Source organism: Aquarana catesbeiana, linkage group LG03 (genome assembly GCF_042186555.1).
Source record: "Aquarana catesbeiana isolate 2022-GZ linkage group LG03, ASM4218655v1, whole genome shotgun sequence".
Taxonomy (NCBI): Eukaryota; Metazoa; Chordata; class Amphibia; order Anura; family Ranidae; genus Aquarana; species Aquarana catesbeiana.
Window position 1 is genome coordinate 103,599,116 of NC_133326.1, and position 72,089 is coordinate 103,671,204.

Sequence of the window (72,089 nt, forward strand, 5' to 3'; positions counted from 1 at the left end):
GAGGTGGGGGGCGGTGACATCACAGGTGGGGGATTCTAAAACAGCTTCTATCTCCTGCCAAAACGGGATCTCCCCAGGCAGTGAGCAGTAGCAGATCCAGCTCCTCCAGCCTTTGTCTGTCCTGATGAATGCCTCTGAGTGCCTAGTCCTTTTTACCTTAAGGGGAAATGTTTATAAAAAAAAAGTGTTTGTTATTTTGGTGTTTCGTTAAAAAAAAAAAAAAGGGGGGGGGGGAGTAATGTATAAATAAGTATATATTTCTTTCTTATTGTAAAAAAAAGGGGTAGACAAGATTATATAATCTTTTGTTTTTGGCTGGCTCCGGTACATTTGGCATTTTCAGGTCTTTTGCAGACCATCCATTTCTTGATGTTTCGTCCAAAGGTCATGGACAAGTCACCGCCTTCGTGTGGCCAGCCCTCACGCACATGGTACGTGCAGGTGAGGGGAGAGGTCGAGCTTACAGTCGCAAAGTATTGGCGTCTTGATGTCATATCTCACCTTCCCCCTCCCCACATTTTATTTTTCAGCCTTCTCAGATCGTGATTTAGAACGACAGAGACCTTGCTAGGCCACAACATTACAACAGCAGAGCAGATGTTTCCATTCCTCCTCCAACTAGAGGAGATGTTCCCATTCCTCCTCCAACTAGAGGAGATGTTCCCATTCCTCCTCCAACTAACTAGAGGAGATGTTACCATTCCTCCTCCATCTAGAGGAGATGTTACCATTCCTCCTCCAACTAGAGGAGATGTTTCCATTCCTCCTTCATCTAGAGGAGACGTTCCCATTCCTCCTCCAGTCACCTCACCCACCGCAATGACAGCTGCTCAGATCGCAAAGTCTGCTGGAGATGTGGGACACGAGTCCCGGAGGGCAAGTCTTTGGGAAAAAGAGACGGATAACAAGGATGTGGAGTCTCTTGTGAAATGTGTGATGCAGCAATCCCTAAGGAAATGGGATACATCCCACACATTGAGCCAGTTTTATATCCTACCTGGCTCCTTGGCTGACGTGGCCCAAAGGATTCGGGTCCTTCCCAGACCTACGCTGCTTCTCCGGATTCCTTGGTCAGCAAGTTAGGGGGGTGACGAATATGTCGGAAGCCTTAACTTCTCTCAGGTTCCTCCACGAGTCAAAGCGATTATGGAAGCCCTTAAGCAGGTAGACCCTTCCACCCCCCGGCTAAGTAAAGTAGTTCTTTAAGCACCTGGGGAAAGAACACTCTCTCTCTCTTTTTTCCTTATGGATTTAAAGGATGAGGAGTGGAGCAAGATGGACAAGAAAACTTCTATTTCAATCAAAACCTCCAGATTGTATCCCTTCAAGGCAAAAGAAGTGAAGTGTCTGGGAAACACTCCCCTCATTGATGCAGCATTGTTGCGTCTGGCAAAACAGGTTACTCTATCTTTAAAAGATGCTGTGTCCTTTTGGACAGGCTTGAGAGAAAATGAATCAAGACCTCAAGAAAAACCTGCCCTGGCTCTATCAGCTATGTCTAGGGCTATGGAAGCCCGGACAGAGAACGTGGTTTCGTACTCAAGGGAGTTTCGGAAGAGTTCTCCAAAAGTTCAGCAATTAAGGAGCTGGAGCTGGCGTCAATCCGATCTTCCTGTTGGCTTGGACTAAATGGTCCTCAGTCACGGTTCAACGGGCCTTATAGTTACGCCTTCCCCACGATCTGCTCGGTCGGAAGAGTCCCCAGTACAGAAGGTGCTGAATGCTCCAGAGAAGCTTGCTGTTAAAGGCCTGCTGGGACTTCTGAAAGAATTGGAGCAGAAGGCATGTGTCCTTCCGAAAACCTGCTAAGAACCAGGCATCCGGTGGTTGTGAACCGGCTAAATCTTTTGGGTTACGCCCGCCCAGACAGTTTGGGCGGGGAGGCTTGTCTGCTCCTCTTCCGGCACGTCTGGGTGGCCTCAATCACGACTGGGCCATCAAGACGGTTGATCGAGCAACGCATGGCCCTTCACTGATACTCTTCCATCCAGATTTATTCCACTCTGCTAACTGGGTCTGAAGAGAAGAAGCAGACATTACTGTCCTATGTGGACTCGCTGTAGTCTCAGGGAGCAGTGGTGCACGTCCCAAGGGACGAAAAACTCCAGGGGGTATACTTTTCCTTCTTCATAATACAATACTAAACAGTTTATGGCAACCAGTGCTAGATCTAACTCACCTAAACAAGTATATAAAATTCTAAAGATCCAAATGAAGGCTCTGTCGACCATCTGTACGGACAGGCGACTGGCTAATCTCAATTCACTTAAAAATGCTTTCCTCCGTGTTCAGGTGGCAAAGGAGATTCTCAAATACCTCCGGTTCCAAGTTGTCAAGACCATCTACAGTTCTCCTACCTCCCTTTCGGGCTGACAACCTCACCCGGGTCTTCGCAAAAATTCCTCTGGCCATAATGGCCCTCATCAGAAGGAGAGGGGTACGTCTTTATCACTATTTCGATGACTTCCTGTTGCTGTCCTAAGACAAAGTCCAGCTACTGGTTCACAGGGAACAGGTAATCCCCACCTTGACCAGCTTCGGGTGGCTCCTAAATCTGGGAAAAAGCCACCTAGAACCAGTCCAGCACCTGATGTTCTTTGGGGCCCAGTTTGTTACAGGCACCATCTCTCTCCCAGTGGGGAAAATCACGGTCACCCAGGAGAGAATTTTGTGGTCTCTAATCTCTTCAAGGCTGAGGGCCTTATAGTGCCTAAATCTAACGGCTTGTTGGTCTCCCTATGGTCAAGTGGTCCCTGCAAAGGTTATACCCTTTCCAGTCAGGTTTTCTGCAGTAATGGAAATCAAGAGGCAACAGTCAACCTATTCACATGTCATCAAGGATGAGGAGCAGCCTCTTCTGGTGGCTTCAGTGCAAAACCTGCCCAATTGCCACGCCGTTTCCCCATCTCATGGGTCAAGGTCATGACCGATGCCAGCGGTACCGGTTGGGGAGCCCTCTGCAGATCGGATCTTGGTCAAGGGTACGCGTTCTCTCAACCCGGGCTAGAACATCCTGGAATTTCAGTCCTTCTCCCATCTCCAGAAGGGAGAGTCAGTATTATTAAGAATGGGCGACACCCCAATGCTGTGGTAGATGTACTGGTGTTTGTCTGTTTGTATGTCTTATGCCTCGTACATACGAGCGGACTTTCCAGCAGACTTGGTCCAACGGTCTTTCCGCCGGACTTTCCGGCAGACTACAGACTTTCGCCGGAGTTACGGCGGACTTTCAGAATGAACGGACTTGCCCACACATTTTGGTACGATGGAACTAGAAAAAGAAGTCAATCTCGCCACTTTTATCGGTGAGATTGACACCTTGCGAGCCCCGTCGCGGGGCATACCAGGCCCTTAAAAAACAGGGTGGGGTCCCCCCTAAAATCCATACCAGACCCCGATCCGAGCATGCAGCCCGGCCGGTCAGGAAAGGGGGTGGGGACGAGCGAGCACCCCCCCTCCTGAACCGTACTAGGCCACATGCCCTCAACATGGGGGGTGGGTGCTTTGGCCCGCCCACCCCAAAGCACCTTGTCCCCATGTTGATGAAGACAAGGGCCTCTTCCTGGCAACCCTGGCCGTTGGCTGTCGGGGTCTGTGGGTGGGGGGCTTATCGGAATCCGGGAGCCCCCTATAATAAGAGGGCCCCCAGATCTCGGCCCCCCACCCTATGTGAATGAGTAAGGGGTACATGGTACCCCTACCCAATCACCTAGGGAAAAAGTGTCAATAATAAAACACACTACACAGGTTTTTAAAATAATTTATTAGACAGCTCCGGGGGGTCTTCCTCCGGCTTCAGGGGTCTTCTTCCGGCTTCGGGGGTCCCTCCGGTTCTTCTTCTCCTGGCGTGCGGTTGGTTCTTCTCCGCTCTCTCTGGCCTCTTCTCCCGGTGTTCCAGTTCTTCTGCCAGCTTCTCCGCTGTCTTCATGCCACTCTTTTGCCAGCGGAGGCCCAGACTTCTGGCTTCTTGTCTTCTTGGCTTCTTCCCTCTTCTCTTCTTCAGATGTTGACACGACGGTCTCTCTGGCTGGACTGCTCTCTGAGCGCTCCGCTGTGACTTATATAGGCGGAGACCCCGCCCCCTTATGCCGTCACAGTCCCTGGGCATGCTGGGACTGTGATGTTTTAGGGGGTGTGGTCAACATCACCTGGTGACCACGCCCCCTAAAATGTCACAGTCCCAGCATGCCCAGGGACTGTAACGGCATAAGGGGGCAGGGTCTCCACCTATATAAGTCACAGCGGAGCGCTCAGAGAGCAGTCCAGCCGGAGAGACCATTGTGTCAACATCTGGAGAAGAGAAGAGGGAAGAAGACAAGAAGCCAGAAGTCCGGGCCTCCGCTGGCAAAAGAGCGGCATGAAGACAGCGGAGGAGCTGGCAAAAGAACTTGAACACCGGGAGAAGAGGCCAGAGAGAGCGGAGAAGAACCAACCGGACGCCGGGAGAAGAGGAACCGGAGGGACCCCCAAAGCCGGAAGAAGACCCCCGAAGCCGGAGGAAGACCCCCGAAGCTGGATGAAGACCCCCCAGACCTGTCTTATAAATTATTTTAAAAAGCTGTGTAGTGTGTTTTATTATTGACACTTTTTCCCTAGGTGAATGGGTAGGGGTACCATGTACCCCATACTCATTCACATAGGGTGGGGGGGGCCGGGATCTGGGGGCCCTCTTATTATGGGGGCTCCTGGATTCCGATAAGCCCCCCGCCCGCAGACCCCGACAACCAACAGCCAGGGTTGTCGGGAAGAGGCCCTTGTCCTCATCAACAAAGCACAAGGTGCTTTGGGGTGGGGGGCCGCAGGGCACCCCCCTCCCCCAAAGCACCCACCCCCCATGTTGAGGGGATGCGGCCTGGTACGGTTCAGGAGGGGGGGGCGCTCGCTCGTCCCCGCCCCCTTTCCTGACCGGATGGGCTGTGTGCTCGGATCGGGGTCTGGTATGGATTTTAGGGGGGGACCTCACGCCGTTTTTATGGCGTAGGGGGTTCCCTTTAAAATCCATACCAGACCTAAGGGCCTGGTATGCCCCGCGCTCGCCACAATAGGAAAATTTGTTTTTCCTATTGCAGCGAGCGCGAGATGGAATACCCTGCCTTGCATCGTATCTGGTCCGTCGGACCAGCATACAGACGAGCGGGCTTTCCGTTGGACCAGCATACAGACGAACAGACTTTCCGTCAGGAACTGAGTCAGACGGAAAGATTTAAAACATGTTTCAAATCTAGGTCCGGTGGACTTTTGGGGAAAAAAAGTCCGCCGAAGCCTACACACGATCGGATTGTCCAGCGGACTCTGGTACGCCGGACCAAGTATGCCGGAAAGTCCGCTTGTGTGTACGCGGCATTATACTCTACAAAGAGATTTAAAAAAGAAAAAAAGAGAGAATGGACGACACAATGGCGATCTCCTATGTGAGGAGTCATAGAGGCACTCAAAGAGCCACACTATTCTGGGAGGTCGAGCCCATCATGTTTTGGGCCTAAGCAACATTTCATCGGCCTACTTCCCCAGGGTCCAGAACGTCCGAGCGAATTTCTTATCGCGCATCCGGTTAAGACATTAACGAGTGGTCTCTTCATGTGCAGGCATTAAAGTGGATGCTGTCCCTGGGAGTCAATCCCAAAGTGGATCTATTCTCTTCCCAGGCAACTTCAAGCTGGTGAGGTATTATACTCGGGGTTGTTGCAGCTAGGCCTCCAGAATGGATGCCCTGACAGATCGATTGAGTTTCAAGAGGGCATACGCCTTTCCACCGCTCCTAATAATCCTCAGGTCCTTTCAAAGACCTCATGCGTAAGCAGTCAGAATGGTGGCAGTAGCCCCTTACTGGTCGAAGCAAACCTTGATTTCCCCTCCTGTGCCAGCTCAGCTTTCGGGATCCGTTGCCTCTCCCTCTCGGGTCGGACTTTCCTTCTCAAGTGGCAGTCCTGCACCCTTGTTCGACTCGGGTGCGGATCAAGGGTGATTTCCACTCTCATGAGCTCTATGGGGATGAGCACGAATTAGGTCGATAGAAGAAGATGGGCCAAGTCTGTCAAGTTCTCATATTCTTCGGGCAGATCAGGAAGAAATCCAAAAGCTCAGGATATCTCCAGCTTTCTTTATTTCAGCCTATATTTATCTCTATCCATCAGCTCTCTGAGAGTCCGCATCTCAGCTTTGTCGGCCTTCTGTGAAACTTTGTGGGCTGTTCACCCTTTAACCCAGAAGTGTTTCCGTAGGGAGTTAAAACTCAGGCCTCAAAGAAAACCAAGATTCCCCAATTGGGATCTTCCTCTTGTAGACAACTCACTGTCTGAACTCAGTAATACGGGGTCTTCCCCGCTTTCTATTTGGAGACCTTTCGGTTAAAATCACTTTCCTTGTAGCTGTTACCTTGGCCAAGAGGGTCTCAGAGGTCACGTCCCTAAATTACGAAGAACCTCTTCTGTCCTTCTTTCTGATCCGGATGGTCCTTATTCCCATGCTCAGCTCATATCCGAAAATTACCTCAAGGTTCCATAAGAACCAAGAGATCATCATAACTACATTCAGGACCAGGAGTCCACTAAAGTTCATCCTCTGGACATAGGCAAAATTCTGAAGGTATACCTGCAAGCTGCTTCTTCCCTTTTAGACACTCAGCTGACCTGCACTTTGGCAGTAACAAATAGAATTGAGCTTCGGCTAGAACAACTGCGGCCTGGATCATCCAGTTCATCCATCAGCCTTTTAGAACTAGGGGCCTGGCTCCTCTGGAAGCAGGGATGGCACGTTCCACCAGGGGTATAGCGGCTTCATGGGCAGCAGCCCAGCACGTAGCTCCAGACATGATCTACAAAGCGGCCTCATGGGCCTCTATTAAAACTTTATCGTCACATTACGATATTGAGCCTGCTTCGCTATCTTCTGTGAACTTTGGTTATAATTCCTGTCGGTTGACGGGTCAAATTGAAATTTATTGCTGTTTAGCATACCCACCTGTGTGGATTGGCTAGTTATTTCCCACACGTAGGCTGCCATGGAGTCTGTCAGGAAAAAGGAAAATTTATTATCAAATACTTACCGTAATTATCCTTTCCTGATGGACTCCATGGCAGACGGAGTTCCCACCCATCGGTCAAAGAGTAGGCTAGTTACGGAATGCAGGACCTAGCGGTGAGCTCTCATTTAAGGGAATGGGGTCCTATAGCATTGGAGAGGAGGTGGGGTTAACCCACACATAGGCTGCCATGGAGTCCATCAGGAAAGGAAAATTACGGTATTTGATAATAAATTTTCCCTTATATATACTGCTGTTCAGAGTATATAGTGCCTGGGTGCCTGGCGGACCCCCACGCCATTTTTTTTTATTTTGCTGCGAGGTTCCCCTTAATATTCATACCAGCCCTGGTGTGGATTTGGGGGGGACATCCACGCCATATTTTTTTTGGTATTTCTGGTATTTTAATCTATATTACCGGGATCCGACAATACATTACAGTCCCGAGTAGTTTTGAATTAAATTTTTTCCTTTAGAAATGTCATTTTGCTGTTGCACTTTAATAAACATGGGTAAGATGCGCTACTTACAGGCATACTAAGGGCACACCCCCCCGGGCACGATATTTAAAGGAATATTTATTTTTTATTGTTTCACTTTAAGCATTATTAAAATCACTACTCCCGAAAAAAAAACGTCTGTTTTTAAAACTTTTTTTGCATTGATAAATGTACCCCGGGGCAGGACCTGGGTCCCCAAACACTTTTTATGGCAATAACTTGCATAAGCGCCTTTAAAATGAGCACTTTTGATTTTTCACGTTCGCGTCCCATAGACTTTAATGGTGTTTGCGTGTTCGCACAAATTTTTTGCCTGTTTGCATGTTCTGCTATGACCCAAACCGGGGGGGGGGGTTCGGCTCATCCCTAGTTATAATGATGATATCAATTTTAAATGATTTTTGAAATAAACATTGTGTTTTTACATACCCAGTGGTCATGGGATTGCAGGCAGCCAACACCCCAAACCAGAAAAAACCTTCCCCCAATACAACCATAAAGAAAGACATAACACAAAATTATTTGGCAAATAATGGCTGCGGCACTTTATTGGTTTGCAATTAACATTCAAAAACCATAAATGTTTAGTATTTATTATTCAACCATGTATAAAGTAAATATTTAATATCTATATAAGCTCAGTTATTAGAACTCAAGCAATATTGAACTAAAATAATAATAAATGCCGCCCCCTAGTAATCCAGGGTGCCCAACCATATAAAGCACCAGCGACAAGGGTGGGAGGGAGCATAACTCTTTTGCCAGGCTTGACCAACTGTGAAATAGCTGGGAGCTCTTCCCTATTTATAGGGTCCCCAGGAATTCTAGAAAATTCCACTAATTCTTATTGGTTAATTAATTCTCAAGATTTAAAGAGACAGTATTCTTTTTTAAATAACTGCTAATAAAATTCATATCACACAAGCGGAGAGGGGTGGGCCTGCCACAAGCCCCATGTAGGGCCCAAACACCTGTGCCCTTGCTTTACATTCTTTAGCTCCCTATTTTCTGTTATTTAGTTTGCTTGCAAATGTATTGTGGGGTGATATTTGAGGGTAATAATCTGCAACACATTTACTTCCCCACATAGTTACTCTTTCTATATTTATTGTAAAAAAAAGTTCCTACACATTTTCTGCCCCCATCCCTAAACACTTACCTGTTTCTTCTCATGCTCCAGCACTGTCCTGGCTGCAGTGCCACTGCTCTCTCTTCATCTTCACACAGGATCCAAAGGCAGCAGTGGGAGCCATTGGCTCTTGATCCTGTCAGTCAAATCCTGTGAGGAGGTAGCAGGGAGCATGGGCAAGCGATGCTGTGTGTGTCCATGGATGCACACAGCCTGGCTCAGAAGCATGCCCGCACGGGTGCCCCCATAGCACAGGGCTTACTATGAGTAAGCACCTTTGGATGTGAAATGCGTTAGTGATTTGATCCCCTTTGTGTCTACTTCTGCTACCTGTCTGCATTTTTGGATTTTATATATCCAATAAAGATGCTTTTTTGATGGAGTGTGGCTATCCAGGACTTTTCTATTTCCACAGGGCTTACTATGGCAGCACCCAGAGGAAGAAGGGGCAGACAGTGTCAGTGGAGGGCCACCAAAGAAGAGTTAAGGGATCACCCTATGCAATATCTTTGCACAGAGCAGGTTAATATACAGTAACCTTTTTTTATTGTAATGAAAAAGTTGCCTCTAATATCACTTTAATATTAGCCATATTTTCTAGTATAGCCTCTCTGCTCTCCAGATATATGACTGTTCTCTTTTACATTATTGTATCAGTTTTATATGGCTCCGTAATATTAGGCTCAATCTGTGCTATAACCCAGCAGTTCTAGATGGACAGTTAAGCTGGCCATACATTATACAATTTTCTTATTTAATTTTCTTTAGATTTAACTTATACTATGTAGTGTAGGGCCTGTCTTGAAAGTGTTTAGGTTTGACCTCATATTATAAGGTTGTGGTAAATCTAAGGGAACATTGTACAAGAAAATTGTATAATATATGGCCAGCCTAACTATTCATCTAGAACTGTTGGGTTAGCCAAACTGATCCCTTATCTTAAAATCAGGTATAAACCTAATATTTATAGGATTTGTAATGGGTGAGAGACATCTCTGTTTTAAAAAGGCTCTACTGTGATTCACACAGGTTCAATGGTGGGATTTTAAGCTCAACTCACCATAACCTATTTGGTTACCTGTCATATGTAATATATTATAAAACATTACTTTAATACAGTTTGTTGTCTTCAATAAAACAATGCTTGGGCACGCTTAAAGTGATTGTAAACCCTCACCTTGTAAAACAACCCACTCAGTTTAAAATAGAAATTAAAGGTAAAGCAATTGTTTCTAGATACAAAAAAAAAAAAATGATAGACACCTTTCTTCCCTTTTTTATAAGTGATCACATAATCTCTGTTCTCAGCTGCATAAGTGAAAGGCTGTGCGGGTCGAGGGGTGTCAGGCACTTACCCACGATCCAGCAGTGGACTTTACCTTGCCATCCTCATGCACAGAGCAGGGCTATGGACCCTGCTGTGGTCTTGGTGATGTCATTACTCTAGATCAGTGTTTCTCAACATTTTTCAGTCAAGGCACCCTTTAAAATTATGGACAATCTCCAGGCACCATTTAAAATAATGGACAGTCCTGAGGCACTCCATCCTAAAATGTAAAGACTATTCTAATAGTTTTACATAATTCAGCATTATCCACACACGTAGAACACCCAACATTAGGAGTGCAAGCTGCTACTGACTGGTATTCCAATGTTTCTCTTTCTCCTCGTGTTTTCTCCATCACTTAGTTAATGTGACCCCAAAACTGATGGAGAGAGGCAGGGAAGGATCAAAAAAGGATGCTATGCAAGCGACTGACATCCTCAGTATCCACTGATGATGTCATTAGTTGTTAGAAGGTTGGCAGCTAGAAGGCCATAATGGTGCACAATGAAAACCTGTGGCATTGTGTAACTAAAAGGCATGCTTCATCCACCCACCACCTTGTATAGCGTTTTTGGACAATTTTTAGGTATTTTGCCAAGGCATCCTTGAAGAGACCACAAGGCACCCTGGTTGAAAAAGGCTGCTCTAGATCACTAGTGCACAGGGGTGCAGAAGCTGCAGGGACCAGTCTAGCTGCAGGGAGGAGTGGTGGATTGGATAACTATACTGTATCTCCTTTTATTGCTCCCCTAGACAAAAATTAGCCATTAACTCTTGCAGCATGAGCACCCTTGTCAATTAGCCCAGAAAATCTGCATTTTCAATTTGACATTGATTTCAGTGGGGTTTGGGTTCAGAAACTGAACTTGTTTGAAGTTCGTCAAACCTTGCTCGATCTGAACACAGGACAGTTTGGCTTATCACTTTTCAGTAATAGCAGCTTACAAAAAGTATAGGAAACAGCAAAATAGTGTGCTCTACAACACTGTCATTCACTTCAAATGCAAGAGATTGGCTTTAAGATAAAACAAGTGTCTACTTGTGTTAAAATCTTTGGTGAGCTCTTAACATGTTATATAGATATTTGCTGAGCCTCCAAATAACAAAGGAGTTAAATGTAACATAATAAAGCATTTCAGGTAGGTTTATCTGTGAATCTTTTGTACACTTGGCCAGTCAAAATGATAATATAGACAAACTGTGAACTGCAAACTGCATTATCCTGCAATTTCTCATTATTATGCAAAAATATTATATTCACAGCAACTGTCTCATCTATTTATTGTTTGGTTACTCATCTGGAAATTTTAATACTTTCTTCAGGGGTAGGGCTGGCAATAAAAAATAGATCTATATATCAAACCTTTAACACCCAGCTATCATCGTGTCCCATAATACAGATGGAGTGGCTATCAACTGTGTTTACTGTGAGGTTTTGATGCTGCTTCTTGAAAGCACTGGCAGAATCAAAGCAGGCTTTATCTAGTTAATAATAATAAATACATAATGTATTACAAAATGTAAATATCACAAATTAATTTTAAAGTTTGTTGATTAAGTTCTATTTAAGTTAATTAAAGGTAAATTAGATTTCTAATTCTTGAGATTGGGTTGGAAATTTTTGTCTTAAATTGTTAGTCCACCTTTTCAAAAAAAAAAACAAAAAAAACCCTAACCCCCCCCACCACCACCACCACCACCACCACCATATCCCAACTGCACTTAAAGTGATTGTAAAGTCTCATTTTGAGGATAAAGTAAGTAAATTAAATGATGGTATTTATATAGGGTTGTATTTTCTGTTCAGCGGTCAGCTAGAGATGGATAGGTAGGAGGGGTAGGTGGGGGAAAAATGCTCCCAGAGTATGGCTTTAACTGTTCTGAAGTTGTAATTTTTTGTCTCCTTGGGATAAGGGCTGGACTGAAGTTTTAGTGGTTCAAAAAATCATGCATTCTCAATAAAGGCAGATGCATAAAACTTTTTGACTTATATAGAAGCTATTGCTGGAATGCTTACATGGACCAAATAGGTTATTTTATAGCTTATCATAAGCAGAGGAAATTTAAAAAAATGGCAGAATTGTCCTTGCACATAATTGGATGATTGAATCACTGAGCTAAGTGAACAACTGAGATTGGATTTTGAAGGGGTGTTGTTGAAGTGTGACTAAACCCACAACAGTAAAATCAGTCTGTATATGCAGTAAAGCATGCTTGTTATACTCACTGTGGAATCTAAGGGGTTAATCCTCCGCATTGTGTAAAAAGGCTGTTTGATCCTGTCTTCTCTGATCCTCCCCTTCTTGCACAGTCCCCAATTCATCTCCTGATAGTACAGAGCCTTGGGGGCACTCTGCACATGCTCAGTTTGGTGTGTACTTTTTTTTGGGAGGGTGCATGTGATCAGAACAGGGGCAATTAGCACTGTCCAGACAGAGGGTCAGGGGTCATGCAGCCTCATAGGACAGTCAGAGTAGAATGAAAACTCCTCCTACAAGCTTTAACCAGTGCTCGGTGGGACACTGATAGAAGTCATGACTGCTATATACTGCTGATGAGAAAAGGTATTTAGCAGTTTATATTTACTAAAATAATTGCATGTCCATGTTCTGTGTACTGTAGGAGACCAGGTATAGTGAATGCAGGGTGCTGGGTTTAGTAACACTTTAAATACTAAATCATTTCTCTATTTTACAATACTAGTAGAGACGTTCCTAGCTGCTTCAGCCCCGGAAGATTTTACCCCCTTCCTGACCAGAGCGTTTTTTTGCGATTCAGCACTGCGTCGCTTTAACTAACAATTGCGCAGGCGTGCGACGTGGCTCCCAAACAAAATTGACATCCTTTTTTCCCACAAATAGAGCTTTCTTTTGGTGGTATTTGATCGTCTCTGCGATTTTTAGTTTTTGCACTATAAACAATATAAGAGCGACAATTTTGAAAAAAACGCATTATTTTTTACATTTTGCTATAATAAATATCCCCCAAAAATATATAAAAAACATTTTTTTTCCCTCAGTTTAGGCCGATCCTATTCTTCTACATATTGTTGGTAAAAAAAAAATGCAATAAGCGTTGATTGATTGGTTTGCCCAAAAGTTATAGCGTTTACTAAATAGGGGATAGTTTTATAGCATTTTTATTAAATTTTTTTTTTTTTACTAGAAATGGCGGCGATCAGTGATTTTTATTGTGACTGCGACGTTATGGCGGACATGTCGGACATTTTTGACACATTTTTGGACCATTGTCATTTATACAGCGATCAGTGCGATTAAAAATGCATTGATTACTGTGTAAATGACACTGGCAGTGAAGGGGTTAACCACTAGGGGGCGGGGAGGGGTTAAGTGTGTCCTAGGGGCGTGATTACTAACTGTCAGGGGGATGGGCTGGTGTGTGACGTCACTGATCTCTGCTCCCAATAACAGGGAACAGAGATTGAGTGACACTTGTCACTAGGCAGAACGGGGAGATGCTGTTTACATCAGCATCTCCCTGTTCGTCCTCTCCGTGAGGCAATCACGGGTATCCCCGCGGCGATCGAGTCTGCGGGACCTGCGACCCGACTCACAAAGCTCCCGGCCGGCATGCGTACGCAATGGCACGGCGGGGAATTCAAATGGACGTACAGGTACGTCCATTTGCCCAGCCATGCCATTCTGCCAACGTACACTGGCGTGCGCCAGTGGGGGACCGGTTAGGGAGATCATATGCGATGATTTTAATTATTTTAGGGTTAGCACAGCACATATGTCATCATCCCAGTCAGACCAATGTGGAAAGGGAAACTACTAACTATACCACCGCTTACCAAAAAAAACATGTTACAAGTCTTTAACAGCGTTCTGTACTGACATAAAACAAAACCCTTTACAGTTTCAGAATGAAGTGTTCTTACGGTAGTGCACATATGACAGTTGCTGCATCTAATATGTGTCACCTGGGAATACAGAGCAGATTGTATGTCAAAAAACATATGTCACATTAAATAAGCCTTGTGGGCACATTCAGTTTTTCCCAATGGCAAAGAGTCATGCTACGGGCTGGTCTTTCTATGAGGGAAGAGCCAAAAATAAGCTAAGCAATTCCCCTAGTTACCTTTGCTTAATGAAGGTGCATTTCAGCAGTTAGTGCATGATTACATTTTTATACACATCAATACCATAATATACATGTTATATGCAATCCCCTATAGAATGTTGCTATGTTGTTAACATTAATATCAAACTTTAACTTTAATATCAAAAGTGACACTAAACGACATCCTTATTCTATAAAAATAATCCATACACATCCACTCTTGATGATCTCATGTATGTAGGTGTCCTTTAATCTGGACAAGCTTGCAGGATGGAAAGGATGTCTTCTGCTCTTGTTGCAGTCACATTTGCTTGCACGCCCAACTGCACTCTTAATTCTATAAGATGCTTAAGCGTCTGTACATCTACAAAAATTATATTCTGAATTTCTCCGTTCAAACTTCCTGCTACAGATTTTTTAAGCCATGCTTTTGAACCCCAAACAAATGAAGCAAACTAGTGCTTTTCTTTAAAGCTCAACTTTTATTTAAAAATTAAGGGAGGGAGGCCCAGCAGGTAAAAATAAAAATAAAGCAGTAACTGCAATATTTTCTTCCAATCTGGAGCTGTCCTCTCTACTACTTTTTCTCTTCCACTAAGAGGCCTATGTCACGTGAGGCCAGACTATCATAAATATGCCCCCTGGAGTCATCATTCTGACTTACATTCTCCTGGACAGTGTGGTGCTCACATGTCATTACAAGAGTGCAGCACTGTCCAGGAGCCATCCACTGCTGCCAGGGCTGCTGTTAGGCCCCATAACCCCCCACAAAAAACACAGTTTATTATGCTTCAGTTATGAATGAACACAATGAGTGATTGGTACTGATCACTCAATGTGCTCATTCAGGAAAAGAAGGGGCTGGTAAATGTGACACATTTACCAGACCCTTCGCCCACTCTCCTTCCTGAAGGATGCTATTGTGTGCTTGCATCTACCGGTGGGAAAGAGAGGAGGGAAGCCGTTAGCACTGCGGGGGGTGAGGTCACACAGGGGGGTGTGGTGCATGGCTCTCTCTGCAGCAGCTGAAAGCCAGCTGGAGGGAGAAGGTAAGAAACCAGCTTTCAGCTGTTGCAAAAAGAGCCATACAGGGAATTGGTTCCAGTAATTGCCCTCCACCATGCCGATTACCCTCCCTGCCCACAATTGATTCACTAAGCTGCCTGGGCTCCCCTACTGGCCTGGAACTCGCACAGGAGGACTGGTGGCACCCCCTTATTCCACGGCCCTGACTGTAACTAAGGAGGAAGAGGAAGGACCCGTGATGGCAGTGGATGGGCCGGAACACTGCAGGAAATGTAATAGGATAGTAGAGAGATAACGTTGGATTTTTTTAAGTAGTGGGGGGGGAGGGGGGATTTAGGGAAGGAGTAAGTAGGCAGTAATCACTCATCTAAATTCCATTGAATCCGGATGCAATTTCATTTTATTATGTTGATACAGTATGTATACAGAGTAGGACAGTTTTTTAAGCTGGTATGCTCATGAAAAAAAGACAACAAACTATCTGCAGTGATAATCAGTGGTAGAATTAATCCATAACAACTTTTTCTACATGCTTGATTTGCCAGACAAAGATGAAGGTTAACACAGTTTAAAGATGAAATATAGGTCTTATTGTGCAACCACAGTATTGTGGTTTAATTAAAAGAATTCTTTAAATAGCTGCCCCATCCAAGTAATTAGTATGCATAATTTATGCTTTGCTTAATACACAAGGGCAGTAGCTTGAATAATAAACTCAAATTAACCTTAAGTGGAAAAGATTGAATGGTCACATATTTATTTAGCTTAGGTTTGCTACAGTGATGAGGGTAAAGAGGCGAAATTCTGTTTTTGTTCATTAATTTTCTTGGAAGAGTTGTGTCCGTAGAGGGCAAATTCACTGAGCACATATTTGCAGACAATAAAGGTCATTTACAGATATAGGAAATTAGGGATACACAATTCAGATTTAGTTTTCCCCCGTGCATCTCATTTTTATCTCTGCACGTGTTTTTATGGACAGAAAAGCTTGAGGGTATCAAGATGCTAAGGCCTCGTTCACACCAATGTAATATAACACATGCAATATATTGTAACTCATTGAAGAAAAAAAAAACAGAAATCCAGTGCATTCCAGTGCAGTGGAAATGTTTTTTATGTGATTCTATACAATGGCTAAAACACACACAATGAAGCATATAAAATGCACATAAACACACATCAATGATGCCCATCAATGCCTTAGAAAGCCAAAAAAAGTGAAAACACTTAATAATGCATGCACAAAGGTACGAATGAGAACTATATATAAAAATTAAATGTTTTGCATTGTGCAAAATAACTGATTTGGATTTGCAGGGACACTTATTCTGCTTCTATATCTAAAATAAAACCTATAACCATGATTAAAATAATTATTTTAAAGAAAACCCAAGGTGTTAAATTACCTTACCGCCAATGCTTTGCAAGTATTTGTTTCTTGTGTGTTTTGTACTGTAATTACCCTCGTCCCTTCAGAAGTAGTAGAATACACACAAGTAAGTGCCACCTCTGCCACTGCTAACAACTCATCAACCTGTCAGTTACCATTACTGAGAGAGTACTTACTTTAGTCATTGTCCTTTACTATGCTTCGGTGTACAATAATCCTAGATTCAGTAACTGAAATATGTCATTTATAAAATACTGAATATATTGAAAAAAAAATTGAAAATGGTATAAAACAAGTATAAAAAAGGTGTACAATGTGCAAAAAAGTACTATAGTGAAACAGGGGTGAAATTAGCTGAAAAATCAATAGAGAGAAAATATACTTTTCCAGTGTCCCTTCAATGAAAATAACATATTACTCCTACCAAAAAGCTCTGTAAATTAGTGCATAAAATAGACAAAATGTTGTTTTCATCTGATTATCAATAGGACAAAATGGATACTGAACGGATTCACACTGAAGATGGCACATAAAAAAAATCTGTGAAAAATGGGGAAAATACAGATATTGATATTTTGACACTTAACTGGAAAAAGAGAAAAAAAGATTTGTTGGGTTGGATTTTTTTGTCATATTCTCCAGTGTTCTCAGCTGATCTAGCATGATAAGCCAGTGCTATTATCTGCTGTTTGTGGGGATTCACGTATTTACAAGTGAATATGTATCAAATAAAAATTAGAGTCTTATGAAGTTACATTTTGTAGTGTAATTTTTTAGGGCCAGTTCACACTATATGCAGTCCAGTGCATTTTTTTTCTGCATCAAAAATGCATGGAAGTAGGTTATATGGTTTCCAATGGCATAATTCAGACCAATTCGGGCCAACTCCAGGGCATTCCAGTTCCCGGAAAAAAAAGTAGAACATGTTGCATTTTTCCTGCACTGGACTTTACTGGGACGTGGTAAAATGCATAAAAAATGCAAAGGAATACAGTGAAAAAAATGGAAAAAAGAGGAAAAAAAGGATCTGTAATGCATCCGGAAATGCATCAAAGATGCACCAGAACGCATCAAAAACACATTAAACCGCACATGCAGAAACGCATCTGTAACAGATCTGGAGTGTGTTTTTGTGGTGAAAATAAAACAGCCCTTGCTGACTGATAGCTAAGACAGCCAATAACAAACAGTGAGTAGAACACAGACAAAAATATGACTGACAAAGCAAACGTCAGGCTAGGATCAGTCCAGCAGTTTTTAGTAGTTCACGCAACTAAAGTCATTAAGGATTATTCTCTAAAAGTAGCTATAGTTCTATACACAAATAGAACAATTGGTTGCACACAGTTGGGGCATTGTGCAATCATGTGCATTTAATCGTTACTACATGCTACTTGTGTAGATTACACCATAGGGAGTCAGTTGTTCCATCAATGTAGTGATCGATCACTGCTCTGATTAATCACTAGTGATTTTAGTAGCATGATTCATCCACTAAAAAATGCTTACTTATTTCTAGAAGCAACTTGCTGGTTAAAGGTGGAGCTCATTAAAACAGAACTCATTAAAGGTGTTTGTATTTGTGATCTCCGAGTATTCTATGTCTGTTCAATTCTACTGAGCTGCAATCATTATAACTCACTGACATGGTTATTTCCAGGAAAAGTCCTGACTTTGAAGATTTGTTCCTGAGAATCGTTTTTCTATAGAAACTTCTCTGCTTTTTAGTTCTGATCAAAGATGGCATCCATTTTTTCTTTTTTTTTGTTTCATAACTTTTTATTGAGTATTGGCATTTTTTTCTTAAGCACACTGATAATTAGGATGAGCATGGGCTGAACTAACCAGTTTGTAATGTTGCAGCTGTACATTGCAAACTCATTTTTAATCAAAGCCATGCACCTGGGATTCTGGAACAACTATCTATGCACCCAATAAATTCCTCAATAATAATCCCCATAGTGTACCTGCTGAATTATCTGTTAAACAATGAGCCTTGAACTGTTTATTGTAGTGTATCATTAAAGAGTGATATACTAATCAGCAATTGAATTAGAAACAAGATCAGGTGCTTTCATTAAAGCACTATGCTTTGAAAAGCCTTCATAGCCATAGGGCATTTAGGGCCTTAGTGAATTGGGAAATTCTGGTTGTTGCAGCTTGTGCAGAAGTCTTGCTTTCCATGAATGTAGAGCAACCAAGGTGGAAAAGATTCCATAATGTACAATTGTGCCACTTTCACAATTAGATAATAACTTGTTATTATACATAGACTTATTACTGAATTTCAAATTGTTCCCATTTAGAATACATAGATACATTATGGGATGTTTTAAAATGATTAAATATTCAGTTCACCTCACTTTAGCAAACAACCCCCCCCCCCCCATGTCAGGTGGCATACTTGCTAGATATGTATATATATATATGTTTGGAAGAAGGAAAATCTTTGCAAAATTCCCCAGTATAGAGTTAAATTACCTAATCAGAACAGTAAAAATGAATATTGTGTTTAGCTACTAACATTCACAAAGCATCAGAAACCACGTGAGAAAATTATGAAAAAAGAATGCACACAGTGGGGTTAATTTACCAAACCTTTAAAGTGCAAAATCTGGTGCAGCTGTGCATGGTAGCCAATCAGCTTAACTTCAGCTTGTTTAATTATTCTTTGACAAAAAAAAATCTAGGGGCTGATTGTTTTCTATGCAGAGCTGCACCAGGTTTTGCACTCTCCAGTTTAAGTAAATCAACAAGTGTTGCCAACTGTCAGTATTTTTACTGGCAGCCAGTAAAAAAAGAGCACTTTTCTCCTGCCAGTAAATGCATTATGCCAGTGACAGGAAAAGGTTGGCAGTTAAAAATATGGCATGCACACTTCCGGTCCAGAGCCAGCAGAAGACCATCCAAGTGCCTTCTTCAGTGTGTTTGAGCAGGTTTTTTGGAGGCGGTGTCTGAGTGTGTCTAGTGATGTCATGGTGCAAGGATGCTGAGCAAAGTGGCTGGAGCCTCCTGTGTGGATCTGCGGGACAGAAGCAAGGCAAGCCTGGAGCGGGAATGTCAGTGCTGTTTGGACTGGAGTGCACTGCAGGGACCACCTGGCATGGAGAAAGACTGTCACTGTGACTCAGGAGGTGACACGCTGTGTCAGTGAGGTGTCATCATCATCTGTCAGTGTCACTGTGGGGGTTAATGTTTATGTGTGTGCCTGCGCATTCACATTTTTTGCCCTCCTGAGTCCTGTTCCTGAGCTATATACTAAATTGCCAAAAAAATAAAGAAATATGTTTTTTGCCTTAATATCTACCTTAACCTCCCTGGCGGTATGATTATTTCAGATTTTAGGTGCTGAAAGCGGTACCATTATTTGCACAGAAATTTGGCGTTTTATATTGTAGGCCTGTAATTCTTAGGAATAACTCACTTAAATCTGTCCAAACAAGAGTCTAGTAGACATCCCGGGTATGATAAAGTTTGAAAAACGAAATAAAAAATTATAATATAATAAATAACTATAAATAATTATAACAAATAATAATATAATAATAATAAAAATTATATAATAAAGTAATCAAATCAAAAACACTGAAATTTGCTCAGTTGCAGAATTGTAGCTTTTGTTACTTTTAGTGTTTGATGATGGATCTCCACACAAATCACTATCGCTCAATTCTGCAAGTGATTATAATTTATTATCGCTTTTTTGTAGCTGGTCTAAAGCCACTTTTGATGTAAAGAGACAGTTTTGGTTGCTATGGACAATCTCCAGTTTCCTGGCAGAAAGAACAGTTTTATATATATATAAAACTGCATGCAGGACACTGGGCAGACCACTAGGGACAAAGGGGATGTGTAGTTATTTGATACAGTACTGTAATCTGTAAGATTACAGTATGCTGTATCTGTACTGTGTGTTTCACTTTTGAATTTACCGCCGAACTCCATCCCCGTGCGTCGCAACGCTCGCAGGGAACGGAGCTCGGCACTGTGAATCGAGCGAGACACAGCGGCTCGCCGATCACAGCGGAGAGACATCGCAGGATCCAGGGGACAAGGTAAGTAAACTCTTCCTGGATCCTGCGATGCAAGCCCGAGTCTGGCTCGGGGATACCGCTTTTGGTATGAAAAATTCACCCAGAGCCAGACTCGGGAATACCGCCAGGGAGGTTAAATCACATTGCTAATTGCATATTATACGTTTTTATAGCCTAAATACTGAAATTTGCACTTAAAACTGTAATTTTGTAACTTTTGTAAATGCAAGTAAAAACGTGGCTGTGCCAGTAATATTGGGGCATCGGGTTACTTTCACACTGGGGCGTCCTCGAAAAGCTATCAATCTGGTGGGTTGGCAACACTAAAATCAACTTCACAGTGCGGTTAATTTACTAAAACTGGAGAGTACAAAATCTGGTGCAGCTCTACATAGAACCCAATCAGCTTCTGTTTTTTTTTTTTTTTTTTGCCAAAGCTTAATTGAACAAGTTAACGGTAGAAGCTGATGGTCTACCATGCACAGCTGCACCAGAGTTTGCACTCTCTGGTTTTAGTAAATGAACACCACAATATACAAATGTATGAAACAAAATTGTAAACAGCTAATTGGCTATTGTCCTTATGACACTATGAACATGGTTAGCTGAAATAAACAAATAATAAACATGACATTACAAAAAATTCTCAGATCTGTAGATGACCACCTTCATTCCTATCCTCATTTTCCAATTCATTCAATGGGTAGGTACAATCTAAAGGTGTCCATAGATATATGTGAACCAATAAAATATAAGTGTCCATAAAGTGTGAACAACTGGTGCTGTTCTAAATAGTGCAGATAAATTCCTTGATGAACATCCAGTAACAGTGAGTATAATTGATGTGACTTTTAATCACCTAAGTGCACTTCCACCGATATTGATATAAAATGCCTCCTTACCAGAGGTCTAGACTCCAAATTATAAGAGTCTAGACAGGCGTGATATGCAAGTATAAAAGATCCAATCAGCTTCCTCTATTATATTGCAGGGGGTAGTACTTTCATGGCTGATGGTAAAGTTTACTCCATAGTAGGGCCCATGAAGGAAGGATAAAACAACCACATAGTGTAAAACTGCTTGACAGTCAGGGTGGAGTCCATGTCCGTGAGGTACCACACACGCCAATCCTGTATACTGGTCGTTCAATTGCTAGAATGTCTTGGATCTATTAATGCTCGTTTTATACCAGATTTCTGTAAGTGCTTAGCAATGATTTCTTTTAATAAACTTCAAGCAGTTTTACACTATGTGGTTGTTTTATCTTTCCTTGGACCCTACTATGGAGTAAACTTTACCATCAGCCATTAATCCACCACCATCTGCAATATAATCGAGGGAGCCGATTGGATCTTCTATACTTGCATATCATGCCTGTCTAGAGTCTTATAATTTGGAGTCTAGACCTCTGTTAAGGAGGCATTTTATATCAATATCGGTGGAGGTGCACTTGGGTGATCAAAACGCACATCAATTATATTCATTGTTACTGGATGTTCATCAAGGAATTTATCTGCACTATTTAGAACAGCACCACTTTATGGACACTTGTTTATTCAATATCTATGTTTAGCGCGGCAACATTTTTTCTTGTTTCATGTTTATCATGATTGTTCCTGTTGTGCTGTTGCCAGCAGCTTGCACTTTTATATTTAGTCTGTATACCTGCGCAATAATTTATTTTGTTTATCTTGCCCTTAGATATATGATGACAGTTTCCAAATCTTTTGCCAAATCTGTGAATGCTCCAATATTTATAATGCACCTTCAGTCAGCCCTGCATGACCATTTTTGGGGTATTAACCAAAAAGACTTGGGAGGAAACCTTGTTTGATCACCATTCTTTTCCTCATCCGTTGTCTAAAAAGCAAACTTCTTCTGCTATAGCATTCCTTTTTGTGGAAGGAACTGCTTCTGCAAACATTAAGATGACGGTTGAATTATGCATAGCCAGTTTTGAACGAATTTAGCAGCTTTGCATCTGAATTCACAATAAATCTACAGTCACCAGGCTTTTCTGTTACCCAAATTCAAAAGTTAAGTTGTTTTGTTTTATAGCATTGCGAATGTAAACAACACAGAGCTGTGTTCAGTGACAGAGGATCTCATTATTTGTTCATTCCCTGCTAAGCAGGGAATGAAAACAACTAGATCCCCAGTAAAAGCAGCACACATAAACAATGGTTAATCAGACTTTTTTTTTCAATTCCTTATTTTTTATGTATCACATGACAAAGTTAGACTTGGGATTACTCTGTGTTAGGCACACATTTAACCCCTTGATTGCCCTAGATGTTAACCCCTTCCTGCCCAGTTTCATTAGTACAGTGACAGTGCATATTATTAGCACTGATGGCTGTAAAAAAGTCACTGGTGATGTCAGTGGCAGTTGGTCCCCCCCCAGCGTCAGTTAGTGTCAGATTTCTTGATGCAGTATTGTAGTCCCATTATAAGCCGCTGATCGTCGCCATTACTAGTATGAAAAAATACAATAAATAAATATGAATTCCAATATATCCCATAGTTTGTAGATGCTATAACTTTCACACAAACCAATCAATATACACTTATTGGGAATTTTGTTTTTACCAAAGACATGTAGCAGAATTCATTTTGGCCAAAAGTTATTAAGAGATTTTATTTTTTATTTTATTTTTTATAGGATATGTTTTATAAGGTAAAAAAATATTGTTTTCTTTTTCAAAATTGTCTTTTTTTAATTATATAATAAAGAAATAAAAAGGCCAGAGGTGATCAAATACCACTAAAAGAGAGCTCTATTTGTGTAAAAAAAATTATGAAAAATGTGTTTTGGTACAGCGCTGCATGACCACGCAATTGACAGTTAAAGTAACGCAGTGCCACATAGCAAAAAATGACCATGTCATGAAGTGGATAAAACCTTACGGAGATCAAGTGGTTAACAAAAAGCTGAATGCTGCTCTCTTTTTGATTTTTGTTCACTTGACACTGTTTACTTGTAACACCTTGTTAAATCAATTGTCATAATGACTTTACTTTGCACAGCACACATTCCCTCAGGTAAAGGCGGCAAATGCTTTACCTTAAATGTAGCTCTAGGTTCTGTCATAACTGTGAAACCTTTTATTAGTAAGTCCATTTTGGACATTCATAAATCAAACAGGGTTACAATGGCCATAGTCATCAATTATACATTATTTAAAGGAGCTGGTCTCTGTTTTATTTGACATAATTAAAATGTAAACATACGAACATGCTGATATAGAAACAGAAAATACTTAACAGAAAGATAGTTCTGGTCACATACCTTCATTGGCTACATTCATGATAGCTCAACTGGTGGATTCCCATAATATATATTTTTTTTGTTTGGGAGAAGAAACATGGATGTTGTAGGCACCACTGATAAAAAATTATTTTATTTATACCACTGATAAAAAATGATTTTATTTATAAAAATGTGCATATAGATTCTAAAAACATATATAAAAACATTACTGTAGTGAACTATAGGTAGGAACACATATCTCCAATTTCTTGGAATCGCTTGAATCCGGGTCGCAGAACCTGAAGACCCCGAATATGTCAACACGGCAGAAGAAATTGGATAATGAGAATGAGAAAGCTTTACATGTTTCGTGGAGACCGCTTCTTCAGGAGCTTATATACATTTTTCTAGATAGAATAGAGAGACATCAAGTAAATATATATGTATCAAAGGTAATGCTTATATTAAAAATTCATAGATAGGACTGTGTTTGAAATCCATCAATCAAAGGGAGAACTGCATGCTTGGGTGAGCTGTGGACAAATGCGGGGCATACCTGGTACCCAAGAACATAGAAAAGATAATAGAATAAAAAACATATCATGTTTATTCAAAGTATGTATAAGGAGACAAGGGATCAGGACCACCACCACAGGCTACTGCTATTATACGCATAATAGAGTGTAGACGTGGGCCATAACAGCGGCACTAAAGAACAATAGTCACAGAAAGTATACACCTACCTCCGACACATGCCTGTTGTAAGGAATACTAATAGCAATCAGTAGGGCCATTAACAAAGATGGACGTCTATAAGTATATGTATACAGAAAATTTCAAAATTCAAAGCACAATGTTCACATGGAAAATGAGTAATAAGCTATTGAAAGGGAAATGGGGGGAGGGGAGGGGATGGAAGGGGGAGGAGCTGGAGGGTAGGGGAGAGAAATAAGGGGAAAAGAAGGAAAAAGAAACAGATAGAGCATGTTAAATTCTCACATGAGAATAGCAAAATTAATGGCTGGTGTTCCATATAATCATAATTAGATAGACAATTGAGGACTCAAAAAAACTTTATAAGTGTGGCGCTATGCACTAACATTAAAGGCCTTCCCCAAAGAAAGGTAATATGCACCGATAGTTTTCCATCAAGTAAGGTCACATTGAGACAGTCTAGAAACAAGATAAGCACAAAAACAAAACCAACCAGCCAAGAGATTACTATTACGTCAGTACATACCTAGAGATGAGTCTAAACAGACAAATGTCAGACCTAAGTGCAGGAGCTTGGAGGAGAGAGCTGCCACAGTGTAAGCCTCAATGGTGAGCCTTATATGTATGTCCCAATCAGGGGAGCGGTGCAGTTGGCTTCCAAATCACCTGACCCGGCCGGTAGAGCATGCGTGTGCACCAATGACGCCACCTGTGCATGTGCATGTGCAGAGGGGAAAGGCACGAAGCGAGAGCAGAGCAGCGAGCATCCCAACGTGTGGCAGACAGGGGAATGGCTCCCCCTAGCGAAGCCTCCACATGCACAGTGGGAGCCGTGTATGCGCAGTATACCCAGAGGCAGGGCTGCAGCCCAGAGGGCAAGATGGCACTAATGAGCTCCAGTGGGAGGAGTGGGCCAAGGGAAGATCACCCCAACCTGGCCCCACAGTGCCGCAGCCCAATCCGCATCAAAGATGCAGGATAGAGGACTGCAGCTGGCCGGCCGCACATCTGGCCACAAAACTCAACATGCAGTTCCAATGCTGAAAGACAAAGACAGACATTACAAATACATAACAACATGCCTGAAAACAATCGTAGGCAATGAAAACACAGCACAATAATAATAACACATAATATGCATGAAACATTAAAAAATTATTCAACAATCCGTACAGGATTCCCAACATAGATACACTTGCAAAAACATATATTCTGTTATCTTGGTAAATGCCCTATGGTCTTTGTATTATATATATATATATATATATGATAGGCTGAACTAGGCATGTACATGTCTCCAGTGCCGAACCTTATGGATGTGATGGACCAAAACTTGTGTAATGAATCTGATAACTCAACTCATGCTGCCCTATGCCAACTAGAATTATACTTATGCTCACTTGCAGATAGAGTCCTCATCCTCATCTACTTTTCTATTATGCTGAATATGAATGTAGTTGGCAGTGACTGCTCTTGATTGACAGCTAGAAAGAGCAAAACATATGTCCACAGACTAGTCATTTTTGCTAAAATAGAAAAGGATATAAACATTAATGTGCATGTTTCTAACCTGTGTGTGTATTCATATTCTGTAGTACACTGTCCCTTTAAATGCTTATTTGAAAAATTAAATAAATAAAAAAGTAACTCAGGTTAGAGGTCTATAGAAAGGTACAAATACAAGGAAAGTGTCCCAGATATTGAAAATCTAAAGCATGACATTATTCATCTCTTTCAAAGCATACCAGTGTTTTAAATATAACACATTCACAATATTCCACTGAGAAAATTAGATTTTTACCTAACTCAGGCTTAATACAAATCCAAAGTGTCAGTTTCATATATCAGGCCATTAATTACAGTGTTTATTTTTGGGAGGATGAAGCATTTTACATATATTTACTTAGAAAGCTGCATGGTTCCTCTAGAATAAATAAGGGCTATAATTCTAGACCAGAAAACCCACAGTTTGCAAGCGCTGCTCATCAATTTCCGACTGTATTAATGAGCAAAAGAGCTGAGACAGTCATTCATACTGTCTTTATGATAAGACTAACCTACAGGGCAAATCAAGATTAAGGACAAAGAGAAGACAAATTTCTGTTTAAACCCTTACGGTTCTGCAATCAATCATACATGCATGCACCTGAGCTGTGGCTTAAAAGTAGGGCAGAAACAGAGATAGAGTGCATTTATAAAACCTGAATGATGCTTATATTGTTGCTTGCCTGTTCAAATATTATCAAGGTAGTTCAATCAACTATAATTACCTTAAAGCTTTTGTGGATTATTTTAAAGAGAAAGTTGACTTTTTAGAAAGAGCATTACCACTGGGACTATGATTGTACCTTGTCTTCCAAGTCAACCTGATATATAACTGATGCCTTCCTAGAGGTAGACATAAAGTATATGTGGCCATAGGGATACCTCCTGGGGGTTTTAGGCAAACTTTAACTAACAACATTGTGGTGCTGGCCATACAGAAGTGAGTATGGGGATTATTTACAAAAGCTGGACAGTGCAAAATCTGGTGCAAATCTTCATATAAAACAATCAGCTTCCAGGTTTTATTGCCAAAGCTTAATTGAAAAAGCTGAAGTTAGAAGCTGATTGGCTACCATGCACAGCTACACCAGATTCTGTATTTTCCAGTTTTAGTAACTCTTCCCCAATGTCTAGTAGTATAGTCATTCATTAGTGGCTTTCTCTATGTGATGTACGAGATTATTCAATGTGTATCAATGTGCAGTATGCCAGTTTTAGATGCTGATCCGCCATTAGTATATACACCGAAAATTGGCTAAATGTAAGCTGTATAGTGCTCCTTTACATTGCTGGTCAATAGAAAATGTACCCCTTATGTTTATGATCAGTGTAGCATCCCTACAATATTTGTTTGTATAGTACCCCCTTACATTGGGGATGATAGGTGTAGTGCCCAATACATTGGTGGGTAGTCAAAGAAATCATTTCAGTGGTCGCTTACTGTATCTAAGAGAGGAAAAGCTCTTTCTTCTGTTCCATCAGATCTAGCTTTGTTGAGTGATGTTTTGCTGGAACTACTGTATGTAGACATTGCCGAGCAAGAGATCCTACCTGCATGCTGGCTCTGTGTCATTAGACCTAAGACACAAAGCTACAGACTTAAATCACATGCCCCAGATGATGTGGACTAGAGATGTCCATGACTCTATTCCTTTAGTATATAATATTATTTAAAGTGTTACTAAACCCATAACAGTAAAATCAGTCTGTATATGCAGTAAAGCATGCTTGTTATTCTCACTGTGGAATCTAAGAAGTTAATCCTCTGCATTGTGTAAAAAGGCTGTTTCATCCTGTCTTCTCTGATCCTTCTTCCACAGTCCCTGATCAATCTCCTGATAGTACAGGGCCTTGGGGGCACTCTGCACATGCTTAGTTTGGTGTGTACTTTTTTTGTGAGGGTGCATGTGATCGGCACAGGGCCAATCAGCACTGTCCAGACAGAGGGTGGGTCATGCAGCCTCATAGGACAGTCAGAGTAGAATGAAAACTCCTCCTACAAGCTTTAATCAGTGCTCAGCGGGACAGAAGTCATAAGACTGCTACATACTGCTGATTAGGGATGAGCCGAACACCCCCGGTTCGGTTCACAGCAGAACTTGCGAACAGGCAAAAAATTTGTTCGAACACGCGAACACCGTTAAAGTCTATGGGACACGAACATGAATAATCAAAAGTGCTCATTTTAAAGGCTTATATGCAAGTTATTGTCATAAAAAGTGTTTGGGGACCTGGGTTCTGCCCCAGGGGACATGTATCAATGCAAAAAGAATTTTTTAAAACGGCCATTTTTTCGGGAGCAGTGATTTTAATAACGCTTAAAGTGAAACAATAAAAGTGTAATATTTCTTTAAATTTCGTACCTGGGGGGTGTCTATAGTATGCCTGTAAAGGAGCACATGTTTCCCATGTTTAGAACAGTCTGACAGCAAAATGACATTTCAAAGGAAAAAAGTCATTTAAAAGTACTCGCGGCTATTAATGAATCCGACAATACACATAAAAGTTTATTGATAAAAACTGCATGGGACTTACCCATAGGGGAACCTCGACCCAAAATTTAAAAAAAATGCGTGGTGGTCCCCCTAAATTCCATACCAGGCCCTTCAGGTCTGGTATGGATATTAAGGGGAACCCCGCGCCAAAATTAAAAAAAAAATGTAGTGGGGTCCCCTCAAAAATCCATACCAGACCCTTATCCGAGCATGCAACCTGGCAGGCCGCAGGAAAAGAGGGGGGATGAGAGAGCGCCCCCCCTCCTGAACCGTACCAGGCCACATGCCCTCAACATTGGGAGGGTGCTTTAAGGTAGCCCCCCAAAGCACCTTGTCCACATGTTGATGGGGAAAAGGGCCTCATCCCCACAACCCTTGGCCGGTGGTTGTGGGGGTCTGTGGGCTGGGGGCTTATCAGAATCTGGAAGCCCCCTTTAACAATTGGACCCCAGATCCCGGCCCCCCTGTGTGAATTGGTAATGGGGTACAAATGTACCCCTACCATTTCACAAAAAAGTGTCAAAAAGTTTAAAAAACACAAGAGACGGTTTTTGACAAGTCCTTTATTAATTTCTTCTTTATTAATTTCTTCTTCTTTCGGCTTCTTCTTCCATCTTCTTACTTCTGGTGTTCTTTCGGTGTTCTTCTTCTTCCTCCATCTTCTTCTTCATCTTCTTCTTCTCCATCTTCTTCTTCCTCCACTCTTCTCGTCCCGCATCTTCCTCCAGGCTTCTTCTCCGCTCCGTCCGCACGATCTGCCTCAGTGGGAGTCTTCAGCCGTATGACGCTTGGCTTCTTCTGACTTTTCTTATATAATGGAGGGCAGGGCCACCTGGTGACCCCGCCCTCCTCTGACGCATGGGGAATTCACGGGACTTCCCTGTGGCTTTCCCCGTGTTGCCAGAAGGGGGTGGGGAATTTGCGGTGAACACCCCAAATTGTTCGCTGTTCGGCGAACTGGCGAACAGCCGATGTTCGAGTCGAACATGAGTTCGACTCGAACTTGAAGCTCATCCCTACTGCTGATGAGAAAGGGTATTTAGCAGTTTATATTTACTAAAATAATTGTATTTCAATGTACTGTGTACTGTGGGAGATCAGCTATAGTGAATGCAGGGTCCTGGGTTTAGTAATTTTCTCTTTCATTCAAACCTTGCCTACAAAAACCCAACAATTGATAGTACAATGTTTCAATATAACCAATGGTTTCAAATCAGACTGTTAACCAACGACCCCCCCAATTGATATCCTACCCTCCACTTAAAATTACAATATATTTTACACTTTAACAGCTGAGGCCTCCCTTCTTATCTTCAAATGCTAGTTGTTAGAGCCATCTGTCTTTTGGTTCATTAATGTCCATCCTTCGACACAGCACTGATACCTGGCTCTCAAACTTTACTGACAAACTGTATGCTGACATTTTGTATTGTTCTCCTGGCCAAATGTTGCAGTCATTTTCATTGTTAACTGCATTTTCGCATCAAAAAATAAAATCAAACTTTATTCACTTTCTCTGTACAGTATCAAACATATGAGAACTACTCATCCAACACAAAATGCAGAAGTAAGAAATTCCTGGGTTTGCATATTGCTTTTGGATCAACCAGGTCAAAGAAAATATGTGGAGGGTCTGTTACAACAAATTAAGCCTTTTGCTGCAAAGTATTGCTTCTGTGGAATCTGGAAGGCTAATCAATCTTTATACACAATGCATTTTTTATCCATAGTGAGCCCTCATCCATTCACTTTCCCATTGTTAAAGATATTGCTGAAGCTCACAATCAAACGTGAAATACTATGTGCAATTTAACCAATATATGTCCATTACTGCTGCTGTTTATTCCTAATGTGGATTTCTTTTTAGTGTGTCAGGAAAAAAACTTACTGCTAATGACTTTGGTTGCAGTTTTGTGGTTTGCTTGCCAGGATTATGGACAGAACAGCAGTTTGTCAACTGTTGCGAGATGTCGATGTATCTGGGAGCCCTCTAGCTTAAAAAGCTGCTGTGCCAAGTTCTCATTAAAGAAAAAAAAACCCTTCTCCCTTCCAGCCCTCTTTATCTTCTGGCCCAACCAGATGGCAAAGATGAAAGAAAAGACAAAGAGTAGAAATCTTACCATAAGGTTCACTTTGTTTTGCTTATCAAAATGTTGATCAAATTTGCTCATGTTAGAAAACATTCGCTGTAGAAACTGTATCCACAAATGGAAGGTTTGCTTAGGAGAAAGTCAACTTTAGATATGCTAAATTTGTGTTCAGACCTAGACTCTGGAGATGGGTGCCTGGGCTTCTTTACAGGAGGTGTTGAGGAATTTCAAGATTTAACCACATATTAAGATGTTTTGAAAACCTTGTAATCCAGTATTTTTCGTCTTGACGCTTGCAAAATCTATCCAAGGCTGTGCGATCTTTACTAGCCTTGAGACTAATCTGAGTATTGTTATTGACAACAATTAGGTATTAGTTGACATACAAACAATTGTGCAATGTTCTGCTTGGCTTCAATTATTTAGAGTCCTTAGATTATATGTAGGAGGTAACTTTGACTTCAGTTAATTACAAATCCTACAATCCATCACTGAGCAGTTGAGAAAATTCTCTGCTATACTGCAATGTAATCTAAAAATTGACACTGTAGAAGTCTTTCATGTACATTTTATATTACTGTATAACTCAAATATTTATTGTGTATTTGTCTTTATTTGTTTCTACTTTTTATTGTACAAGAAAAACAGAATATACAGTAAATCTTACTGATACTTTAAAGCACAAAGGGCGATAACAGGTTAAGAACTTGAGTCAATAAATTAGATGACAGGGATAATTGATTATGTCATTCTCTCTTAGTATAATTGTTTACATGGTAAGTGTTTATTTCCAGTGTCTGTTTAATTTAGTGATTTATTTCAATAATGACAACTTTTTAGATTATCAGAAGGATGCTATCACTGCTAGCTCCGTGTAGCCAAAGACTTCAAAATGGTGATGGTTGTGTGTTGTGGTGGTTGTTGAGACAAATTGGATTTGCAACTTATTCCAGTAACAAATGTTCAGCATGCACATTGCAATGCTAAATGCTAGCATTTACTGCACCCCACATTGCTTTTTACCTATTTTATGGTTTTGTGATCACTTTTATCTTTGTTATTTGCTGTTATACTCCAATAAACCCATTGGTTTTTGACCTGCACCATTTGGAGCCCTTCTTTTTTCTTATGCCATGTCCGTTGGAGTCCATGAAAAGTTGTCTTGACGAGACCGAGCCGGATATCACACCATCTCTGGAGTCCGTCGCCGGAAAATGGAAGACTCTTACCTGATTCCCCTCCTGTGCACAGTACTCGATCTAGATCCTGTTGGATCACAAGCCTGTTTGACCCACTGTTGTATAACATGTGTGTCCACCATAGCCGGTAAGAGTAAACATCTCTATTTATTACTCAGTGAATACAGACAACTTGGTCATTTCCTTTCTACTGCCTTGGTGTTACCCCAACAGGAAGAAGTACTTCACTGCTACTCCCCCTCTTTACTGTGGACTGTATTTTACTTCACTTATTACAGTTTCATCCATTCTTGGATGTATGCACTTCTTGTGTTTTGCACATTTGTTATTTAAACCATATTGGATATATTGTATGGTTTTTTATTATATTTTTTGTATCAGCACTTGCACTTTCTACATTCATGCAATGTATGCACTGAAATTTGTTATATCTACGTCATTTCACTCTGGGTAGTTATATACCTTTACACTTTGGCATTTGCACTTTATAGCGCTACACTATTTTTTCCCATAGTGTAAATATGAGATCTGAGGTCTTTTTTACCCCAGATCTCATATTTAAGAGGTCCTGTCATGCTTTTTTTCTATTATAAGGGGTGTTTACAGAAAAAAAAAAGCGCATGCAGAAGTGAACGCATTCGTGAGTAGAACCCGCATATGAAAACTGTGTTCAGACCACACATGTGAGGTATCACCGTGATCGTTAGAGCCCTAGACCTCCTCTGTAACTCAAAACATGCAACCTGTAGAATTTTTTAAATGTCGCCTATGGAGATTTTTAAGGGTAAAAGTTTGTCGCCATTCCACGAGCGGGCGCAATTTTGAAGCATGACATGTTGGGTATCAGTTTACTCGGCGTAACATTATCTTTCACAATATTAAAAAAAAATTGGGCTAACTTTACTGTTGTCTTATTTTTTAATGCAAAAATATTTATTTTTTCCAAAAAAAGTGCACTTGTAAGACCGCTGCGCAAATACGGTGTGACAGAAAGTATTGCAACGACTGCCATTTTATTCACTAGGGTGTTAAAAAAAATAGATAATGTTTCAGGGTTCTAAGTAATTTTCTAGCAAAAAAAATGTTTTTAACTTGTAAACACCAAATCTCAGAAAGAGGCTCGGTCCTTAAGTGGTTAATACAGCTCTGTATAAATTTTTTAAAGATAAAATTTGTGTAAGTACCTGGATTGGTACCAGAATCTTTTAATTCCCTATACAGCAAACTGGGAGAGGGATAGGCAGGACTGGGAATCAATTAGGTTTGCTGCATTCAAATATATGGACAAGGAACATTCTGATATAAGGAAAGAGAAGAGTGAGCAGAGGTGTGACTTTATAAGTCTTCTGCTGTTCTTTCACTATCCATTCTTAGGGCTGGGGATGGAGAGAGGACTCCAATATATTCTTTGAGGCAATAGTTAACTTCGCTGTAACATTTTGTTTTTAGGCCCCCCCCGGTGGGTTATGCCATAATGTGCTATTATGCACAGCATATTAGTACATTATGGCAGACTTAGCTGTCAAATGGTCCCCTTGCATCTTTGCCTGGTCTTCCTTCCAGGTTCTGTGCATTTGGCTGTTTGATAGGTTGGGCCGCAATGACATTACTCCCGCGTTTGCGCACGGGAGTCACGTCGCTGTGGCATGAATTGGAGCATGTGCGTCTCAGTGTACATGACGGCTGACAGACAGGAGGATGAATTTATGGCAGAAGAGACTGATAGGGTCTGTTCTGTCATACATACCCTGCCTGTCTGCAAATTTTGGAAAAATATACTTTATTTCCACTTTAACTGTAAGTGATGTAATTCACCTTGCTGTGTTGTTGATCTCAGGGAAAATCTCAGGTCTGGGGGGGGCAGAAAGAGTTCCCATACATGTATTTTATTGGTGTGTTTACCTGAAACTAGGCTTTAACATTCCCTGCCATATACAGTAGCTAATGTTGAATCATAACCAATGCCATTGATATGCAGAGAGACACTGTGGAAGCCTTAATCCCAAGTTGTGGAGCCAGAGTCATGGTCATTCTACTCCTCATGAAACATAGGGCGATGTTGGAAACTCTCATGCTCACTTCCTCCTGTGTGGTTTTCCACATCTATTAGCCAGTAGTAAAATGACAGTCATCAGTGTTTTATGATTCTACTGCTGCCTCCAATATATATATTGGAACTTTAATGTTATTATTATTACATGTTTCCACAATTACAAATATAATCTGCTCTACCAAGGCACACAGGATGCTACAAGCCTCTTTGGTGAGATGCTACTGAGTGGGAAGGAGGAAGGATGTTACCCCCACCCACACTCTAGTTTGCTACAGAAATTTTGCATTACATACATAGCTAACTTTCTTCTGCTGATTCATTTGCTAGGTGCTGTATTTAGAAGTATGGTCTTGTTGTGTATAAGAAAGAGAACAATGAGGTGGGCTTCTACTCAATAAGTTCATTCTGGCCAGATGTGAAACTGTAAAAATATGCCTTCTCAGAACATATTTGCTAGTAATTAATTAATTGACTTTATGGGCCATGCACTTTGTGTTTCGCCTCTAGTTATGGCCCCTGGTGAACTTGTTGGCAGTGACATCAAGCTAGAACATTGATATAGGACTAGCTTGTGGATATGTAGTTCAGAGACAGCTTTGCTAGACATGGTTGAACATTTTTTACTGGTGCACTCCATAAGCTGGCAAAAGAAATTAAATTCTAGAGTTAGAAGGCCAGTTGATGTGTGTGAGAAGTCTTTTGATTCTTGGAGAGTCACTTGGAGAGATGGAGAAAGAAAAGTCTCAGTAAGGTCCTTACATCTTATGATGATGTTATTGAGGCCTGGCCTACTCCTTGCAGCTGACAAGGCAGTGTCTTTGCCCACCATTACCATCTAGTTAATTCATCAATGAATTAATTCTGCGTAGTTATTTTACCACAGTTGGAGGATATAACAGAAGCAAACTTATGGTGTGTTGTAGGGCATTGCAGGTGCTTGATATATTTGGCTAGTATTGTTTTTGCAAGATATCTGTCTGAATCTGACAAATTTGGAGAAAAGAAATCTAGTAATGTTGCTTCTTGGCATCTGGCAAGTATATGGTTCAGTAAGAAGAATAAATAATCTTGTAGGGCTGTTTTAAAAAGATGTGAATAGAGCTTACAATATGAGAAAGACCATTAAGTGGCTACCAGTAGCAGAGAAGCAGCAATGATTCCAAATTTTCCAACACAGAGGTGTTTCCGCAAATTCTAAAATAAACTGAGCTATGATGTCATTTTAATTACTAAATTGAATACATTTATTAAATCGGTGGTAATCCAAAATTTTTGTTTAAAACCTGCAAGGCAAATTTATAATGTGCTTGCATGCATTGCATACTAGCACATTATGTTAAACTCCCCTAAAACAAAGCCCTCCAGCGGTACGCTGTCACCTCTGACAGGGCTTCCATCTTCACCCGGTCCTCCTTCTGGGTAGGTGGGCTTCAGTACTTTGACTGGACGAGCCATGATGACGTCATTCCCGCGCACATGTTCATGGCACAGTGCTCTGAAGGAACAGCACGTAATGCCGTTCCTTCAAAGCACATTCATCTGTGATGCATGCAGATTTAGGAGATATTTACTGTACCTATAGGTTAGTCTTACTATAGGCTTAACTATCTGTAAATATTGTCCATGGGAGTATATTCCCAATTTAAATGTATTATCCATGTATTATTCAAATCCAGATTTGTTACAAATAATGGCCAATGCAACCCCACATGGCAAATGTGCTTTATAAGTACAATAACCAATGAATGGCCAAAAAAGGTGAATGTGAGAAAGTCTTTTAAGTCTCATGCACACTGGACATTTTTAAAGAGGCGTTTCAGTCTATGAAAAAAATAAAAGTTTCTACCTATGGAAAAAATAAACGTCAGCTACAAAAACTGTAGCGGTTGACTTTTAAAAAACAGCCACTCACCTGTCCATGGATCCAGTGGTGTGCTCACCCCAGTCGATCTCACCTGCTCTCTTTGGTCCCCGGTGCCGGCATCTCCACTATGGGCACCTGGCTGTGACAGTTTGCGGCTTCAAGGCCGGGTGCGCACTGCTCATGTGTGAGTCGCACTGCGCATGATTGTGGATGCAGTCTTCTGGGACCTGTCAGTGTCCCAGAAGACTGCAGGGAAGGAGGAGAACTGTTTCCGAGCACCGCTCAAAATCAGGTACCTGCTCCTCCCCGCTCCTCAAAAGTGCCAATTGTTCAAGAGGAGCGGAGAATGAGGCCTTAAAGGGGAACTTCCCCTTTTGGGTGGAGCTCTGCTTTAACACTGCTCTCAGGGGTGTCTGGGTTTTTTTTGCCTCTAAAAGCCCCTGCATGTTAGCATATGTGTTCATGCAAACATGGGAGTTTATAGGAGTTAAGAGGCAGAGCATTCAGAGACAGAAAAAAAAACACTGCCAGCGCATCCAGGCATTTTGGCAAAAAAAACATTTGGCGTGTGTAAACATATCTAACCACATTTAAACGTGCATTAACACTACGCATGCTTACCGCTTGAGCATAAATGAATTTTAATGGCCAGAAGAAATTAGTATTCTGGCCAATACAATTGATTAACACCCAAGCTCCTGATGCACCTAAATGTGTTTATAAGTGTCAATAGTTTTTTCGGCCAAAAAGCTGGCAGGAGGAAAGACATCTAGGAGAGATAGCCAAAGCATCCAGTGTGTATGAGGTCTAAATATGCCCTATAGACCTACTCAGCAGAAAACCCTGGTGCCCCTCTTACATAGTTGAGCCAAACAAACTACTGAATACACTTTTCCTAGTACCTATCATCCACAGGTGTCTGCTGAAATCTGAAGGTTCCAACAGTCAACCAATTTGACGTTCAAGGCATACCCATTCTCTCATTTTGGCTTATTGGTTTAATAATTTGGTTCACACTGTTCTATCCTTGTTTCTGTTTCTGTGTGTAGGTTTTGGTGCATATTATCCCTTTCATGACTAAGCCTATTTTTGAAATTTGGTGTTTACAAGTTAAAATCCATATTTTTTGCAAGTAAATTACTTAGAACCCCCAAACATTATATATATATTTTTAGCAGAGAATCTAGAGAATAAAATGGAGATTGTTGCAATATTTTATATCACACGGTATTTATGCAGCGGTGTTTTAAACGCAAATTTTTGGAAAAGGGACACTTCCATGAATTTTAAAAAATCTAAACAGTAAAGTTACCCCAATTTTTTTGTATAATGTGAAAGATGATGTTACGCCGAGTAAATAGATACCAAACATGTCACACTTTATAATTGCACGCATTCGTGGAATGGCGACAAACTATGGTAGCTATGAATTTCCATAGGCGACGCTTTAAATTTTTTTTACGGTTACCAGGTTAGAGTTACAGAGGAGGTCTAGTGCTAGAATTATTGCTCTCGCTCTGACGATCGCGGCAATACCTCACATGTGTGATTTGAACACCGACTTTCGTATGCGTTTTCTTCGCTGCGCGAGCTTGCGGGGACGGGGGCGCTTTAATTTTTTTTTTTTTTTCATTTATTTTATTTATTGTTAGACTTAGAAATTGTGTTTTTAAAAAAATGGTTTTTTTTTTACTTTTATTGCTGTCACAAGGAATGTAAACATCCCTTGTGACAGTAATAGGTGGTGACAGGTATTCTTTATGGAGGGATCTAAAAGACCCCCGATCCCTCCTCTGCACTTCAAAGTATTCAGATCGCTGAAAACGGCAATTCTGAATACTGTGTATTTTTTTAAATTCGGCGCCATTGGCAGCTGAGTAAACGGGAAGTGACGTCATGACGTCACTTCCGCGTTTACATTGAGAAGGCTGGAACGAAGCCACCCACGGCTTCATTCCAGCCCGCCCACAGCCGCCGGAGGCAGCCGATTGGACACCAGGCCTCCCGATCGCACGGGAGGCCCGGTAAGAGCGGTGGGAGGCGGCGGGAGGGGGGGATGTCCCCTCCCGCTCCTCCGGTATAACAGCCGAGCGGCTTTTAGTCGCATCGGTTGTTATATACGGGTAGCCGATCGCCCGCTCAAAACAACGGTACCGGGATGATGCCTGCAGCTGCGGGCATCATCCCGGTATAACCCCGGAAAGCCGAGTATGCATATCTGCGTACGGTCGGCGGGAAGGGGATATACAAATGTTATTTCCCCATATAATATTTTCAGGAAATGTATAGTTTGAGTTATTTGAGCTATTACTGCAGTGTTTACATATTACCTATTTAGATGTGGCCACATTTCAGTGTATTTTACATGACAAGAGGCACTCTTTGCATGTGGAGGAAAAGAGGTTTAACCTCTGGAAATGGTATAGTAAGAACTGTAACAACTGTTAAAATATGATGTAGACTTTCTTAGAAGCTGGCTCTAGCCATCTCAGCCCATTGTTTCAAAAAATGTGTTTCTACATGCACAGAATATATCACCAATCATCCATAACTTTATAACCACCCACCTAATAATGAGATGGTCCCCATTTTGCCACCTAAACAGCCCCATTGCCACTAAAACAGTCCTGATCCATCAAGCCAAGAATGCCTTTGAAGGTATGCTGTGGTATCTGGCACCAAGCCATCAGTAGCAGATCTTTTAAGATTTATAAGTTGTGAGGTGGGGCCTCCATGGATTCGATTTTCCAGCACATCCCATAGATGTTCGATTGGATTTAGATCTGGAGAATTTGGAGGCCAAGTCAACACTTTGAACTTGTTGTTCTAACCATTCTTGAACAATTTTTGCAGTGTGTCATTATCCTGTTCTAAGAGGCCACTGTTATCATGAAATACAGTTTCCATTATGGGATGTACTTGGTCAGCAACAATGTTTTGGTAGGGGGCACGTTTCAAAGTAACATCCACATGAATAACAGGATCCAATATCTCCCAGCAGAGCATTGCCCAAAGCATCACACTGCCTCAGCTGGCTTGCCTTCTTCCCATACTGCATACCGATGCCATCTTTTCCCCTGGTAAGTGACACACCCGGCCATCCACATGATGCAAAGAAAACATGATTCATTAGACCAGGTCATCTTTTCCATTACTCTGTGGTCCAGTTCTGATGCTCATGTGCCCATTGTAGGTGGTTTTGGCTGTGGACACGAGTCAGCATGGGCACCCTGACTGGTCTGCAGCTATGCAGCCCCATAAACAGCAAACTGCAATGCCCATATTTTCTGCTTTCAACACATCAGCTTCATAGACATTATGTTTATTTGCTGCCTAATATATCCTGCTGATTTTCAGATGCCATTGTAATGAGATAGTCAATGTTATTCACCTAACCACTGAGTGGTTGTAAAATTATGGATGATCAGTGTATATGGCTATCTATTTATAAGTAATAATACCGTCGATTGTTGATCAAAGGAAAATCTGATTGCCTTAGGTGACCAGTAGGGATGAGCCGAACACCCCCCGGTTCGGTTCGCACCAGAACCTACGAACGGACCGAAAATTTGCACGAATGTTAGAACCCCATTAACGTCTATGGGACTCGAACGTTCGAAATCAAAAGTGCTCATTTTAAAGGCTAATTTGCATGGTATTGTCCTAAAAAGGGTTTGGGGACTCGGGTCCTGCCCCAGGGGACATGTATCAATGCAAAAAAAACTTTTAAAAACGGCCGTTTTTTCGGGAGCAGTGATTTTAATGATGCTTAAAGTAAAAAAAAAAAAAAAAAGTGAAATATTCCTTTAAATATCGTACCTGGGGGGGTGTCTATAGTATGCCTGTAAAGTGGCGCGTGTTTCCCATGCTTAGAACAGTCCCTGCACAAAATGTAATTTTTAAAGGAAAAAAAGTAATTTAAAACTGCTTGCGGGTTTAATGTAATGTCGGGTCCTGGCAATATGGATGAAAATCAGTGAGACAAATGGCATGGGTACCCCCCAGTCCATTATCAGGCCCTTTGGGTCTTGTATGGATATTAAGGGCAACCCCGCACCCGAATTAAAAAAGGAAACAGCAGTATACAGGCTCTGTACTCTGAACAGCAGTATACAGGCGGTGCAAACAAGACAGGGACTGTAGGTTTGTTGTTAAGCAGAATCTGTTTGTAATTTTGAACTGGTACATTTTTAACGTGTTTAGCTCCAGCCAAAAAATCTATTTTAAGCTTTTTGGAAAACATAGGGAAGGCTTATCACCCCTGTGACATTTGTTTTGCTGTCTGTGTTCCTCTTCAGAAGATTTCACCTCACTTTTTGTCCCAATGACAAATGTTTTTTGAAAATTTGGGTTTTTTTTGTGAAACAAGGATTGGTGATAAAGCATCAATGGAAAGGAGAAATGTTTTTCCCATATTAACTCTTACAGGAGAGAATTTCCCTTCCTAGGGGTAGATTTCATTTCACTTCCTGTTGTCTCCTTCCGTTTGCAAATAGGAGTGGTTTGTAAGTTGGATGTTTGAAAGTAGGGGCCTGCCCTATATACTCAGCAGAAATTTGGGCCTTAGGTTTTGTTGTGGCCACAACACTGTAAGCCCTCTCAGGGCCCTGCTGTGAAATATTAGATCAAGAATTGTAATTACATGCCCCTGTTGAACAGGGGCTGAAAAATTGGGCCTTAGGCACTGGTGCTGGTGCCACAACACTGCAACCCCTCACAGATACTCTAGGTGGAACGCAGGAACGAGCCCTGCTGCAAAGTATTGCATCAAAAATTGTAATTACACGCCCCTGTTAAAGAGGTGCTGAAAAATTGGGCCTTAGGCACTGGTGCTGGTGCCACAACACTGCAACCCCTCACAGATACTCTAGTTGAAATGCAGGAACGAGCCCTGCTGCAAAGTATTGCATAAAAAATTGTAATTACATGCCCTGTTAAACAGGGGCAGATAAATTGGGCCTTTGGTGGTGGTGGTGGTGGTGCTGGTGCCACAACACTGTAAGTCCTCACTCGCTCTTGGTGGGCGCAGAAACGGGCCCTGCTGTGAAATATTAGATCAAGAATTGTAATTACATGCCCTTGTTGAACAGGGGCTGAAAAACTGGGCCTTAGGCACTGGTGCTGGTGCCACAACACTGCAACCCCTCACAGATTCTCTAGTTGGAACGCAGGAATGAGCCCTGCTGCAAAGTATTGCATCAAAAATTGTAATTACATGCCCCTGTTTAACAGGGGCTGAAAAATTGGGCCTTAGGCACTGGTGCTGGTGCCACAACACTGCAAACCCTCACAGATACTCTAGTTGGAACGCAGAAACGAGCCCTGCTGCAAAGTATTGCATCAAAAATTGTAATTACACGCCCCTGTTAAACAGGGGCTGAAAAATTGGGCCTTAGGCACTGGTGCTGGTGCAACAACACTGCAACCCCTCGCAGATACTCTAGTTGGAACGCAGGAACGAGCCCTGCTGCAAAGTATTGCATCAAAAATTGTAATTACACGCCCCTGTTAAACAGGGGCTGAAAAATTGGGCCTTAGGCACTGGTGCTGGTGCAACAACACTGCAACCCCTCACAGATACTCTAGTTGAAATGCAGGAACGAGCCCTGCTGCAAAGTATTGCATAAAAAATTGTAATTACATGCCCTGTTAAACAGGGGCAGATAAATTGGGCCTTTGGTGGTGGTGGTGGTGGTGCTGGTGCCACAACACTGTAAGTCCTCACTCGCTCTTGGTGGGCGCAGAAACGGGCCCTGCTGTGAAATATTAGATCAAGAATTGTAATTACATGCCCTTGTTGAACAGGGGCTGAAAAACTGGGCCTTAGGCACTGGTGCTGGTGCCACAACACTGCAACCCCTCACAGATTCTCTAGTTGGAACGCAGGAATGAGCCCTGCTGCAAAGTATTGCATCAAAAATTGTAATTACATGCCCCTGTTAAACAGGGGCAGAAAAATTGGGCCTTAGGCATTGGTGCTGGTGCCACAACACTGCAACCCCTCACAGATACCCTAGTTGGAATGCAGAAACGAGCCCTGCTGCAAAGTATTGCATTAAAAATTGTAATTACACGCCCCTGTTTAACAGGGGCTGAAAAATTGGGCCTTAGGCACTGGTGCTGGTGCCACAACACTGCAACCCCTCACAGATACCCTAGTTGGAATGCAGAAACGAGCCCTGCTGCAAAGTATTGCATCAAAAATTGTAATTACACGCCCCTGTTTAACAGGGGCTGAAAAATTGGGCCTTAGGCACTGGTGCTGGTGCCACAACACTGCAAACCCTCACAGATACTCTAGTTGGAACGCAGAAACGAGCCCTGCTGCAAAGTATTGCATCAAAAATTGTAATTACACGCCCCTGTTAAACAGGGGCTGAAAAATTGGGCCTTAGGCACTGGTGCTGGTGCAACAACACTGCAACCCCTCGCAGATACTCTAGTTGGAACGCAGGAACGAGCCCTGCTGCAAAGTATTGCATCAAAAATTGTAATTACACGCCCCTGTTAAACAGAGGCTGAAAAATTGGGCCTTAGGCACAGGTGCTGGTGCAACAACACTGCAACCCCTCACAGATACTCTAGTTGGAACGCAGGAACGAGCCCTGCAGCAAAGTATTGCATCAAAAATTGTAATTACACGCCCCTGTTAAACAGGGGCTGAAAAATTGGGCCTAGGCACTGGTGGCTGTGCCCAGAACCAAAAATGTTCTTACAAGCTATCAGCATGATCATTGAGGAGGAAGAGGATAATTACTCAGGATAGTCACTCAGCATCAGCATAGGCAGTCTTTGAAGGGATCAGAGATTTAAAAAAAAAATATTCGGTTACATCAGCATCAGGTGCTTGGTAGCTGGTGGTGATCCAAGACTGATTAATTTTTATGAAGGTCAGTCGATCGACCGAGTCAGTGGACAGACGCACCCTGTGATCGGTTACAAAGCCTCCAGCAGCACTGAATGTGCTTTCCGAAAGAACGCTGGATGCAGGACAGGCCAGTAGCTCAATTGCATACTGTGCAAGCTCTGGCCAGTGATCCATCCTCAAGACCCAGTAACCCAAAGGATTTTCGGTGGGAAAGGTGTCCAAGTCAGATCTTGCCCCTAGGTATTCCTGCACCATGTAAAACAGAGGCTGGCGATGGTTGCTGGAACCGATCATACCTTGGGGCTGTGGACCAAAAAATTGTCTGAATGCATCGGTCAGACGGCCACCTTCTCCACCGCTCCTTCTTTGACTGACCGAAGCCTCAGCAACACGTTGTCCAGAAACAGGAGTTTGTAACCTCCCAGTCTCTGGGAGCGCGTTGCACAGACCTTTCTGCAAGGCCTCCTGAAGATGTTTCATCCTCTGCTCCCTCTGCGATGACAACCTTAGCCTTGTAACGTGGATCTAGGAGGGTTGCCAGCCAGTATTGGTCCTTCTCCTTGATACCACAAATGCGAGGATCCTTACGCAGGCTTTGCAGGATCAGGGAGGCCATGCAGCGTAGGTTTGCTGAGGCATTCGGTCCAGAGTCCTCTGGGTCACTAAGGACGACATGGTCCGCAGCCACCTCCTCCCAGCCATGTACAAGTCCATGTGTTTCTTGGGACTGATCCCTTAAAGACTGCTGCTGATGCTGAGTGCCAGGCTCCACTTCCATACTGACACAATCCTCCTCCTCCCCCTCCTCCTCCTCGTCCTCTTCCTGTGTGTGATCGGCGGGCACACAGGAACACTGTTTGGATAAAGGGGGCCTTGAGAGCTAAGGAAGTCCTCCTCTTCCTGCCTCTGTTCTGCCTCAAGTGCCCTGTCCATTATTCCACGCATCGTGTGCTTCAACAGGTGGACAAGGGGGACAGTGTCACTGATGCATGCACTGTCACTGCTCACCATCCTCGTGGCCTCCTCAAATGGTGACAGGACAGTGCATGCATCTCTGATCATGGCCCACTGGCGTGGGGAAAAAAAACTAAGTTCCCCTGACCCTGTCCTGGTGCCATAGTGGCACAGGTACTCATTGATGGCCCTCTGCTGCGTGTGCAGCCGCTGCAGCATGGCCAAATTTGAGTTCCACCTGGTGGGCATGTCACAGATTAGGCGGTTCTTGGGCAGGTTAAACTCCTTTTGGAGGTCTGCCAGCCGAGCACTGGCATTATATGACCGTCGGAAATGCACACAGACTTTCCTGGCCTGCCTCAGGACATCCTGTAAGCCCGGGTATCTGCCCAAGAACCGCTGCACCACCAAGTTAAGGACGTGAGCCAAACAGGGCACATGGGTCATTTGTCCCTGTCGGAGGGCAGAGAGGAGGTTGGTGCCATTGTCGCAAACCACCATTCCTGGCTTAAGTTGGCGTGGCATCAACCACCTCTGAACCTGCCCCTGCAGAGCTGACAGAAACTCTGCCCCAGTGTGGTTCCTGTCCCCCAAGCACACCAGCTCAAGCACCGCATGGCATCTTCTTGCCTGCATACTTGCATAGCCCCTTGAACGGCTACGGAGCACCACTGGTTCCGAGGACCAAGCACAGGAAGAGGCCATGGAGGAAGAAGAAGAGGAGGGGGTGGAGGAGAGAGGTGTGTCAGAATCATTAATAGTGGCATTTTGGAGGCGTGGTGGCGGAACAACCTCCAACACTACTGCACCTTGTCCTGCATCCTTCCCAGCTGCTAGCAGAGACACCCAATGCGCGGTGAAACTTAGGTAACGTCCCTGTCCATGCCCGCTGGACTCCATGAGTCAGCGGTAATATGCACCTTACCGCTGACCGCCCTGTCCAGTGAGGCATTGACATTGCCTTCCACATGCCGGTAGAGAGCCGGAATCGCCTTCCGTGCTAAAAAGTGGCGTTTGGGTACCTGCCACTGAGGAACCGCACATTCCACAAACTCAGGGAAGGGGGCAGAGTCTACCAACTGAAAAGGCAGCAGTTGAAGTACTAGCAATTTTGCCAAGCTAGCATTCAACCGCTGGGCATGTGGATGGCTGGGAGCGAACTTCTTTCGGCGGTGCAGCAGCTGGGGCAGGGAAATTTGCCTGGTACAATCTGACGTCGGTGTACCGAAAACAGATTGCCCACAAGTACTTGGCTGTGACACACCTAATTCTACACCTTCATTCCTCTCAGTGCAGGTCTCAGAGAGGACTGAAGGTATAGTGGGGTTGGAGATCTCAGCTGATGAGGAGCAAGAAGAGGTCCTCTTTGTTCTTTGGTGTGGGTCTTTTAGATACGCTTCCCAAGGAACTGCATGGCAGGTCAACATATGTCTGGTCAAGCATGTGGTGCCCAAGCGGGAGATGTTTTGGCCACGCGAGATATGATTGAGACACGTTGAGTCAGTGACCTCATCATCCCCTCCCTCCTCTTCACTGGAGCAAACCTGGCAGTATGCTGCAGCAGGGGGAGCATGACTGCCAGATTGCTGTCCTTCTTGGGCACCCCCTCTGTCCGTGCTCACGTTACTGCCTTCATCTAGCTCAGTATCATCATCAGAGCCTTCTAAATGCTGGGCATCCTCCTGGAGCATGTACCCAACACTGTGGTCAAACAGTTCGAGGGACTTCTCAGGAGGACATGGTGGGGCTAGGGAAGGAGTCACTGATGCCATTGAGCCGAGGGAAGAGGCCGCGTTGGCACCTGCTTTGCCAGACAAAATACCCTGAGCATGGGTGAGAGAGGATGAGGAGGATGAGGACGGCTTGGTCATCCACTCAACCAAGTCTTCCGCATGTTGCGGCTCAACATGGCCAGCTGCCGAAAAAAAGGCCAAGCGTGTCCCGCAGCCACGTGCTGATGAGGATGCACCGTCTCTATGACCAGCACTGTTGCCTCTAGACACAGAGCCTGCTTGACCTCTTTTATTGGCTTGTGACTGTCTGCCTCTCCTTGTTGGCCTTCCAGACATACTAATGGCCTGTAGCTGCACTAAGCTGGGATATATATATATATATATATATATATATACTGATACTGCAGCTAGCAAAATCAACTGCCTGCCTGTAGTATGAGAACACCACCAACCTTCTACAGGTAGCTTTAGCTGAACACTGTGCAGAGCTCGCAAAAAACTAACTTGTAGCTTATTTAGCTGCCTGTGGTAGTGATAGGATCAGGAAAACACCACCAACCTTCTACAGGTAGCTTTAGGTGAATACTGTGCAGAGCTCGCAAAAAAAAATAACTTGTAGCTTATTTAGCTGCCTGCGGTAGTGACAGGATAAGGAAAACACCACCAACCTTCTACAGGTAACTTTAGGTGAACACTGTGCAGAGTTCGCAAAAAAAAACTTGTAGCTGATTTAACTTCCTACGGTAGTGATAGGATCAGAAAAACACCACAAACCTTCTACAGGTAGCTTTAGGTGAACACTGTGCAGAGCTCGCAAAAATCTAACTTGTAGCTTATTTAGCTGCCTGCGGTAGTGATAGGATCAGGAAAACACCAACAACCTTCTACAGGTAGCTTTAGCTGAACACTGTGCAAAGGTTGCACTACACTAACTTGTAGTTTTAGCTGAACACTGTGAGGAGGATGCACTACACTAACTTATAGCTTTAGCTGAACACTGTGCAGAGGTCGCACTACACGAACTAGTAGTTTTAGCTGAACACTGTGAGGAGGACGCACTACCCTAACTTTTAGCTTTAGCTGAACACTGTGAGGAGGATGCACTACACTAACTTGTAGCTTATTTAGCTGCCTGCGGTAGTGATAGGATCAGGAAAACACCACCAACCTTCTACAGGTAGCTTTAGGTGAACACTGTGCAGAGCTCGCAAAAAAAACTTGTAGCTTATTTAGCTTCCAGCGGTAGTGATAGGATCAGGAAAACACCACCAACCTTCTACAGGTAGCTTTAGCTGAACACTGTGCAGAGGTCACACTACACTAACTTATAGTTTTAGCTGAACACTGTGAGGAGGACGCACTACACTAACTTTTAGCTTTAGCTAAACACTGTTCAGAGGATGCACTACACTAACTTGTAGCTTTAGCTGAACACTGTGCAGAGGTCGCACTACACTAACTTGTAGTTTTAGCTGAACACTGTGAGGAGGACGCACTACCCTAACTTGTAGCTTTAGCTGAACACTGTGCACTACACTAACTTGTAGTTTTAGCTGAACACTGTGAGGAGGACGCACTACACTAACTTGTAGCTTATTTAGCTGCCTGCGGTAGTGATAGGATCAGGAAAACACCACCAACCTTCTACAGGTAGCTTTAGGTGAACACTGTGCAGAGCTCACAAAAAATAACTTGTAGCTTATTTAGCTGCCTGCGGTAGTGATAGGATCAGGAAAACACCACCAACCTTCTACAGATAGCTTTAGCTGAACACTGTGCAGAGCTTTCAAAAAACTAACTTGTAGCTTATTTAGCTGCCTGCGGTAGTGATAGGATCAGGAAAACACCACCAACCTTCTATCGGTAGCTTTAGCTGAACGCTGTGCAGAGCTCGCAAAAAACTAACTTGTAGCTTATTTAGCTGCCTGCGGTAGTGATAGCATCAGGAAAACACCAACAACCTTCTACAGGTAGCTTTAGCTGAACACTGTGCAGAGGTCGCACTACACTAACTTGTAGTTTTAGCTGAACACTGTTCAGAGGACGCACTACACTAACTTGTAGCTTTAGCTGAACACTGTGCAGAGGTCGCACTACACTAACTTGTAGTTTTAGCTGAATACTGTTCAGAGGACGCACTACACTAACTTGTAGCTTTAGCTGAACACTGTGCAGAGGTCGCACTACACTAACTTGTAGCTTTAGCTGAACACTGTGCAGAGGTCGCACTACACTAACTTGTAGTTTTAGCTGAACACTGTGAGGAGGACGCACTACACTAACTTGTAGCTTTAGCTGAACACTGTGCAGAGGTCACACTACACTGACTTGTAGTTTTAGCTGAACACTGTGAGGAGTACGCACTACACTAACTTGTAGCTTTAGCTGAACACTGTTAGGAGGACGCACTACCCTAACTTGTAGTTTTAGCTGAACACTGTGAGGAGGACGCACAACCCTAACTTGTAGATTTAGCTGAACACTGTGCACTACACTAACTTGTAGTTTTAGCTTAACACTGTGAGGAGGATGCACTACACTAACTTGTAGCTTATTTAGCTGCCTGCAGTAGTGATAGGATCAGGAAAACACCACCAACCTTCTACAGGTAGCTTTAGGTGAACACTGTGCAGAGCTCGCAAAAAAATAACTTGTAGCTTATTTAGCTGCCTGCGGTAGTGATAGGATCAGGAAAACACCACCAACCTTCTGCAGGTAGCTTTAGGTGAACACTGTGCAGAGCTGGCAAAAAAATAACTTGTAGCTTATTTAGCTGCCTGCAGTAGTGATAGGATCAGGAAAACGCCACCAACCTTCTACAGGTAGCTTTAGGTGAACACTGTGCAGAGCTCGCAAAAAACTAACTTGTAGCTTATTTAGCTGCCTGCAGTAGTGATAGGATCAGGAAAACACCACCAACCTTCTACAGGTAGCTTTAGCTGAACACTGTGCAGAGGTCGCACTACACTAACTTGTATTTTTAGCTGAACACTGTGAGGAGGACGCACTACACAAACTTGTATCCTTAGCTGAACACTGTGAGGAGGACGCACTACCCTAACTTGTAGCTTTAGCTGAACACTGTGCAGAGGTCACAGTAAACTAACTTGTAGCTTTAACTGAACACTGTGAGGAAGACGCACTACACTAACTAGTAGTTTTAGCTGAACACTGTGCAGAGGTCACACTAAACTAACTTGTATCTTTAATTGAACAGTGTGAGGAGGACGCACTACACTAACTGTAAATAGTCTAGTTGCCTGACTGTGGTACTAATAGGATCAAAAGAACACCAGCAATTTTCTTTAGGTAGCTGTAAATACTGTAACAAGACAAGCCTGCCTGTCAGTAGGAAGATAACAGGAACGGATCTAGCTAAACTGAATACAGTGTAAATATATATATACAACACCTGGGATGCATATATATATACACAATTCACTGTAAGTGCAGCTAACTCACTGACTGTCCTGCCTAATCTATCTTAAACTTTAACTTAAATCAAATGACACTGTCTCTCTGTCTATCTCTTTCAACGCCGGAACACACACTACACAGGGCCGCCGTGTAGGCGGCCTTATATAGTGTGGGGCGTGTACTAAATCCCCTGAGCCATAATTGGCCAAAGCCTCCTGGGCTTTGGCCAATTACGGCTCTGTGTTCAGATGGCGCTGTGATTGGCCAAGCATGCGAGTCATAGTGCATGCTTGGCCAGTCATCAGCCAGCAAAGCACTGTGATGCCGCAGTGAATTATGGGCTGTGAGGCGCCACACGAATTTGGCGCGGCCCATATCGTTCGCAATTCAGTGAACGGGCGAACAGACGATGTTTGAGTCGAACGTGGGTTTGACTCGAACACGAAGCTTATCCCTAGTGACCAGGAAGGATTTTTTCCTTTTCCCTGTCGGAAACAAATTGGACCAAGGTTTGTAAAGCTCTTTACAGGATCAACTGTGGGTTTGTGGTTCTTTAATCTTTATATGAAAGCTTTCAATTCATTTATTCATTCATTTTTCTCTTGGTTGATTTTGATGGATTTGTGTTTTTTTCAACTAACAAACTACAATGTATACAACTAGATCTGAGTTACAACATTTTACTCGCTTCTTCTTCTATGTTTTGTTACTATAATATGATTCTAAATTAGCCATCCAAGGGATGTATATTTCACTTTAATTACTCTGTCTTTCTGTTTATCGACTACTGAAATAAGGGGACTTTTTTTTTAGGGAGCCATCAGACCACAAAACTTGCTTTGTAGCTAAGAAAAGCAGGAAGGATGTCCTTCCTATATATTATGCAAACATGGCTGCCCCTTTATACAAATATAATTAAAACATATTCATATAAACCAATGTTTTGAAATCAATAAAGTTGACCTCTAGACAACATTGTTTTTGAATAGTCAGAAAAGGTTTGGATTTTTTGCTGTCTGTGGCATTTCCCTCAATACCCTTATTCCAGTTATTGAGACAAGGATGGATGAGAAAACATTGCAACAAAGACACATACAACAATAAAACTAGTTGCTTTAGTAAGTTGTGGGAGGGTTAGACTATCTGTCAGGTTTTTATTATTTACATGCCTGTTGAGGAGATTTCCTTTACTTCCTGTCTGTTTAAACCCCTTACCTCTGAGTGCACAGTTTCCCAGATACTGAATAGTCCAGAAACTGATTTCTTTGCCAAATACCCATGTGTGCATGAAATTGGAATGTCAGCATTTGATTCATGCTGCCAGGCTGCGAGTTTGAAACAAATTATATCGGTGGGAGGCAACTGAATTTTTATCCAAGAAGATATTAGAGTGAAGGAAGAGCTCTGTGTCTGATAATATTTACTATTTATGTACTTTGTGAAACCTTGTTAATATATGAAAAATGTTACATGTATAAAATTTATGGCATGTATTACCACGTTAATATTTAGGGCAGCCTCTTATTATTGAACTTTACTGAATTTTGCCTAAACTAAAATACTATTATGTTTTATTATTGGTTATTGCAATGAACTTTCTAAAATTGATACATCTTGCCAATGTTGTGAAGATGGCACATGATGTGACATCAGTTTTAGCATTTTTTTTCTTGCTTTCTTAAAAATAGGTGTTTGCATTTAGTAGGACTTGCTACATTAATTTGGTTTCTATAAGACAATTTGGTTGCATACTACAAAGTGAACAGTTTTCTTCAACTTGGTGATGTCCTATTATCATTTAACCCCTCATTTGGTGAATTCAAAGGAACAGAGAGAGCTTCATTAGAGAAGGTTTTAGGAACACAGTCAGGCTAAATACATTTCTGGGTTCTAAGCTAAATGTATGATCTTATGGGATGATATCACATAGCAATATAATCAGATAACAAGTTGAACATACTTGTTTGTCATCAGAATATGATAGTAAGTAAGAATGTTTGCAATAATATCTTACTTTAAGATGTACAGGGATATTAATAAGAGGCTGTTAAAGTGTATTTAAAGTCAAAACTCTGCTTTTGCTTTTTGTTTTGGATAAGATGGTAAGAATCATTCTTATGTTTTTAATGCTGTGTCCCCATGGGGGAGATCTGACCTCTCTATTGGTTTTGGTGACCAATTTCCCTGGAACAGCAAGTGATGGGAAATTTAAAGATTTTGAGTTACTGGAAAGTGAAAGAAAGTCTTCCTGCTGTGATGATAACTGTCTAAGAGAAGATATCCACTCATTTTAGAGAGTTCTCCTTTTACTTCTTACTGTGTAACTAGCACTGGAAGTTAAAAGAAATGTTCCTGATAAGACACAAGTAGGAAAGAGGAAGAAAAGAGAAAACCTAACAGGGGTCTTAACCATTCTCTACTCTATTCAGTACTAAAGCTGTGATTGATTGCGAAAAAAAAACAAAAAAAAAAAAACAATAACCATATTGCCCCTCTTAAATAGTCACTTTAAAATCCAACTTTAACAACCTCTGCACAGATTTATACACCCAGTATATAAAAGTGGTTACAGAAGAATATGGTTGGTACCAGGCTTTGACATTCATTAATATTTAGTGCTAATTTCCCCAAACATGAGGTAAAACTTAAAAAAAAAAAGATTAGTAGAAAGTAATTACCTGCCAATCCAGCCAGTGCATAATGCATTCTTATTCAGAGTGGCACTGGCAATGTTATCTTGGCTGATACTAGTCTTCTGGGTCGCCTCTCCTCTGTGTATGCTCCATTTTCTTGTCAAAAGAAGTTTATTGAGTATACAATGTTATAAAGATACATAAAGTAAGTATACAAGGATCTATAAAGTAAGCTCATTGTTTTACAGTAGGGTTTATATAGGTAAATATCATGAAATTTCAAATATTAAACATTGGGTTCACGTAAACCTAAATTAAAGATATATATCATTTCCTTAGTTACTTTTGTAGGTATTTAAATGATTTATACCTACTATACATATTGTTTACAAGTAGAGTGTATATAGGTCAAATAAATTCTGATAATGAGCTTTAATCGTAAGGTGGAGAAAAGGAAAGAGAAAGAAGAAAAAGGGTTGAAAGGTAGAGGTATGGTCCACAAGGTTGTCCTGCTCGTCAGGTTATTATTCTTTTTAGTTCTCTTTGAAGCCTTAGAATGGGTGTCTCTGTAAGTCATTTAATCTGTTACCATGGCAACAGGACAGAGTCATTGAAGTTTGACAGGAACTGTTGTTTTATCCAAGGATGCCAAAGTTTTTCAAATTTTGGAATTTGATTTTGATCGATGGCTACCATCTTAGCATGGGACATTGTATTATTCATTCTGTGAATTGTTTCTGCTAGTACCAATGTAGGAGATTTCCATGCCTTGGCCACTGTTTGTTTTGCAGCCGTTATTAGTTGGATCATAAGTTTGAATTGAGAGAGTGTTAACCGTTCCGGTTTTAGATTAAGTAAAGTTAAATATGGATCTGGTTGTATTATTTTTTAAAATATTTTAGATGCAATCACGAAGACTTCCTTCCAGAAGGTTTGGATTACTGGGCACGTCCACCATATGTGTAAATATGTGCCTATTTCTGGGCATCCTCGAAAACAAAGAGCTGAGGTATTAGGTGAATATTTTGCCACTCTAGCGGGTACAAGGTACCAGCGAGTTAGGACTTTATAATTTGTCTCCAGTGCTAAGATGTTGGGTGAAGATGACTTATATGTGAGCCATATGTTAGACCAGTCCGTGTCTTCTAAAGTTCGTCCCAGGTCCTCCTCCCACCTCTGAACGTAAGAGGGTCTATTAAGATTTGCTACTCCATATAATTGATTATAAAGTGATGAAATTGTACCTTTAGCAAATGGATCTTTTGTACAGATTGATTCAAAAATGGATAATTGGGATAATGGTGTATCCCCCTTTAGGAATGGTGTATAGAAATTTTTGATTTGGAGATATCTAAATATCTCAGAGTTTGGTAGATCATATTTTTCTCTAAGCGATGGGAATGAAAGGAATGATTTAGATGCTATGAAGTCATTTAGTGTCTGAATGCCTGATGTTGTCCAAGCTTTAAAAGAATTTGGGTAGATCCATGCCGGATAAAAGGCCGGATTTCTGATAAAAGAAAGGAGAGGATTGTGTGGAGATTGTAACTGATATTTGGTTTTTAGTTTATCCCAGAGAGATAAGAAGTGTTTAGTTATGGGATTATGAATTTTAAAGCGGTCTTTAGGATCAAGCCATAATAAATTTGATATTAATAGAGGGTCATTTTCTGAAGCCTCTATAAGTACCCATAATGGGATTTCCTGTTTTGCATGGTATTTGGACAGACTGGCCAAATGTGCTGCTCTGTAGTAGTTAGTAAAATTAGGGTATCCCAGGCCTCCTTTATTTTTGGGAAGATGTAGTGTGTGTATAGGTATACGTGGTTTAGAAGAGCCCCATATAAACGAAGTTGCTCTTTTTTGTACTATTCTCAAAAAATAGGAAGGAATTGGAATAGGGAGGACTCTGAATAGATAAAGCAATTTGGGTAGAATAGTCATTTTGATTGCATTAATCTTCCCTATCCAGGATAAAGGAAGTTGCGATCATTGTTTTATTAGATTTGTGATCTGTCTTAATACAGGAGGATAATTGGTTGAGAATAAGTCAGAATGAGATGCTGTTAAATGAATTCCAAGATATGGGATTGATTTTTCTGCCCATGTGAATGGGAGTGCAGCCCTAGCCGAGATCAATTCCATGTTTGTGAGTGAAATATTAAGCACTAGGCATTTCTTAAGATTAATCATAAGGCCGGATAGGGCTGCAAATCCATCAAGAGCTGGTATTAAGTTAGGACCAGAGACCTGTGGTGATGATAGAAAAAGTAATATATCGTCTGCAAATATACATAATTTGTGTGTAATACCTCCTACTTCAATGCCAGTTATAGTTTGGTTTGTTCTGATGTATTGGGCCATGGGTTCGAGTATAAGGGCAAATAATAAGGGAGATAATGGGCAACCCTGTCGGGTACCTCTTTCGATATTAAAGGCTTCAGATTTGTATCCAGCATATTTTATATAGGCTTTGGGTTTATTATATAATGCTTTGATCCATGTTAAAAAGTGGGGTCCAAAACCCCATTTTTGTAATGAATATTGCATATATTGCCAGGATACTGTGTCAAATGCCCTCTTAATATCGAGAGATAGAAAACATAAAGGGATTTTCCGTTTTTTAGCAATATGTGCCAATAACACTGCCCTGCGTATATTATCACCTGCCTGTCTATTTGGCATGAAGCCTACTTGATCTCTATGTATTAATTTTCCTATAATGCTATTGAGGCGTTTTGCTATTATTTTTGCTAATAATTTAATATCAAGGTTTAACAGAGAGATAGGCCGATAATTCACACAGGAAGTATCATCAGAAAGGGGTTTTGGGATCATACAAACAATTGCCATTAGTGTTTCTTCCTGAAAAGAATGTCCATCTAGAAGTTTGTTAAAAGTTTCAGTGAGAATGGGAGAGAGTATTTCTGAGAATGTTTTATAGTATAAAGCCGAGTAGCCGTCTGGGCCTGGTCTTTTGTTAAGTTTTAGGTCTTTTATGGCGTTAGCAACTTCATCTATAGTTATAGGCTCATCCAAACTGCTTTTTTGATTCTGAGATAACTCAGGTAAGGTTATTTTTAAGAAGAAGGATTCAGCTTCTGTAGGATTAAATTCATTGTTTGTCTTGTATAAAGTTGCGAGATGTGAGTGAAATTTATGGACTATTTTAACTGGATTACAAGTGTAAACATTTTTTGATAATTTCAAACGTATTGGTTTGAAAGATTTGTTAGTTGAATTTAATGCCCGAGCCAAATATGTACCTGGTTTGTTTGTATTCATGTAGAAATTGTGTTTGGAGCGTTTGAGGGATTTATCAACTGACTCAGTGAGAAATAGATCGTATTCCAATCTAGATTTTTCCAGATGAGATTTTGTACTCTGAGATGGATTATCTTGAAATGATATGTAGGCTGCATTAAAATTGAGTTCTAGTTTTTTTGCTAGATTTTTTCGTTCCCGTAAATAGTGCCATTTGTCTTTGTATTGTACCACGCAAGACAGGCTTATGAGCTTCCCACAGTGTTATTGGGGAGATGTCTGTTGTATTATTAATTGATATGTATTCCTTTAAAGCTTGTTCAATGGCCATCTGATGTAGTGGGTGTTTGAGCATTATGTCCGGTAAGTACCATGTTGGGTCATGCGCTTTTGGTATGGCTGAGGCTATAGTAGTGTATACTGCATTATGGTCAGACCACAGAATCGGAATTATATCTGATGCAATAATTTCTGGTATCATTCCTATTGTTAGAAACATATGATCTATTCTGGTGAAGGTTTGATGAGGGTGCGAGAAATAAGTGAATTTCTTTTTCATTGGGTTACTTTCTCTCCACGAATCTACCAGATTGTATTTGGAAAGAAGTTGAGAAAAAGGTAATCTAGAGGTTATTTTGGATGGTGTAAAAGGTGATTTATCTAGAAATGGGAGGAGGACCTGGTTCGAATCCCCACACATTATCATTGTTCCTATTTTGTGTGTATTAATCACTTGTAATATATGTGAGAGGAATGGTGTAGGTTGTTTGTTAGGAGCGCAGTAGGAAATCATCGTGATTGCTGTATCCATTATATAACCCATGAGTATCAGGTATCTACCTTCTGGGTCTTTAATTTCTGATGATAAGGTGAATGGTGTGGATCGGTGAAATGCAATTAGAGTTCCCCTTTGCTTGGTACAGGCAGAAGCCGTGTAAATTTGTTGATAAAAAGGAGAAATATATTTTGGAGTAGAATCTTTGGTGAAGTGTGTTTCTTGGAGGCATACTATGTGAGCCTTCTTGTTATGGAAAGTACGGAAGGCTTTGGTCCTTTTTTGGGGGACATTTATTCACTGAACATTCAGGGAAAGTATATTCAGTGGTGCCATGGCAATAGATCAAATAGTTTTGACTTACTTTTTGTTATCCAGAGCTGACTGCGCAGATCAACCTGTGTGGACTGAAGAGATGAATAGATAGAAAAGAAACCAGTGAATTCTGGAGTAAAGAGTAAACAAAAAACATATGAGATTGGATGATACATTGTATAAATTATTTTTTGCAAGTAATCACAATTTACCCGTGAAAGAGAATAAATATCTCTCTCAGGGGAATAAGTGCCTTCGTCACACTCCCACATAATATGGTTGGGAGAATGAGGAGGGCTAATGGGGGTACACGGATCTTCCGCTTACAGGAGAGAAGTGCTATGTCAAAAGACATCAAAATGATGTTTCATTAATTGGAGTGCAGAATATAGATTTTGTTGAAATTATTTATTCCAGGGTGGTTGGATATGGTTAGTCTTGCCCTAGGCTAAATAATTCAGTTAGAAAGGTACTGTTAATAACTTTGGTATTGATGAAGATAGTTTGAATTATTTTGGGATTTTAACCCTTTTAGAGTAAACAATTACATATTTTATTCATATGTAACTGTTTAGATATGTTGACTCATAAAATTGATGTTGTATTGCTTCAGATTAGAATAAACAAAAACATAATTCTAGGAACTAGTTAGGTAATAATATATTTGTTTTAAGAAAAGAAAGAAAAAGCTTCCATTACTTCTGGATTATTAAACATATTTGTCCTAAAAAGTAATAAATCTATTGTTATTACCTGATAATATATAACCGAACAAGAATTTCCTTATTTCACTTATATATTCTAAGGCTATATGAATCAGAAGTAATAAGAAATATAACTGGAATGTAACATGATCCCACACAGTGTGTGACTATCAGAATGCAGTTACATTCAGTTATAAATATAGGTTTTTTATAGAGAACCATCTCTTAGTATAATAAATGAAGAGATATCAGGAATTAGGATGTCAGTCCATTGAATCTTCTTGGTCCATGGATGATGTGGCATAACGGCCTCTTTTGTGAGAATGATGATTCCCATTTTGTTCTGAAATTTTCTGGGTGCTGCCTGAAGGTGAAGATGATGCCATTCTTCTGCGTGTGGGAGTGTTGCTGCTTGTGGGTTCTGTCAGATTTAATTTTAAAAGGGTTTGTTGTAGTTCATCTGCTGATCTGCTTCTGTAAATTGTACCTTGGTAGTTAAATCTGACTGAAAAGGGGAAACCCCATTGATACATAATGTTGTGGCGTTGCAGTTCCATTAGTTGGGGTTTCATGGATCGTCTTTTAGTAATAGTAAGTTGGGATAGGTCAGCAAAAATTTGATAATTGTGTCCTTGAAAATTAAGTTCCTTTTTTTCTCTTGCAGCAATTAGTATTTGTTCTTTCGTTCTGTAATAATGAAATTTTGTGATTATATCACGTGGGGGTCCATCTTTCTTTTTGGCTGTGAGGGCTCTGTGTACTCTGTCCAGTTCTAAACGTTCAATAGGGATATCTGGCTTTAGTTCTTGTAATAGAGCAGTAATAGTAGATTGCAGGTCTGTCACAGTTTCAGGTATTCCCCTTATGCGCAAGTTTGAACGTCTGGCTCTATTTTCGTAATCTTCGAGCTTAGTTTGAAGTATTAAATTCTCTTCTTTTAATTGTTCCAATTCTGTTATATTTTCTTGGGTTGTAATTTCAATTTCATCCATTTTTATTTCTAAGGCTACGGTGCGGTTTCCCAGCTCTCTTATTTCTTTGGTTAGGCTTTTTGTTATTTGGTCTGAGGTTTGTTTTAAAGCCTTATGAAGCATCTTTTCAAATTGTAATAATATTACTGGGGATACTGAGGAGGCTTGTGGAGAAGTTTGTGAGAGGATTTGTTCTGTATCTGACTCAAATGGAGAGTCTTGCTGTGACATTTTCTGTCTGTGAGAGCGCCCTGATGCTGTATCTTGTGAGGTGACTGGAGCTGCTTCAGCTGCAGTGAGTGCCTGTGAGCTCTTTGTGAGGTGATTTTTATTTCTGCCACGGTTTCCTCCCAGTACCATATTTCCTGCCCAAACTTTCACAGTTTGTTCCCTGGGGCAAAAAGGTTCAAATGGATACCTTTTGAGCCTGCAGGCTCCGCTTTATCCTTCTCTTCTCTCCTCAGCGGTGTGGAGCTCTAACAATGCATGTCTGCTCCGCTAGGCTCCACCTCCTGCCCCCTTGTATTCTCCATTTTCAGTGTTAGGAAAGCTCTTCCTCTTCCCGCAGCTGCCCCAAGTGGTTATTGACAGTGGATCACTTCCTATTTTCAGAAGTGAGCGCTTAGGAGTATGATGTGGGGTGGCTGACAAGAAGTAGAATCCACTGTCAATCACAGTTCCGTAGTCACCCCATAAGACTGCAGGGGTGTCATGTGGGGTGGCTGGGAAGATAATAAAAGATTACATTTTTATGTAAAAGAGTGGTACAAAAAAAAGCAAGCAAATATTCCCATAGGGGCTTTTTTAAAATAATGCTTTTGATAATAACCTCTCTGGCGGTATGATTATGTTAAATTTTTTATGCTGAAAGCAGTACATTGTTTCACATGGAAAATTGACGTTTTATATTGTAGGCCTGTAATTCTTAGAAATAACTCACTTAAATTTGTCTAAACAAGCATCTAGTAGACATCCCGGGTATGATAAAGTTTGAAACACGAAATCATAAATTAAAATGAAATAAATAACTATAAATAATTATAACAAATTATAATATAATGTTAATAAAATGTATTCCATAATGTAATCAAATCAAAAACACTGAAATTTGCTCAGTTGCAAAATTGTTGTTGTCGTCACTTTCAGTGTTTGATGATGAATTTCCCCACAAATCACTGTCGCTAAATTCTGCAAGCAATTCTAATTTATTATCGCTGTTTTCTAGGTGGACTAAAAGCACTTTGACGTAAAGAGACACTTTTTGGTTGTCATGGCCAATCTCAATTTTCCAGGCAGAAAGAACAATATATATAATATAAAACTGCATGCAGGGCATTGGACAAACCACTAGAGACAAAAGGGATGTGAAGTAATAAGATTACAGTGTGCTGTATGTGTTTTGTGTTTTTCACTTTTTGAATTTGGCGCCGGGCTCCATCCCCGTGCATCGCGACGCTCGCAGGGAATGGAGCCCAGCACTGTGATAGATTAAGCATAGTACACAGCGGACACAGCAGGAGTACATCGCAGGATCCTGGGGACAAGGTAAGTAACTTTTCCTGGATCATGCGATGCGATCCCGAGTGTGGCTCGGGGTTACTGCTTTTGGTAATGTAAATTCACCCCAAGCCACACTCATGAATACCACTAGGGAGGTTAAAATGAAATGAAAGTCTTGTTTTTTTTTGTTTAAAAATAACAAACATGTTATACTTACCTGCTCTGTGTAATGGTTTTGCACAAAGCAGCCTTGGCCCTCCTCTTCTCGAGTCCCTTGCAGGCACTCTTGGCCCCTCCCTCCTTCCAAGTGGCCCCACAGCAATCAGCTAGCTATGGGGGCACCCTAGCCGAGCCACTGCTCTGTGTGTCCATTCAGACATGGAGCCATGGCCCGGGCCCACCCCCTCTCTCTCCTCATCAGTTTGATGAGGCATCAAGAAAAAGAATAATTCAAATGATGTTATCTTTGGATAATGATGTTAATGCTATTTTTCACTACACATAGGTCAAAGCATGTGCAAATGGGTTTAGTATCATGGTAACTTAAATCTCAAAATGGTTGGATGAGTAGGGAAAGAAAAGAATTACATGTATGGCATTCTGATGCCGCGTACACACGACCGGACTTTCCGGCAGACTAGGTCCGACGGAATCAGTCCGTCGGACATTCTGATCGTGTGTGGGCTAATCCGATCGTTTTTCATTTAAAATATGTGACGGACCTAGAAATAGAACATGTTTCAAATCTGTCTGACGGACTGAAATCCTATCAGGAAAACCGTTCATCTGTATGCTGGTCCGACGGACCAAATATGATGCAAGGGCAGCTATTGGCTACTGGCTATTGAACTTCCTTTTTTAGTCCCGTCTTACGTCATCACGTTCAAAACGAACGGACTTTCGAACGGACTTAGTCCATTGTGTGTGCAAGTCCGTTCGGTCGTGTGTACACGGCATTACATGTTGTATTGTGAGTGGAGAGATAGACCTGTCCTTAGTCTACATATGATATGTAAAGCCCTGACAATCCCTCAAAGCGTACTTGAACTCTTTGTATTTATTGCTGCGATGTAATCAGGTTACAAATATAGTAATAAATATACCGCTCGTATGCTTTTTTGTACTTATTATTTGCTACAATAAGGGCTAAAATACCCAGGCTATTGTATTTTGTGTGAGAGCCATGGTCCGACCTTACAATATGCTGCCAGCACAGAACATGATAACCCTGTCTGCAGTCATCATCAAATAAAAAAGGCTTAAACAGCACCATATTTATTGCTGCATATGTATCCTAACTGCAGTATATTAACAAATAAAGAGGGTACATCTGGGTTTTAATACTACATACTATGTTATATGCATACAGTTCATACAAAATTAAAGAAATATACAAATAAATATAAGAAAATACTTACCCATGTTATATTCCATAAAATAAATATTATTTATGTTTATTGTGTGGATGTCTTGAAATTTGCAAACTATATTATGTGATACAGTTTAAAAAGCTATTTTCACTGATACCTGAAATAATAATGATCTCTTGGTATCTATGATATGTTTTTCCTTATGAAATGAATTCATAGAAGACTTTCAAACTAATTAATTCAATTATCAATAAATTAGTTGTTTACAACAGAACTTTGCAAAACAGGTGCTTTTGTATAATTTTGCTTTCCGTATGGTTTAAGTTAAATAGTACCATATTGCATTTTTTTGTACAATAACTACTTCAGGGCAACACTTTCTGGATCCTTTACAAGTTTGTTGGTGATACTAACTAAGAAGTTTTCTAGAAGAATGTATTCACAGTGTCTGTGCATCTGTATATGTTTGTGTGCTTGCTGGTAGGTGAGTTAAAAGTTTAATCAATATAAAGAGAATGCTAAGCAGGTCAAGAATAGCAACTGAGCAACACAGAAAGCCTGAAGGAGTGAACCTCTGTGGGCATTTTATTCTTAAAGCTGAAGTTTAAGCTGATTATATTCTGCTTTTCTAATGCGTAATAGGCATGGCAGGAGACATCGGCTGGTTCAATAAAAACCATCCGACATTTGGGCCGTGTGTATGCCAGCCTGTCCGACAGAAGCTTCTGTCCGAGCATGCGGGAAAACCAGCAGCCAACCGACTCCCAATCAGTGCTCTCAGCCATAAGCTGAGAGCGCAGATGGGAAAGTTCTGGCTGAGGGGCCGTGCCCCTGTCAGAACACAACAGTTCTGCAGGGGAGAGTAATGTACTAATGTTGGATTGTTAGTACAGTGGCTCCAGCCGGAGCTGTCCATTTTTTTTGTTCAACCCAGAAAAAACACTATTAGTTTGTACCCAGAGGCGTCTCTCTAATTAGGCAAACTAGACGGCCGCCTTAGGCCTCGCGCTCTCAGGGGCCTCGCAGCTGCCTAATTTGCCTGGCGTGTGTGGGAGTTGGAGGGAGTGTCCCCCAGTCAGTGTCCCCAGGGTCGTCTCTCTGCCCGCTACTACTTTTACCCCTGCCAGGGGTGGACTGTTCACTTCAGCACTGCTGGAGGTGACGTCCCAGGGTCAGTGGGTGGCTCCAGGTACTCCCCTCCCCGGACTCCTCCCCTTCTGCCGGGCTCTGTGGATCTCCTGCCATGTGCAGAGCCCGGGTAATGCCAGCAGCGGCCGAGCAGCTCTCACTCTGCTCCACTCTCTGGGATGGACGTCTGTAATGGAGGACCTGCCACTGCCAGACCAGGTGCCTGGTGATCATCGGGGAGACTGTGCGCTGCCGGGTACAGAATGATGATGGTCCTGCCTGATACTGACATATCCTGTGACATCAATCCTGACTGAGTGGACTCCGATACTCACTGCTGCCAGCCGCCCCACACACTGCCCTGATGATATGTATGCCATATGGCATATAATAGCACCTACTGACCCCCTGCCATCACCATTATCCTCCTAATCATCTCCCTGTGCCTGACATCCCACACCCCACCCCCTGTAATCTTCATCCCCCTGCACCCATCTGCCAGCTTCCCACCACCTCATCCCTGTCATCTTCATCGTCCTGCACCCATCTGCCAGCTTCTCACCACCCCCCCCTGTCATCTTCACCCCCCTGCACCCGTCTGCCAGCCTCCCACCACCCCACCCCCTGTCATCTTCACCCCCCTGCACTCATCTGCCAGCCTCCCACCACCCCAACCCCTGTCATCTTCATCCCCCTGCACCCGTCTGCCAGTTTCCCACCACCCCATCCTCCTGCACCCGTCTGCCAGCCTCCCACCACCCCATGCCTGTCATCTTCATCCCCCTGCACCCATCTGCCAGCCTCCCACCTCCCCACCCCCTGTCATCTTCATCCCCCTGCACCCATCTGCCAGCCTCCCACCTCCCCACCCCCTGTCATCTTCATCCCCCTGCACCCATCTGCCAGCCTCCCACCACCCCACCCCCTGTCATCTTCATCCCCCCTGCACCCATCTGCCAGCCTCCCACCACCCCATCCCCTGTCATCTTCATCCCCCTGCACCCATCTGCCAGCCTCCCACCACCCCATCCCCTGTCATCTTCATCCCATCTGCCAGCCTCCCACCACCCCACCCCCTGTTATCTTCAGCCCCTGCACCTGTCTGCCAGCTTCCCACCACCCCACCCCGTGTCTTCTTTATCCCCTGACACTTATCTGCCAGCCTCCCACCACCCCATCCCTGTCATCTTCACCCCCCTGCCCCATCTGCCAGCCTCCCATGACCCCATCCCTGTCATCTTCATCCCCCTGCTCCCATCTGCCAGCCTCCCACCACCCCATCCCTGTCATCTTCATCCCCCTGCCCCATCTGCCAGCCTCCCACCACCCCATCCCTGTCATTTTCGTCCCCCTGCATCCATCTGCTAGCCTCCCACCACCTCATCCCTGTCATCTTCATCCCCCTGCACCCATTTGCCAGCCTCCCACCACCCCACCCCTGTCATCTTCATCCCCCCTGCACCCATCTGCCAGCCTCTCATTCCCTTTGCACCCATCTGCCAGCCTCCCACCACCCCAGCCCTGTCATCTTCATCCCCCTGCCCCATCTGCCAGCCTCCCACCACCCCATCCCTGTCATTTTCATCCCCCTGCATCCATCTGCCGGCCTCCCACCACCCCATCCCTGTCATCTTCATCCCCCCTGCACCTGTTTGCCAGCCTCCCACCACCCCACCCCTGCCATCTTCATCCCCCCTGCACCCGTCTGCCAGCCTCTGATACCCCCTACACCCATCTGCCAATCTCCCACCACCCCAGCCCTGTCATCTTCATCCTTCTGCACCCGTCTGCCAGCCTCCCAGCACCCCACCCCCTGTGATCTTCATTCCCCTGCACCCGTCTGCCAGCCTCCCACCACCCCACCCCCTGTCATCTTCATCCCCCTGCACCCGTCTGCCAGCTTTCCACCACCCCACCCCCTGTCATCTTCATCTCCCTGCACCCCTCTGCCAGCCTCCCACCACCCCACCCCCTGTCATCTTCATCCCCCTGCACCCGTAATTGTAATGCCCCGTACACACGGTCGGACATTGATCTGACATACCGACAACAAAATCCTAGGATTTTTTCCGACGGATGTTGACTCAAACTTGTCTTGCATACACACGGTCACACAAAGTTGTCGGAAAATCCGATAATTCTGAACACGACGTAAAACACGTATGTCGGGACTATAAACGGGGCAGTAGCCAATAGCTTTCATCTCTTTATTTATTCTGAGCATGCGTGGCACTTTGTTTGTCAGATTTGTGTACACACGATCGGAAATTCCGACAACTGATTTTTTTGTTGGAAAATTTTATAGCCTGCTCTCAAACTTTGTGTGTCGGAAAATCTGATGGAAAATGTGTGATGGAGCCTACACACGGTCAGAATTTCCGACAACAAGGTCCTATCACACATTTTATGTCAGAAAATCCGACCGTGTGTACGGGCATTAGAGTAATTGGTAAGAGAAAATTCTAGAAACTGTGAATTCATAGTTCATAGGATTTAAGGCTCTTAATATATGCAATTTATACAGTTATTTGTTTTATTGCTTGAATTCTTTTTCCCATTTTGGGTGTGAGTGGGGCCTCATGGCTAAGATTTGCCTAAGGCCTCACAAAGCCTAGAGCCACCTCTGTGTGTACCAGTGTGTATTAATTAGCCCAATTGTGTGAAACATTGCAGAGTAGATTAGTAATAGGGAAAATATCGACATCAGGGTTCCACACGTAATGTTTATTACTAGACCTTTGCCCTCTGCCTGTCTTTTTTGGCCACAGGTAAGCTCCTAATAAAGAAGATTTAGTCACCTAACTCTTGTCTGGAACTATATATGAAAGTGATGACATTTTCATAATTTCCATTATTGGTGTTATTAAAGTGGAACTACAGACAAAATAAAAAAAGTACATATACAGTGCCTTGAAAAAGTATTCATACCCCTTGAAATCTTCCACATTTTTTCATATTACAACCAAAAACGTAAATGTATGTATTGGGATTTTATGTGATAAACCAACACAAAGTGGCACATAATTGTGCAGTGGAAGAAAAATTATAAATTGTTTTCAAAATGTTTTACAAATAAATATGTGAAAAGTATGGTGTGCATTTGTATTCAGCCCCCCTGAGTCAATACACCTTTCACTGCAATTACAGCTGCAAGTCTTTTTGGGTATGTCTCTACCAGCTTTGCACATCTAGAGGGTGACATTTTTGCCCATTCTTCTTTGCAAAATTGATCAAGCTCTGCCACATTAGATGGAGAACGTCTGTGAACAGCAATTTTCTTGACACAGATTCTCAATTGGATTAAGGTCTGGACTTTGACTGGGCCATTCTAACACATGAATATGCTTTAATCTAAACCATTCCATTGTAGCTCTGGCTGTATGTTTAGGGCCGTTGTCCTGCTGGAAAGTGAAGCTCCACCCCAGTCTCAAGTCTTTTGCAGACTCTAACAGGTTTCCTTCTAAGATTTTCCTATATTTTTCTTCATCCATCTTCCCATCAACTATGACCAGCTTCCCTGTCCCTGCTGAAGAAAAGCATCCCCACAACATGATGCTCCCACCACCATGTTTCAGAGTGTGTTCAGGGGCATGTGCAGTGTTAGCTTTCCGCCACGCATAGCGTTTTGCTTTTAGGCCAAAAAGTTACATTTTAGTCTCATCTGACCAGAGCACCTTCTTTCACATGTTTGCTGTGTTCCCCACATGGCTTTTTGCAAACTGCAAACTAGACTTCTTATGGCTTTATTTCAACAATGGCTTTCTTCTTGCCACTCTTTCATAAAGGCCAGATTTGTGGAGTGCACGACTAATAGTTGTCCCGTGGACAGATTCTCCCACCTGAGCTGCGGATCTCTGCAGCTCCTCCATAGTTACCATGGGCTCTTGGCTGCTTCTCTGATTAATGCTCTTCTTGCCCAGCTTGTCAGTTTAAGTGGGCGGCCATGTCTTGGTAGGTTTGCAGTTGTGCCATACTCTTTCCATTTCCGGATGAAGGATTGAACAGTGCTCCATGAGATGTTCAAAGCTTGGGGTATTTTTTTTATAACCTAACCCTGCTTTAAACTTCTCCACAACTTTATTCCTGACCTGTTTGGTGTGTTCCTTGGCATTCATGATGCTGTTTGTTCACTAAGGTTCTCTAACAAACCTCTGAGGGCTTCCCAGAGCAGCTGTATTTATACTGAAATTAAATTACACACAGGTGGACTATTTGCTAATTAGGTGACTTTTAAAGACATGTGATGAAGTCACGGGCAATGACAGATGGTACCGCCCCATTGTGCACGGCGCATGCGTGCGATCGGGAGTGCGCCGCGCGTGCACGTCAGTGGCGGCGTGTTCCCGGGAACACTGCTCGTCACCGACGATAGTAAACAGCCCTTGGCCGGTGGCTGTTTACCACATGTTTGGCTGTGATCCTTTCACAGCCAATCACTAAATGTAAACACAGAGCGGTAACTAGCTGTTACCAGCTCTTCTCTCCTCACACACCGTTTCCAGTGTGAGGAGAGAAGAACTAGGAGCAGTGAGTTACCGATCTGTGTCTGTATTATACTGTACCAAGCACAACACTTGTCCCATCGCCCCCCCATTGTCATCTGTCACCCAACAGTCACCACAGTCACCCCATAAAGTGCACCTGTCACATAAGTGACTGCCATTAGTGACCATCAGCCATGCACCTGTCACCCATCAGCCATCACCCGTCACCCATCAGTGACCGTCAGCCATCACCCGTCACCCATCAGTGACCATCAGCCATTACCCATCACCCATTAGTGGCCGTCAGCCGTCACCCATCAGTGACCGTCAGCCTTCACCCGTCAGCCATCACCTGTCACCCATCAGTGACCATCAGCCATCACCTATTACCCATCAGTGACTGTCAGCCATTACCCATCACCCATCAGTGACCGCCAGCCGTCACCCATCAGTGACCATCAGCCGTCACCCATCAGCCATCACCCGTCAGCCATCACCCATCAGTGACCATCAGCCATCACCCGTCACACATCAGTGACATCAGCCATTACCCGTCACCCATCAGTGATGTCAGCCATTACCCGTCACCCATCAGTGACGTCGGCCATTACCTGTCACCCATCAGTGACCATTAACAGTGCACCCATCACCCATCAGTGACCGTGGCCTGTCACCCATCTGTGACCATCACCCGTCAGTGACCATCACCATCCGTGGCCTGTCACCCATCAGTGACCATCGCCTGTCACACAATCGTCACCTATCAGTGAACGTCACCTGCCACCCATCTCAGAGCCCATCAGTGACAGTCACCTGCCACCTGTCACACAGCCATCAGAGTCATGTCCAAAAGAGTTTACAACAGTGAGGAGGCATTCCAGATCCTCTCCATGACTGATGAGAGCAACGGGGAGTTCTCATCAGATTCCAATTCTGATTCCGAATCAAATTCGGCATTTGAACCGAATAGTGAATCGGCAAATGATTCGGAGGAAGAATGGGTCCCTCCTAAAAGGGCACAGCACTCTGGAAACCAGGATTATATTCCCAGACCCACTATCAGCGCTGCCACCAGCAATAGGCCCCCAAGAACAAATTCCCATTACCAGCGCTGCTGCCAACGATAGGCCCCAGGAACAAATGCCCAGACCCAGTACCAGTGCTGCCACATCACACCTGAGTACCAGCACAGGAAATTCAAATCCCCCTACTACTGGAGTGTCACGTCCCCCAAGAGACAGGGCCTCTACATATATGCCAGATGGTCTTGCCAACCCAACATGGCTGCCATCCGACTCGGGATCACCAAATATTCCCCCTTTCACAGCACAGCCAGGTGTGCAGGCCAACACCCAAAATTTCTCAGAGATTGATTGCTTTCATCTGTTTTTGCCCAACACTTTGCTGCAATTCATTGTGGACCAGACAAATTTGTATGCTCAGCAGTATATTGCCAACAACCCCCAATCATCCTATGCCCATCCGTTTGAGTCGGGAGATCTGAATTTGGAGGAGTTCAAATTGTTTATGGGCCTCACCCTAAACATGGGGCTTACAAAAAAAATGAAGGACATGCCAATTGGTCCACCAACCCCATCCACAACATGCCCATTTATTCTGCCGTAATGGCCAGGTCCCGATATGAAATGATAATGTGATTTCTTCATTTTAGCGACAACACCCAGTGCCCTCCCCGCAATCATCCAAATTACGACAAATTATATAAACTTCGCCCACTGATAAATTTCTTTTCCCAACAATTTGCAACTCTATGAACTCTATGTCCCCTATCAGAATATATGTGTCGATGAGTCCCTGATACCCTTTTCAGGCCGGCTAGGAATAAAGCAATATATTCCTAGCAAAAGGGCCAGATACGGAGTAAAATTATACAAGCTCTGTAAGAGAGCCACAGGATATTTGTATGCGTTCCACATATATGAAGGAAAAGATTCCCAGCTCCAGCCCCTTGAGTGCCCTGCCTACATGGGCACAACTGGAAAGATTGTATGGGACGTGGCATACCCATTTCTGAACAAAGGATATCACATATACTTTGACAATTTCTACACAGGGATGTATAATGCGCTAATATTAACCTCCTAATATAACACGATGTAATCTCCTAATGGTTAATCAGTGAATAATGTGCAAAATAATCAAATGGAGCCTATTATAAATAACATAACATCCTTCACCATAACAAAATCCTATAACTAAATATCAATGTGATAATAAATTATTGAACACAATAAAAAAGAGAGAAAGAAAGAAAGATGAGATAAATTAATGTGATGAACCACAGTGCACAGATATCTCAATAGGACAGCATACCGCTGTGAAGAAATATAACGTCTTTGGTGATTGATGAATATAGACAGGTTTCAATGAGTAATCCCCAGTGATAGATGGCTTGTTCATATATTCAGCTGCTCATTAGCATGGGCTGGCTTCTGGCTTTCAAAGAACTTCCGCAGTATGAAACAACAAAAAAAGAGAACATTGCGCAGGTAGTGTAATATATATTTCCTATAAACTAATGCCATGTACACACGGCCGGACTTTACCGCATACTTTGTCCTGCGGACTTTTCGGCGGATGTTACGATGGACTTTCCGAATGAACGGACTTGCCTACACACAATCAACCAAAGTCCAATGGATTCGTACGTGATGACGTACGACTGGACTAAAACTAGTAAGTTCATAGCCAGTAGCCAATAGCTGCCCTAGCGTTGGTTTTTGTCCGTCAGACTAGCATACAGACGAGCAGACTTTTCGACCGGACTCGAGTCCGTCAAAAAGATTTGAAACGTTTCATTTCTAGGTCCGTCAAACTTTTGGGGAAAAAAGTCAGCTGGAGCCCACACGCGATCGAATTGTCCAACTGACTCCGGTTCGCCGGACCAAGTATGCCGTAAAGTCCGGTCCTGTGTATGCGGCATTAGGGTAAACTTCACTCACACTTTTCAGCAGAATAAATTGCATATGGTAAGGTCAGTTGCATACAGCTAACAGCTGGGATCTCCTCACACGCCAACAGTGCACACACAGCACTGCTCGTCACTGGCTCCTCCCGACCGGTTTCATCACTAGACACGTGATGCTCATTAGCCCATGCTAATGAGCAGCTGAATATATGAGCAAGCCATCTATCACTGAGGATTACTCATTGAAACCTGTCTATATTCATCAATCACCAAAGACGTTATATTTCTTCACAGCGGTATGCTGTCCTATTGAGATATCTGTGCACTGTGGTTCATCACATTAATATATCTCATCTTTCTTTCTTTCTTTTTTATTGTGTTCAATAATGTATTATCACAATGATATTTAGTTATAGGATTTTGTTATGGTGAAGGATGTTATGTTATTTATAATAGGCTCCATTCGATCATTTTGCACATGATTCACTGATTAACCATTAGGAGTTTACACGGTGTTATATTGGGAGGTTAATATTAGCGCATTATACATTCTGAGTATATACAACACATTTTGTGTGATATCAGTTCACATACACAATAATTGCAGCTATATTATTTGGTCATCTTCTAGTATTTGTCACATATTTATTTATTTACTAGTTCATATCAGCACTTTAGTACACTTTTTACTTTAATTTCTACACTGGCCTGCCCCTTTTCAAACACCTATACATTGCAAAACCCTGGCCTGCGGAACCTCCAGAAAAAATAGGAAGGGCTTCCCACAATCTCTAGCAAACAAAAAGCTGCGAAGGGGGGAAAGAGCAGCATTGAGATGCAACGAAGTGCTGGCTTTGAGGTGGAAGGATAAAAGGGACGTGCACGTGATGTCCACCATCCATGACGACACTAAAATTGAGGTTCAAAGAAGACAAGGTCCCATTGAAAAGCCAGTATGTGTCCAAGATTATAATCTCCACATGGGGGGGGGGTGGATTTCAATGATCAAATGATTCAGCCCTATTTGTCTATAGGAGGTCTATAGGAGGTCCTGATTCTGGTACAAGAAGGTAGCAATTTATCTAATTCATTTGGCCATTTATAATTCCTATGTAGACTACACCAAATCCACAGAAAGCCCCGCCCCTTCCTACAATTCATAGAAGAAGTTGTTACGTCCCTCATCTATCACCAAAGACCCCCCCAGAAGACCTTCGCTCTGAGGCTGTTTGCCGACTTCATGAGCGCCACTTCCCCTTCAACATTCCACCATCTGAAGCAGGCTGAAGACGGCAAAAAAAATGTTGCGTGTGCACCAAAAGAGGATTTCGAAAAGATACCAGCTACCATTGTCCCCAGTGTCCCTCCCAACCTGGCCTTTGCATTGGTGAATGCTTCCAATTTCCTCATACATCCCTAAAATATTAGCCCATATTTTTAACCATTTCCCCATTTTCATCATTTGTGCTGACCATTTTCCATGCTTCCCCAAATAACCATGCCACTGCCTTCCACATGAACTGACCCTGGTCTGTTTTTTTACTATGCCTCTGCCTACCGTTTGGACTGCTTCCACGTGAACTGACCCTGGCCTGTTTTTTGACTATGCCTCTGCCTACTGTTTGGACTGCTTCCACATGAACTGACCCTGGCCTGTTTTGTGACCATGCCTCTGCCTACCGTTTGGACTGCCTCCATGTGAACTGACCCTGGCCTGTTTTATCAACTACGCTACTGCCTACCACTTGGACTGCTTGCACGTGAACTGACCCTGGCCTGTTTTATGGACTATGCTTTTGCCTACTGCTTGGACTAATCTGTTGCCCTGCTACTGTAGTACACAGGGGTCTCACATATGCGAAGGGCTCCAGAATTGTTTTTCTGGATGGAGAAAACAATTTTATTTTGTTTTCTCCGGGTTTCAGATTTTCCGAATTAGGGTCTGGAGCCTGGAGGCTTCATAGAGATTTGGGTGGGTCGAAGCCTCTACCCCTGTGCCCTGTGCACAGGTCTTACCTGATTGCAGCCCTCAGCCTGCTGCTGACTTACTGCCATCATACCTCTGCCTGCCGCATGAACGGACCACACTGCTACCTGGACTATGTAAATAATTAGCTGTAGCAAGAGGCAGTATGTTTATGGAGAGCTGGAGAGCAGAGCAATGAGTGTCTGCAGGTAACAGTGTACCAGGACCTATATTATGGCTGTGCTGGCTGTCTCTGCCGGGACAATTTCTATGGACTGTGCTGTGCTGACAATATCCTTTTGATGACTATAGACAATATTTCTGCCTGCTGCCTGGATAATTACTATTGCTGTCACTAAGCACATCCCTGCCTGCTGCCGGGACCAGTGCTCTCCTCTGTGGATACTACTAAAAGCACAGGTAATGCATTTTTTTTACCCTTTCCACAATAGAATGTATTTTGGATTGTAATTCTTGGTATGTACATGCTATGTGTTAAAAATATGAAGGGCCTTTAAAAATGATAGGTTGCCAGGAAATTATATATGTCACTTATGCTCCTAGCATGCCTGATGGTGCTACTTGAATGTTGGGCCTCTGTATGTGGCCAGGCTGTGTAAAAGGCTCACACATGTGGTATCACCATACTCAGGAGGAGTAGCTGAATGTATTTTGGGGTGTCATCTTTGCTATGTACATGCTATGTGTTGGAAATATCTGATAAATGGTCAACTTTGTGTAAAAAAAATGCGTTTTCATTTTTTTTCCACATTTTCCAAAAACTTCTGGAAAAAAATGAACAGTTCAAAAGACTCATTATGCCTCATAGATTATACATTGGGGTGTTTGCTTTCCAAAATGGGGTCATTTTGGGGCCAATTCCATTGTCCTGGTGCTCCAGGGCCTTCAAAAGTGTAATAGGTGGTTGAGAAATGAGATGTGTCATTTATGCTGGTAGAACGCCTAAAGATGCTACTTCAATGTTGGGCCTTTGTATGTGGCCAGGCTGTGTAAAAGTCTCACACATGTGGTATTGCCATACTCAGGAGGAGTAGCAGAATGTATTTTGGTGTGTCATCTTTGCTATGTACATGATATGTGTTGGAAATATCTGATAAATGGACAACTTTGTGTAAAAATAATGCATTTCCATTTTTTTTTCCACATTTTCCAAAAACTTCTGGAAAAAAAAATGAACCATTCAAAAGACTCATTATGCCTCATAGATTATACGTTGGGGTGTTTGCTTTCCAAAATGGGGTCATTTTGGGGGCAATTCCATTGTCCTGGTGCTCCAGGGCCTTCAAAAGTGTAATAGGTGGTTGAGAAATGAGATGTGTCATTTATGCTCATAGAAC